The sequence below is a fragment of the Poecile atricapillus genome, chromosome Z (assembly GCF_030490865.1).
Source record: "Poecile atricapillus isolate bPoeAtr1 chromosome Z, bPoeAtr1.hap1, whole genome shotgun sequence".
In the NCBI taxonomy this organism is placed as follows: domain Eukaryota; kingdom Metazoa; phylum Chordata; class Aves; order Passeriformes; family Paridae; genus Poecile; species Poecile atricapillus.
In genome coordinates this window covers 63,734,869-63,806,957 of record NC_081289.1, presented here as the reverse complement: position 1 = coordinate 63,806,957, position 72,089 = coordinate 63,734,869, and the positions used below count along the sequence as shown (strand labels likewise).

The following is a 72,089-nucleotide window of genomic DNA, read 5'->3' as shown; positions in this document are numbered from 1 at the left end:
AACATACCAGTAGATTTGGTATTTGGTGACCTTCTTTAACTAATACATGATCCATATGAGCTATTATCTTAGAAACCAAAAGGATTCTTCCTTGACAATTGGGAAGCCTTAGCTACTTATGTTAAATTATCCTATGACTTCTCAGCTGCAAGGTTTTCCTGTTTTCTGAAGTCAACAGACAAACACCATTCCCATGTGGCTCAGCTGCATGGATTGGGGAGATATGTTAAGATGATGTTCCTTTCAGCCACCAGATGTGACAACCTGTTTTTATATGGAGTCAGTTTCAAGAAGTCTTACTTACTTACTTAGGAAAGCAGAAAGAACTGAAGAGTTTTGTCCTTAACGCTTCCTTCCTTGTACCTTATATACACTCCCTGAAATCCTTGCTTGGAGTGACCCTGAATGGGTTCTCAGCCTTTGATTAATTGCTTTCAGGTTTTATTTCTGAGGAGTTTGCACAGTTACAGAAAAAAATATCCCTGGGGGATTCCCTAGGAAGATCTGTCTGTCATGTTATGGTATACATTTCTTGTACTGTCACAAGATGAAATGAGGGGGTCCCCTGACAAATATAAAAGTTATATGAAAACCCATCTATTTTTAGACGATTTAAATCAGTCAAGAGGGAAAAACATTTCTTTCCAGGACTGTAATTTTCCAGATGACACCATTTTATTGCACGGTGCCATACCATGAGAAAGAGCATTCTTGTGGCTTTTGAACTGGAAATCCTGTAGGAATGCTATTTCTGGCATTTATTTGCTGTGAAGCCAGGCACACATGGAGAGCAGACAGACTGACCAGATACAGTTTGTGGTATTAAGGCATTCAGAAAAGTCCCTGCCGCCCTTTTCCAGTACTCAAAGTGTTGAGTGAAGTTGAAAAATGACCAATGAAGATAAAATCTGAACTCCATGATCTGATCAGACAGCCAGACTTTCACGCTATTAATGTGTTCCTTCCTCTTGCAAAAATGCTATTTTGGGAATTCAGCTTTTCTGTCTTCATATACTGATGCTTCTAAAATAATTCTTGGTAATGAGTAAGGTTTTTTTTGCAAAGTGGGAGTGAGAGTTGAATGCACACGTTGAAGAAAAACCAAATGCCATCACTCCATTTTAACTGGGAAGTTGTTTTTTTTAAATTTACCTGAATACCACATGTGAACATTCAAAAAAGATGTTTATTGAGGAACAGAAATGAGCTTAAGCCCATTCTTTGGTCACCTTCTGAAACTGGAAGGGATAGTGAATTCAGTGTGACTACCCATGCAAAGAACGTTTTTGCATGGGTAAGTGCTTATGCTTAAGACTTTGTAGCATCAGATACTTCCTGTAGTCAGTTAAACAGAATAGGATGGAATTTTTCTTTTTCATAAAATAAAATTTAAAAAAAAAGGCACTAGGCTCTGAAACTTTTTAAAATATAGTTATGTCTCTCCACAACCTCTCTCATAGGAACTGCTCTAAAATGATAGTCTGCCTGAATGGAGAAAAAACCCTAATAAATATGGTGCATTCCTCTTTAAAAAGTATATTTATTTAGTAAGTTTAGAAACCACTCTGAGGTTAGGTTACAGCTAGTGGGATTAGAGGGCGTCTTGTGGGCAGTTCAGACATCAAGCTATAGGTCCATGGAGTGAAGCTGAGCTGTTTCTAGCCTGATGTCTGAATTATGAATTAGGTTCATTCTAATTCCAATGGGGTAAACCTCAGAGCAGTTTATATACTTATGGCTAAGTGCTCCTAAAATACAGGCTATTTATTTAAAACATACATGTAAAATGTAATATCTAGAGAAGATGTCTGTCCTAGAGATGCTGGAGCACAGCAACCCAGCCAAATAAACTCTGAATTCTGACTTTGGAGCCCTCAGAAAGGGATGGCACAGCTGGCTTTATGCCATCTTCTGCTATTCCCAGCTAGCTCAGATCCCTGCTTGGCTCAGGATGAACTGGAGTGTCTACAAGACTAAATTAACTTTCCTCAGCCCAAGGCATTTGCCTCTTCTTCAACCATGCCTGTCATGCCAAAGCTGGGAGAGCTGGGGTCATGATACCCTCCCTTGACCTTTCCACTCAGGAAAGTTCTGTAGGCCAGGGACACCCTGCATGATTGGCTCCTCTCTCTTGATCACTGGAGTTGTGCAAAGAAAACCAAATCTACTTTTTAGTCTGGTTGGATATTTGGGAAGTACAATGGAGCTGCAGGATTGGACAGAAAGACCAGGATTTATTAATAGCATTAATAGCATCAGCAATTGCTTCCATGTGGAGCCACCCTGGTCTCTGATCTCATTCCAGCAGCTGTGAACATCTCACCTTAGCTATCACGGGCCTTTGCCCCTGCTGCTGGCCATTAGTGGCTGTGTCAAGCTGGCTTTTCCACAGGGACTGCTCTCCTTGTGGGGCAGAACACTCAGTGAGGTTCCTGCAGGAGCCAAAGCCATCCCTCCCTCTAATCCTTTTGCTCAGGCTACCCGAGAACCTAAAGGAGTGACAGCATCTGATGTTATTTTCCTGGGATGGGAGTGGAACAGAAATTACCCACTATTTTAGGACATCTGAACTGGCTCCATCACTAGGCAAAAAAAAAATTAGTCAGTTTATACTCTGTTTCTCTCTTCCCTCTTCACCATGCTCTTTAATTTCCATTCCAGGAAATAAGTGGGACAAAATACCTCTCAAGTAATTACTTCTGCCTTGGCATTGAGTAAGATGTAGAGAAGTCTTCTGAAAACAGCCATTCCCTGATTTGGTCAGAAGGTGAAGATCTTCTGCAGATGCAGAAGCACCAAATGTGTAGTGGACACAGAGGGCAGATTTCTTTGGACACTGAAGGATTGCCATAGGGCTGAAGGAGTGCATAATTAATTCACGTGGGGATACTGAGGCCAAAGATCACTTCCTATAAATTTCTAGGAGTTGGCAAAACTAAATGTCACAAGCAAGCTAGTGGGAGTTAAAAACTGAACATGGATGAAACCCGCTATTATTGTTTTCTGCTTTCAAAATAACTAAATATTAACATTTATGGAGGCAGCAGAGTGCTCACTCACAGCTCTTGGATGCCTGAGGCTGACCATGCCACAGTAAATATGCGTGAGCGTAATGTGTATATTGAACTAATCCCTCTCCCCCAGCTGTCCAAATCCATTCAGAGACACTTGGGAGGCAATACTTCATCTGGCATCGCTGAATTTTGGGTTGGGATCCACTTAGTACAGGAACAAGGAGTTGAGTGCTTTCAGTGGACTGTTGGGATAGCAGTGAACTTCCCATGTCAGTAGGTAAGTAAGGAAGTATTTTGGAGAGTGAGACAAAAGCAGTGAAAAACCAGAATAGCAGATCTCTCTGTTTCACTCTGCTTTGACAGGCTGCTCATGTGTCCTCAGGCCTCTCTGGATTAGCACCTCAGGGAGGGACAGCAGGTCCCTGAGGTGCAGTGGTCCTACAGAGCAGACAGGATGGCTGGGGAAGGGCTCAGATTGCCTGAAATGTGTTAGAACTAGCTGCATGCCTGGAACGGTATTAGGTTTTTTTGCTGATAACCAATACATACGGCCAGAGGAAAAATTCTCAAGGAAGGTGTCATAGAAGAATATGCATCAGTCAGAAAAAGGCAGAATTACAGTGAAAAAAAGAAACCCTTACAACAGATGAAGTACCTATCAAGTGACAACAGCAGTTTATTTTCTTTGAGCAAAAGTAATGGATATACTTAGACATAATCCTACCCTCAAGTGTTTTAATTCTGATGGAACTACTTATTAAGGAGAGACATCAAAATGGAAAAGTGCACCCTAATGGAAGCAATGTCATAAAGCTGACAGCATTTCTACAAGGTAGGTTGACACCTAAATTAGCCAAGAAGGCTTGAAGCATGATGGGAAAAAAAAAATAAAATGGATAGGAAAGAAAAAGTTTTGGTATGAATCTGTATTTTTGTTATTTGTTGAGTGTTTTCAAGTCTGTGTTTTAACAGCGAATTAAAGCACAAAGGATAAGATAATTGTTTTGTTCTGTCTTCCCTGTCTGTTGACTGGCTAATCAAGAAATCTCCAGGCCTAGATGGAAGTTCATAATCATTTAGGATTTCTCTTTGCCCCCATGTTTTATTTGAAAATGCACTTTGTTAAACTTGCAATTCATCCTGTACCCTTGAAAACAAAAAGACAAATGAAGTGGGTTCAAACTTTCATGTCTCTTGACTTCTTGATGTTGTTATTGCAGATATTGCTTATCTGCACAGAATACACCGATACACTTATTCATTCCACACAACAACCAGTGTCACATTGTAGGCTGATCTATACACAATGCTGATATGACCAGACTTGCTTATATAACACCATGGTTTCATTTGTAAGGAGGCGATGTTTTTCCTCCTCAAATATTTGTGGGTTATTAAAATCACCCAGCAGGCTAATGAGCCCCACAGTGTGTGTCCATGTGATTCCCAGTAAATTTTCTCAACTTAAGCAAAGCCAAATTTGCATAACTCCAGGAGCACCTGATGAAAAAAAAAAAAAAAAAAAAAAAAGCATGAAAGCATGATTTAACAAGGCACAGTTCTTTTTTAGTTGCCTTCTTGCTCCTAAATGTAAGAAAGTCTTACATTTGTACTAACTTACAGAATACATAGAAAATATAGAATTTATGGAATATATTGAGTTGTAGTATCACAGAAGGACCCGAAAGATCATTTAGTTCCACCCCCCTGCCATGGACAGGGACACCTTCCACAAGACCAGGTTACTCCAAGCCCCTTCCATCCTGGCCTCGAACACTTCCAGGACTGTGACAAATAACTTTACAATACTGCATGCAGAATATGGCATGCTGGGAAGAAAGCTGCTTATGTGCAAACTGAATTTCTGGTTCATGATGAGTCAGGCTATGCTATATTTCAAGTCAATGGATTTAATAAAACAAGAGGCTTCAAGATGGGAGATGATTTTAGAGAACTCAGCTTAAGTTCCTGGAATGCAATTTTCCTTCTCCATTAATACAAGAGTTTCTTTGCCTGGTGCAGGGAGCATGATTTGATTCCCTATCTTCAAGGAAGGAGGAGGAATAAATATAAAAGAACTAGAGAACATTCATCTATAGACATACACACAAAAAAACCACCAAAAAAAGGCATAACTGTTAGCATGTGGGTTGGAAGGAAGTTCTTTCGGATGCTCTCAGGGCATTCAGACTTCCAGTCTCCTCCACTCAAAAACTCAGCTTGACAGGTAGACCAAGCTGGTATGGTTTTGGAATGATGAATCTATGATTGAAACCACCTCTCTAAGAAATAGTAGAAAACATCTCTGGTATCTCTGTCAGCATGTCTGATGTTTTGAGACAGTCCAGAAAACATTTCATAAAACAAGCTTCCATGGCTCATTGCTTTAGGTTGATTACTCATATTTTCCCTTTGTAATAATGTTTTCCTAAATGCATTTCATTCAACACAGTGTTTCTCTGGCAACAAATGGCAGCTCATTGTTGAATAGCAAGCATTGCTTTGATGATTTGAGTACTTCAGTGCCCGTTTGCATAGCAGAATCCTCTGCAGATCTAACATAGCCAATTCCTTGTGTCAAAATTTTCAGGAGGCTGAGCTTTAAAAGTGCACAGCTTTCAACAGCAGAAAGATGAGTGCTTCATCCCAGAAGTATTTGACATTCAAGAAAGCTTCTTGTGTCATAATGAGGCCAATGAAAACTAAAAGGCCTTGTAAAATATCTTCACACACATGTGCAAAGGCACCTTGGGACAGATGAGAGCTGTCTGCTTAGGGCACTTGTGTGGCTTGGCAGAGAATGCCTTAGCAGAGGTTTAAATCCAGTTTTTATAACCCAGCTGACAGCCCCAATCAGAAGGCTATCATCCACCCTGAGGTTACTTGGTCAGCCTCTCCTGTCTCATATCATTGTGGCACATGGGTTTCTGCATTCCCAGGGAGTCTAATCTCTGATACATGGTAAGAGGATTTCCATGTTAATTATTTTTGCACACAGAAAAAAGTCATACCAAGATTTAAAATACAGTAATTTTAATCTGTTTCAGGGTGACTCCCAGATACTGAATATTGCTGCCTTTTTAAATATATGCATTTGGCTAGGCCTAACACTCCACTGGATTTCTTTGTCCTACTTTACTGAGTCTTATGTACAGTTTATTTTGATGAAGGTTAGCTGTGAGTCTATTGGCAGATCTGTAGCTTAGCCTTTTTCTCATTACAGAGCAGTCCTACTTATCTGAATAAATAAGTATTTTTTCAATGAAATGAGGGTTCCTGATGAGTGTCAAATCACCAAAACTAGATGTCACAGAAAAATTCCATTCAAAATTTAGAAGCAATTTTGAGAATCAAGGTTATGCTAAATTAAGATGTCCCTGTTAAGAAGTCTGGTTTTATGGAACTGGTAATTTTGATATTAAATATATTGTCAAAAGACAAATGATGGGTTTGTTTTTTTCTGCAGACACATGAACATCCCAGCCTGAACAAAGAAGGGTTATTGTTTTGCCTCTGAGAGAAAAATACATTGATAAGCCTAACTTGATTTTGATAGACAGAATAAACTTCAGGATTTCTGGTCTTAATTGAAATGAGGATTCTTCCAACACATCACTGCTCTTTCAGTAAACTATGTAATAAAATTTCTGTGGGATCAAAGACATGCCACTTCAGAAAAGCTGGCCACACATTCATTCCTTGTCATTTTTAACCTCCACCCAGGATGCTTGGAGCTCCAGCCCTTACCTCCTTAGTTTAGGAACATCCTTGTCATTAGGAACTCTTGGCTACCTGACCAGCTCTTATTCCACCAGGATGAGAGCTGACTGGGGAGTAATTAACTGGACATTTCCATTTATCTCTTCATGCTGGATCAACATGGTGAAATGAAGAATATGTACTTAAAGCACTTGAAAGGCAGCAAACCTTAAAGTGGCATCTAATCAACTTGTGGAATTTTTTGCTGTGGGACATGGAGACAAACATTTTCAGAGCCAGAGTGCGATTAAGCACTATAGGAATAATGAATAGGAATAATACCTGTAGTTTACTTGTGAGGTTAAAGTATTCTGAGATTTATCAGCTCTTTTGCTTCTGGGCATAAACTGCCATCTTAACTTGTGAAAGAACTCGTCTCTGCTCCTGCCTGTTGCTCAGGGCCCTTTGTGGGATGCTTTCCCAGGGTGTGGGGCACCTGGGTAGGTTGGTGCCTGAGGGGAGGACAGCAAACCAGATGGTCAATAAAACCTGTAGTGGAGCACTGGATCTGATCCCCCTGCTTCTGAGGGATTCCACAGCCCATGTGGGAGGAAGGCAGCACAACCAGTGGGCTGCCTTATATTAAATCATGTTCTCAGAAAATCATCAAGGCTGGGAATGTGAATTATCATCCAGTTACTGCACAGCTGCTTTTCCATGCAAGATAGAAGCCCTCCATTATGTGTATGTGTCTTCTTAAAAGGAATTAAACTCTCTTGCCATTTGTTATGAGATCACACTTGTCTGCACATTCTCTCTCCGTCTTTTTGGTAAAAAGAAGCTAGAAGAAAATGGCTTGGACATTCCTGTCTTTTAGAAACTTTCTGTACTGTCTCTTCACAGACAGATTATACGTATGCACGTTATGGCTAGAAGTAAATGCACAGGCATTAACTAAAGCAGCAGGTGTTTTGGGGATTTTTCAGCTCTTGAATTTTTGCACACCATTAAACAATTAGCTGTTTGCCCTCAAGGACTGGGGTTTATAAAATGGAACACTACAGCAAGGGACTCAAAATGGCACCACTTAGATGAGGGTTTTTGTTCTCAAACTTGTATATTAAGATTAAAACTTTAAGGTCCTGGTTGTATCAAAGTGAAACTTTGGATTTAGACTGCAAAACTGTGTTTAGGCTGCAGGAGAGCAGAGACAGTACTGTTGGTAAGGGTGTTACACTTGAAAACAGAGTAAAGGATGGCTCTTTTCAGGCAGACATACACTGGCTTCATATAGCCTTGCAGGAGCATCTGATGATCTTATCTCACAGAGATTAAAAAAGGGGAGAACATTCTGGCTGCCTTGAATGGTTAATGTAATCACACTGTCGCTGAGCAGCCTGGCTGAACCCAAACAAAAGAGACTGATGCTTTCCCTCCAGCTGGCTTCAAGGAGCTGGTCAACATGTTAGATACAGGGATAAAGGGATGAGGAACCCAATCTAAATTTTTTTTTATTCTTGTACTCCATTCAGAGCTTTATTCCTAAAAAGGCTAAGGGTTTCCATCCATGGAGCCCCTGCCCATCAGTCTGTCCATGAGCTCCATTGAGCTCAGTCTTGAGCTTCCAAGGTGCCCGAGAGGTGTTGCTTGTCCCTTGCTGCCGTGAGTTGCTGACTACATTCCCAGCCTGTGTTCCAGCCCTGTTTGTGATCCTGCCTCTGGTCTGAGCTGCAATGTTGCTAGTCTTGTCTTTGATTCTCCCTCCCATCTTGACCAGCTGCCTTGAGTTCTTAGACAGACCCCAGGCAGTGTGGGTAGCCTTGTCTCCAGCTGTCTCCAAGGGCTGCTGTGTTATGCAGTAAACATGTAATAATCCAAGGTGTGTTTGGCATTGTGCTGTAGCTCTGAGGATATTGCCTAGCAAAGCCAAAGGCAGAGAGGAAGGCAGAGAGAGCAGCAGCCAGGGCAATGTGCTGGTTAATGCTCTGAGGACTAATTTACTCCCTGTGAGCCACCCAATGGCATCCAATTGTGCCTGCTTGTCTAGTTCAGACATGTAACTGAACAATGTTCTGATTCTAGCTCTCTGCCAGAAAGGCAGCTTATAAACCCTTCTCAGACAATGTACAACCTCCTTCTTCCTTCCTGTGAAAGCTCCCAGGGCTTGACATGTGCGGGGGTGGAAAAATGGAGAGACAAGAGGAGGAAGGGTGAGACAAGCAAATATCCATCGCCAGCCATGCCCCATAGAGAAAAAGGTTGTGATAGTAAATGATGCATTTTATGGCAGAGAGGAAATGCCTTCATCTCATGAGCTGTGGCCATTTCCGAGTGCTCTGGCCTTGGGGCTCTGGCTACCTGAGGAGGAGGGGGTAGGTCCCTGGCTGTATTGGCCAGATGAGAAGCCGGCAAGTTGGGAGGTGTTGTCCCTGGTGGATATAAAACTCTTACAGGTGCTTCCTGGCACTGGCTCCAGCCCTGGCTCCATGCCAGGAGGCAGGAGGCTGTGAGCAGATGATGTAGTTGTGTCTGGAAGTTCTCAGGTGGCAATCACCTCTCAGAGACCACCACAGCAAGCATGGATCAACACAGTGGGATGGGTTCAGATCTGGGGAAGGTTGGGAACTGTAACAGGCTGTACTTTTCTGACCTGGAAAAAGGACACAGGCAAGGAATGGCTAGCAGTTTTAGTTTGTGGAATTTCTAGCCATAGTTGTTTTATTTTGTCTGAAATGCACTTTGACCCTTGCCTTGAAAAGAACTTTATTGACACTCATCTACAGCACACCTAGGGGATGGCCAAAAAGTTCCACAGGAAAGGTCTAGGTCATGATATCTCTTACAAAGTCCAAAGAAAAAGAGGCTTATACCAGGTCTGACAAAGCTTGTAAGCAGAGCTTTAACCCTTTCACCAAGAGGAGCCATTTCTCTCAGCCACTAAAGCATTTTTTCCCCTCTGTTTTCTTATTCATTCTATTATAGCCTGCTCTGGTTTAATTTTCCTTGGCCATCAGACAAGTGAGCAAGTATTTTCTCTGCTGATCTTACTACTGAGCTTGTTTATACATATACATGATCTCTAATTACAGAGCAGTGTGATTCCCCACAAAATATCCCCTGGCCCCCACTACACAAATTCATATAGGACTTCTTTTCTGCAAGGTGAAACACACTTTTAGAGTTTATACACAAAGCTGTTTTGTGTATATGATTTTCTCTCCTGTCTCAACCCTTTCCTTGCAAAAAGACAAAGGAATGAAAAAAAAAAAAAAAAGAGACAGGGCAGCTGGGAAATCTTAGACTAAAAAGCAGATTGCATTTCAAAACATTGTGATCTAAAAATAATAATTAAGTTTTCCCCTTTCCTCTCTTTCTTTCCTCCTCGCCCTTTTGTAAAATGTGATTCATTTTCTCTAAAGAAAAATTCCCATCCCAGGAATTTATGAACTATATAACACTTCAGTGAGACTGCTTTTACGTGCAAGACACAGTTCTGATTCTGCAAATTGGATCTGAGCTGAGAGCAAGCCTGAAACCACTATTGTGATTTGTGCAATGTTATGTAACACTGTCCATGCACGCCCAAACATCCATGTGTGGTAACAGGAGAAATGAGGCCACAATTCATAGTCAGTTATGTTGGGAATCAGCTGCTTCCATGGATTTCACATTAATTAACAAATGTCTGGGCTTTGTGGACTTACTGCTACCTCTCAAAGGACCCTTCCTACTGAAGTTTGTGGGTCTGCTCTTCTTATATGAAGATCAGAGGTTTTCAGTTGTGTGAGTTGAACGGGGGGTTGGGTTGTTGGTTTGTTTTTGGTGTGTGGGTTTGGTTTTGTTTTTTTTTTTTTCACTTTCATTGGTGTTTTCAAAAGCAAAGAAGAATTTTGCACCTTTTCGATCGCCACTCCGCTGCAGGTAAAGAATGTAACAGCTTGTGAGAGTGCAGCTAGAGCCAATAATAATTTGACTGACATGTCCTGGCACTGAAATACCTATTAAACCTCACTCTGTCTTTTCAAGGTGGAGGTTTAAATGCTGGGCACTTGTTTGAGCTGAAAATTCCCTCTGTTTATAGACCCAAAGAGCCTACATCCATGAAAGATTCTCAGAAGGATCTAATATTTCTATGGATGATAGAATAAATCCTTCAGTGCTGCAAATTTTCCAAGCCATGGAAATTTCCAAGCCCAGTACATGTTTCCATATGTAACACACACTTTTCCACACAGGATCCCAAAGATTTCTTGGAAAACCGTGGAGGCTGGTTGACTATGATAACGTGGTAAAAGTTTTAGGAAAATATATATTTACTTTTAAGAATTTGTAGGGAAATACACCAATTTTCCCATTAGGGGTTAACTGTGGATTCTAAGAATTACAAAATTCATTACAGGAACAAATAAATTCAGATATTTGATGGAAATAATTTCAGTGATGAATGAGGCATCTCTATTTGGAAAAGTTTAACAAGATATATACTCTTGTTTTCTAGAAAGGCAGCTTTTTGATTTTATGTAAGATATGCACACTTTTAAAGCCAGCTCCAAAGTAAAATCACTGATATTCTTTCCATGGATTTGAGAGAGAGTTCCAGTAGGTGGGAGGTTAGCTCTTCTACCTACACTGCCAGTAACCAAAAGAGGCCTTTTAAAGAGCTGTTTATTACATGGTATGGTAGAACAAAATTTTTCAATACAACCCCCTGTCTCCTGCAGCTTGCAGTGCAAGAACAGGTTAGTGGTGTCTGCTGGAAGCTGCCTGGGTTCTTAAGGTAGGATTTTAAACAGAGCATCTGTTTGTTTCCTTCTTTACACACAATGCAATAAAAGCTTTCATTAGCATCTAGAATATCACACAGGGTGAGAGACCATAACCTTGGTTTGACACAGATTCCTGTGTTGATTTCAGCAGGATTAAGGATGCCCTGTTACAGAAGACACTATACTTGTGTATGTGTGTAGGCACATAGATTATTGAGGTTGATAGCCCAAGTATGCCTTCTGCTTTCTTCCTGCTTTGTGGTTGGAGCTTTTTACCTCTAATTGAGTAACATCATCAATTTAGGGATGATTCATAAGGTTTCTACAAGTGCTTTCCAATCCAATATCAGCATGGATTAATACATAAATTAATCCTGGTATTTGCACCAATGATGTGGTTTTTGGTTGTTTTTTGTTGTTTCTTTTTCCCCCCAGAATCCAGAGATTTGGAAAACTTTGGAGTGAGATCTTGCATTCATGGATCATTCTCTGCCCCAACCCCCTGAAACGGGGATGAAACAGCACAGGGATGTAACAGCAAGGATCTGAACTGTCAAATCCTTGTAGAACAACAGAAAATTGGCACCTTGCAGCTGTGCAACAGCTTTTATTCCCCTCTTTGCTGAGAAGTCAAATGAAAATATTTAGGAGGGTCCAGCTGTAGGAACTGAGCCAAACTGGGCTGTGTCCCTGGATTCCTGTCATAGACAGGAGTGACAGGATTCTCCTGGGTCTGGCATAGGAGGCATAATTACACCAGTGGCACTTGCAGGAGGCTCTCAGAGGAGCTAGGTTCCTGGAACTGGGAAAGACAATGACTGCCACAGGCATCAAATATTTATTTATGTAATCCCTTCTCACTAATCCTCTGTTTGGACCCCACTGAGGACTTTGCATCTTACAACAGGAGGTGTCGCTGGGTGTCTGTGACTCTGAATTATAAATGGTCAGGCAGAAAGACAGCACAGACACATCTCAGAGAACCTGGCTTTTCTACAGTCCCCAAGCTTGAAAAACCCCACATTTATGGAGCAGAGAGGAGCAATTGTTCTCCCATAGCAGCAGCAGCAGCAATTCCACACAAGCTACCTCACTGCTCTGCAATTTGCTGTGTTGTGGAATATCTGCAGGATGAACATTGAAATAACCTTTGTGATAGTCATGAATTTGATTAATCATTCACACAGTTGTAGTTCTAGTTGCATTTTGGCATTTCTATCTGTTTATGCCGAAAGCAAAATCATTCTTTCCTAAAGCAAAAATAACTTTTGAAATTCACTAAACCTAAGCAAGCTTTTCTTGAGGAAAATATTATCTTACTTTTCCCTTCCAGTACACTGCTTAACAAATATTTACAAAATAGTATGTATACTGTAAACTGTAAAGATGTATTTAGATAGAAACCTTTCTTGTTTAGCTTGTAATTTTTAAAATCCTTCTTTTAATTAGAAAAAATGCATTTATATAAGAAAAGGAAGAAAATGTAATATAATGAAAACTAGGCTGTATTAGGAAAAAAGAAATTTTAGTATGTCACAGGTAATACAAAGCTTATGATTTCTTTCAAAGAAGTCAGGCCAGATTCCTCCTAAACCAACCTGAGGCTGTTTAGTCCTGATGGAGGTCTGGGTGGTCTCAGATGTCCCAGTCCAGTCACCCCTTTCTGTTTATGACTGCCCTCCTGACACCCCTTTGGCAGCTCCACAGGGCAGGTGAGAATATATCCTGATGGATTGTCATGGGGTGGCTTTACCTTTAAGATAGCTTTGGGAGCTAAAGAAGGTGAAGCTGCTGGGAGGTGGCTGATGGGAGTCTTTCCTCCTGACCAATTATCAGTCATTTCTAAGAACTGACAGCAGTTTTGACCATTAAAAAGTTAAGTCAACCTGTGAACACCTCCTTAAGATGTAAAGTCAGAGCACTTTTGTCCTCTTTGTTTCCTGGCTGTGAAAGGTAACACAGCTCCGGCTGGCCTCCCGTTCCCTGCCCAGCCCATGCGGCCGGGCGGGGGCTGGGCTGGGCCGGCCGCAGCTCCCGGCTGGGAGATGGGGCCTGCGGGGCTTGCCCCGGGCTCTGGCCAGGCTAGGCCAGTCCCTGGCTCGGCTGCAGTTTTTGCTGTGACTGAATTCACCAGAGACTGCCAAGTAAAGAAAGGAAAAAAAGCTCTTGACCTGCGGCAGGCTGAGACAGCGACCACACACTCCAGAACAGCCATGAAGAATCTTCTATCGAAGACAGCTCCAGCTGCTGCTCCAGCAGAGATCACAGAACCATCTACAAAACCTGGGCAAGATTTTAACCTTTTCATTACCCAGATGAGACTTGCAGATTAATCCTTTTATCCAGAGAGAGAAAAAGAGAGTGATCAACATGTAAAGAGACTTTATAAACTGTCAGAGACAGTAAAGAATTAAGCTTCAGAAAAGGTAGAGAATAAGGAGATGCTTTATAAGCTGAAATATTTTTCTGTTAAAGCTATGGAGATGGACAACAGTGTGTCCTGAAAAAACTCCTTTAATTCATGGCAGAGTATATAGGGAGGAATGGAGTGTTCAAAGTTTGGATTTTGAATAAAAAGTAGAGTAATTGTGATACAGTGAGGTGCTAGAACAGAGTGAAGCGAAGATTTGAAGCCTTGAGGGCAAAGAGAAAACTGTTTTCTAGCAAAGCTCACAGAGACAGATGAAGAGAATTTTGCCTTTGAATAACTCATCCTTAAAAATGACATCCCTAGACTCATGGCCCATACACACCTCAGAGTGATGTGAAATGGGAGGAGTGAGCTCTGATGACAGGATTTCCGAGCAGCTGGCATCAGGGAAATAGAAAACTATAACAGAAATAGTTCTCTTGTGAGAAACTCCATAGATTAACAGAAAGAGACTTCTGTTTCTGTACAAAGACCGATGAAAAGACTGTAGCAGGAATTGGGACTGGTTTAACCACCAAAGTTCTAAAGTTTTTCTGTCTCTATATTGTCACGTGTACAAAGGAATGGTCAAGTAGTGGGGGATAAAAGAGTATTCTGGAAGTTTATTCTGGTGGTTTTTTTTATTCTTGTAGTTTTGTTAATAAACTTTCTTTATTCCTTTTAAGTTTTAAGCCTGTTTTGCTCTTGTTCTAATCCATATCTCACAGCAAGAAATAAGTAATTTTTTTTAGTTACTGCTTTAAAACCACGACATGGATGTTTTCAGGAAAGGTTCTAGATAGCTGTTAATATAATGTTCTCTTACTGCATGACACCTTTTTTCCTTTGGTGGTTGATCCATGATTGTGTTGGGATCACAGCCAGTCTCTGAGGTGTGACTGGCAGGAATGGGGAGCAAAACTTGAGCTTCATCACACATGAAAACTGTTTATCAAGGAAGCCCAGAGTGGCTCATTCAGCTCTAGAATGAAATTTACTCTGTAAAGATTGAAAGTGAGGGGAGATGGACCCCACCTGAGCTCTGCTCCCACTGTGAACATGAATCACAAAATCCAGTGTCTACGTCTCTACCCAGTATAGAGCAGATGTGGGCAAAAATAGAGTTGATGGCATTTATTGTGACAGCTGATGCTGGTGATTTGACTTCTTCCATTAAATAGATGACTAATCTGCAATTTGTTTTTAGATTGTCTAGATTATTTGTACCAGAAGTCCTTTGGGGATTTTGATTCTGCATTTCATGCAGACAAGGAAAAGTGTGTGCACGTGGAAAATATGAATATAAGAATCTGCTGATTTCCCAGACTCTGTGAAACACAGTCAGATGTCCCAAGAAATCTGGTGATACAGAAACTCCTGTTTGGTTTCAGGGATATGCTTCCTCAAGCAGCAGTAGGAATATGCAGGTGTCCTATTTCTGTGCCAGGAAAAGCAGCTACACTCTGCCTTCCTGGGAAGAGAAAGATCAGGTATGCTTTCACATATGATTAGGTGATAGAGGAAGACTTCTTCAAGACATCCCAATTCCAGCGTCAGAAGTCTCTAGTGAAACTCCAGAAAATGACAGCCAGCATGCAAACCTGCATCTTTGTTCAAACACCTGTTGGTTATTCACACAGAAACTATATCCTGGGTGCTGAGTTCTCCCCACAATTCTTTCTGTGGTTTCAAAAATTCTACCTTTCCTACAGCAGTGTGTGCTAGAGATTGGAGCACATCTCTCCACTGTCTCTCCAGAGACTTACCTCTCTTCAGGGAAAAAAAAAAGGAAGAAAAACACTGAACCTTCTTTCTTCCACACTAAAAGACCTTTGTCCCAAACCACACATGTAGATTTTAAACAGAAAATAATATGAAAGCACAGTGCTTCCTTTATAGCAGACCTTATGTGCCTTATGCAGCTTTCTGAGTTCCTGTGTCCATGGATTTATGATGTGCTCTACACTTTCCACATTCTCAGTGTTGTTTTCCCACATTTGAAGGAGAAATGATCAAGAGATTTGTGCTGGAGTGAAATTTATTCTGTCTTAAGCTGTGTAGAGGTTCCAAATTCACCACAGCATGGAAAATAGAAATGCTGTAAGCATCTTGGGCCCTTCCCAGGCATGCAGACACCGTGCCTTCTGAAGCAATGAACATTACATTCTTGTAATTACTGCTCTTGTCAGAACTGCTTTTGCCTCTAATAGATCAGGTAAATATGAACCAGGAATATGCTATAATGCCCAAAGGATCATTTCTGCATGGGAAAATAGCCCCCCCAACCAAAGGAAAAGTTGCACAGCTCTGCACAGGATGAAGCTTGTGTGGCCTTTCTGGTTATTTAGAGTGAATTACAGAGGCAAACCTCCAAGGAGATCCTTTGTTTAAGGGTAGGAAGCTGTAATTTAATGTTTTAAAAAATGTCTTAAGCCCATTTCAGGGCTGTGGTAAACAGCATCACACTGTCCAGTTTCCTCTGTGTGTGCTGGAAACTGAGTGACCATCAAGGCTCAGGTGATGAAACCACTGTTCTGCTGTGAGGACAAGCTGTCAATGCCCCACTTCCACAGCATTTCCTGAAGGGAGCACTGCCAGACTGGCCTCCAGGCTGGCCTCCATGCTGCCCAGCAAGGGACCAGCTGGGTGACCTCGAGTATTCCTTGGAAACATTGGTCATTACAGCCATGGTGCAGTTCCCCATCGAGGAATACACTAATCCTGCTGTAATTCCTCAGTGGTTTTCCAGCTGCCCTTTCCATGGAACAAAAAAAAGATCAATCACCAAACCAAGTGAGAGTAATGACTGAATTTCTTCTTCCTCCAAGATTAACAAAACAGACACACCAAAATAAAATAAAACCACGCTTACAATTATTCTTTCCTTAGATCACCTATTAACCGGCTAACCAGCTCCCAAGACACTTACATAGCTGGGATCAGTCCTTACTGAGGATTCCTGGGCATTACTTACACAGAAAGGAATTGAGACTTGATGAGGAACTTCTCCCTATATATCCTTCTGGTCCTTGAGCAAGTAGTTCAAATTAGACAAGCCTTTTGCAATTCATAACTTGATTAGGATGCCAGTGTTATTAAAAGATTACTGACCTCCCCTGGCTAATTTTAGAAATATCGATGTCATTTTGGCATGGTAAGTAGAACTATTTTCTGATCAGAGAATGCACATAACTGCTTAATGACTATGCTAATGCTTAACAGGCTGCAGATCTATTTTTAATAATGAAGGAAATCTTCCTGCCTGGAATCATTGAACATGTCCCAATGTTCAAACATTTGTTTGACCAGTGTACAAAAATGCCTATGATTTAAAGAACCATATAGACAGATAGCCATACTTTATTCTCTTCTCTGTGTTTGCATATTATCCATAATTCATTATTAGCTCTCTAATCTGGTCAGAACACAACAGGAATCAATCAAATCTCAGGTGAGAACCAGTCTGGGGAATAAACATGCCTTAGTTTGTCTTGGAGGAGTATTGTGATTTGCAGCCTAATATTTTCCCCATTCCATTCCATTGCTTTTCCTTTTTGTTATTCTGTGGGGATTTGTAGACTCCAGTTGCTGGCAGCTGCAGTGAAAAGTGTTCCGTTTAATTCAGTTTAGTTGGATTCTAGGCAAACTCTAGATTGTGCCTCTGTGGCTACACACTCCATGGCCAAAGATGAAGTTCCCTTCTGTTTACCCATCAGGAGCATGCAGGATAGAATAATTGCCTTACTGGAGTCTCATTATATCAAACATTCATTCTTTTAAAATTGTTTTAATTTTAGAAGATATTAAAGCTAATAATTTTTGAGACACTGAAGAAGCTTTTGTTCAAAACATTGGTTTATATTGTCAGATGGTGCAACTGATGAACATTTCTCACTGTGTCTCACTGTGCACTGGAGTGCACAAAAACAAAAAACAAAAAGCTGAAAACCGCAGTGTTAACCCAACAACTCCCTTATCTGTCACTCAAGCACTGGGCTTCCAAATTTTACCTTAATGGAACAACTCAGGGTGTCAAAGGCAAAAAAAACATCACTCCTGTGAACCTTTGCTACTTTGATCCTTGCTAAGCAATGAGCTGTGCTTAACTGGTGGTCTTGGTTTGGAAAACAGGTCGCCCGCTAGGGAGGGCAGGAGCCTCCCTTGGAATGAAAATGAAAATGTAAACCCCCTCCCTCCGAATTATTATAATTTTGAAATCAAGGGGCTCTCAGGCAGAGATCTGGGGATAGGAATAACAGTTCTTTACTAGTATGTATAACAAGGCACACAAACAACAATAACTACAGCGTCAACAACAAAACAGAACCAGGGACCCCATGACAGCTTTCTCAGCTGAGATGGGAAAGGATGGAGGAGAGGCTTTGCTTCACAAACCCCCTCGGGGAGTCAGTCCCGGTGCTCCTGCAAGGCTCTGAGGAACACCTAGTTGGAATGAGCTGAGATCCTGGGCCGGTGGCTGAGGTGTACCAGCAGCTCCGCGGCGGTGCCTGGCACTGCCACACGTGAAGGCAGGACAGGGAGTGCGAGGCCACCAACGAAGAGGGAAGAAGAAGCAGCAGCTCTGTCTGGGTGATGGCGAATTCCCTTCTCTCCACAGCAACAGCTCTCAGCAAAGTGTCCTTCTCTGAAGCTGAAGAAGCCCAAAAAACTGTCCCCACCCTCCCCTTTTCCTGCCCCCTTCCCCCCTGGGCCCGACCGAATTCTTTGTGTTTTCTCAAGCACCCACCAAGTATCGGCAGTCGAGTTTTCCCTGCAACGAATGGGTAAAAATTCCACAGGTGAGCCAGAACTAAAATGACACCTAACCCCCAACACTGATCAGTCAACACAGGCACAGCTCTTTTGCTCTCAGACCGAGCAGTGGTGGATTCCTCTCCCCCCATCTCCTGCTTCCAAGGCCAGCAGAAGTTGCAGAGGCAGCACATTCAGCTCCCTCCAGAAGGATGTCAGTGCTTGAAAATCTCACCTCGCCCTGTGGCCATGTCTCAGCATGGGCAGGCTCCCAAAGGAGTTTTCTCGAGATCTTCTTGAGGGAAAGATGATGCCAGAGATCTGACAAGGAGAGAGAGTCATACCTTGGAAACCAGCATGGCTTTACCACACCCACAGAAAAAAAATAGTAACATGGATGGTAAAATTAGGGTTGGAAATAAGGCGTGCAGTGCTGTTACCACAGGCACAGCACAAAAGAGCCAGAGAAACTGGCATGGGAGCAAACTGTGCTGGGATTTGCGCAGAGACAAAACAGGCCTTGGAACTAGTGAGGAAGGTGAGATGCAGTGGAAAAGCCCTGCTGCATTCTCAGTTGTTCTGATACCTCACAGTAGATGGCACTGCAGAATTCCCATGGACCACTGTATTCTTGGGCTGACTCAGGATTAATGGAAAACTCCTTTTCCTCTCCAAGGGATGTGATCGAGACTATTAGAACTAAAAATTAACATAAAAAGAATCGGTAGCAAATAAGATAGAAAATGGGAACTTCTAATAAAACTCCATACAACCCCAGAAAAACCTAAGGGAAAACAGCCTTTAAAGCAGAAAAATTTTGAGCAGCTTTTTAATTTATCACATCGGCACTAAAGATTCTATGTGAGTCTTAACTATTTGTATAGGGAACAGAAAACTAATGTTGATATCAAAAGATAAATAATATATTCAGGAAGCAGCACAAAAAAACCCATCCCAACCTTTCTTTGCATTGACTGATGATTTTTGACTGGCAGAGGCAGGCAAAGCTGGGAAATAAAACATTCCATGATGGGTTTCCAACTGGACCACTGGACCACTGCTGCAGCCTTGGGCTCATGGAGTTCTGGAGCCCAAGGAAACATCCTTTGCAAGGTACAAGGACTTCCCAAAGTATGAAAAGTGCAGTTTGGACAGGGAAGACAAAGCTGGCAGCATTACCTGTGGCTGTAAGGCCCCATCTGTAGAGGACTTTGAATATTGAATCAAATAGCCTAATTGACATCTTCCCTATGGTCTGGCTCAATGCACATAACTATTTCTGAGTTGTATTGTGTCCACAGTGCCTGTAGATAAATGGAATAAGGTGCTTGTGTTAGGTTGGCTTTTTCATGACACCTAATACTTTTACAGTGCCTTATACTACTGTCTTACTGTAATAATGCCCCTGACAAATATTCCTTTCTATGCATGAAGGCTATCTGTTACTATGCATGCAAATCAAGGACATGGAATTGCCCTGACATTTTCAAGAACTGGGTTACAATGCAGAATTTTAATTTGCTCAGTTTAACCAGTCTGGTTTAAAAGCTTATGCAAGAGATTTCCCTGCAATCTTGGTAAGAGTCTTTCCTACAGTTTGTTGGTTTGGGTCTTTTTGATTGCCACTTCTTGTTACTTGTGTTTATGAAAAGAAGATGTCAGCTTGAAAGGAAAAATAAAAAGAGCAATTTTATTTTGTTTCTCACTGGTTTGATACTAGGACTGATCTGTTTGCTAGTGGAGAACATAATGCACGAGCACAGGGTTACACTTCTGACAGAAATGGAGAGCTTGACAAGGAAGATACAAGGCCCCCTTAACCAGTCTGATGACAGAATAATGAGCTAATATTTTCAGAGTAGGAATTTTCAAAAGTCTCCAGCTTCTGATATTCTATTTAGAGCACAGAAGGTAAAGCAGGAACAGGAAGAATTTTGTCTGGATTGATTTAGCCTTGGGTGCCCTGGCTGAAGAAAATTCAGTGGCCCTTTGCAAAACTTATCTTCTGTTTGAACAAGTGCACTTGGAAAAGGATGAATAGCCTGATCATTGCTTTTTCAGGAAACCATCATCTGTCTGTCTGAAATGCTTCTCCATGCTGTCATAGCTATTAACAGCCTTTCTTACTGTAAACACTATTTTCCTATCTCTATTTCTCATTCATATATTTTGTATATATAGAAGTTCTGGTGTACAATTAGCTCAAGTGTATCCTGAGACACTTGACCACTTTTTCATCCTGGTTATGTGACCAGGCAATTGATGGAGCAGTAGAAATATTTCTTTCTCCCCATCTTTTTTTTTTTTTTTTTTTTATTTAATAAGGAATGTTCACCACAGGACCAAAGGCAATTCCTTTGGCACATTGGCTTGTGCTTTCTGAATATTTATTTAGTATCATTGTTTAGTACTGAATTCTCTGATCAATCTTCAGTGACCGTAACTCCAAGAAAAAATTACACAGCTTCAGAAAGTGTGTTGGCAAATTCATGGCAGAGAAATCTACTAAGGCTATTAAATACAAAACCAGAAAGTCCCTAAACTGCAAATTGTTGGAAGTTGGAAGAGTGTTCCAAGGATGTATCCCTGTATCTTTTGCTTATAATTTTCCCTGGGCATCTGCTTTTGGCCAGATTTAGGGACAGGGTCCTGAGCCAGACAGATCTTTGGTCTGACTCACTGCTTTTAAAATTTTACAGAAGTGTCATGAGAGAGCTGTGACAGATGCAGGGACACAGGTGAAGAAGTGTTGTGGGGAGTTTTTTTGTTATAAATAACACTTTTTTCCCCCTTTTATTTCCTTCTTTCTTTTTCTCCCTGCCTCCTTCCCTCAAGTAATTAATTTGCTGTGTTTTGCTGTGGGAAGCCATTTAGCTTCAGTCATGGTTTTGCCAGAGCTGGCCTTTGCAAATCCAACCTAACAGCAAATGTTGTGGGGAAAGAGAAATCTCTCTATCCCTGGAGGAATTAAAGCTCTCAGTGAGAATTCACTGCTCTGATCCTTTGTGTAACCACAGTGTTGTTGCTGAGCTCCTGCTCTCTATTAGCCTCCCGTGCAGTCTAGGGTTTAACTTGGCAGAACTCAAGGTTTTCAGAGAAATTGGTTCAGCTCTTTAACCATCACGTTTACCAGCCCACATGCAAAATCCCTAAATATCAAAAGTCATGGATACTTTGAAAGCACATGAAAATCCATGACTCACATGACAGCTGTGACAAAAATGCAGTCCTTCTTATTGTGTTTTTGTTTATGGTCTTTCAGCCACCTTCAAGTCTAGAAGTTCAAGTCAATTTTCAAATAAATGAGTAAAGTTTAATAGCAATACCTTGAAATTTTTGGTAAAACACAGGTACAGTTTCATCTGTGTTCATCTATAGCTCTTTTGAAGTATGGGATAGTAATACTAAATATATATTGTTTGCTTCAAAAGTATTTTTTTATATTTACTTCGTTAACTTAGTTTTTAAGATTTCTTTTTATATGTCTGGTATGCAAGAATTTGAACTTATATATTTTGTCCCTCTTTCTTTTAAATAAATTCACATGATTATCAGCCACTGCTTAAAGTGTAGTCTTCAATCAGATGTGTGTCTTCAGGCATGTGTTATGGTGGATCAAAAGAAAATTGGGAGGACTGTCAACACAGATGATGTTAGTTCATGAACAAATTCAACCATCACAGGCTTTGAGACTTCACACAGGGATCACCTCACTCTGTACTAATGCCACCACTTAATGATGATATCAGCAGCCATTTAAATTCTTAAGTTGCTGCCAGTAAGAATTATCTGGGCATGACAAGGCCCATTGCAGCTCTTATCTGGGAAGGGAGTGAGGGCATGGAGGGAAGGTCTCCCAGTGCATGTTGTTCTGGGAGGTGTGAGCTGTGGCCTTCCCTTCCCTTCCCTTCCCTTCCCTTCCCTTCCCTTCCCTTCCCTTCCCTTCCCTTCCCTTCCCTTCCCTTCCCTTCCCTTCCCTTCCCTTCCCTTCCCTTCCCTTCCCTTCCCTTCCCTTCCCTTCCCTTCCCTTCCCTTCCCTTCCCTTCCCTTCCCTTCCCTTCCCTTCCCTTCCCTTCCCTTCCCTTCCCTTCCCTTCCCTTCCCTTCCCTTCCCTTCCCTTCCCTTCCCTTCCCTTCCCTTCCCTTCCCTTCCCTTCCCTTCCCTTCCCTTTTCCCATGGTTTTCAACTTTGCCATTTACTTGGCATATTCTTATTAAAGAGCTTGAAATGCCACTTTGGTTGCTTCACCTCCAATAGTAATGTTTCTTAACTTTTAAGAGTTTATTTACTTTTCTAGAAAATTGATGTAATTTTATTTCTTTTATTACTTCTTTTCCCCTCATTTTGTGTCTTGGTGAAATGTTCTTATCTGCAAGAAAAAACATTTTTATCTTTTTGCTACCATATATTTTAGAATCACATCTTTGAGAAATTCCTCCTGAAGACCTGTTGGCTGCTTTCTGGCTTTGACTTCTTTTGAAGAAATTGTAACCTGTTGGGCCCTAATTATAATGACTCCAAGATTCTCCACCTGCCTTGGATTTTACTATTTCCTCTTGCTATATTTCTTCCACTAGTCCACCTCTTCTTTGTCTACAACTCTTCTGCTCTTCTTCTGATGACCGGAATTAAAACTTTCACTAGCAGAAATTATGGCATGCAGCTGTGCACACCATTTGCTGATTCCAGATTCTTTCCCTCTGTTTATGCTTTCCACACAGATTGTTGCTGCCACTGGAAAAACAAATTAAATGAAACTGGCACCCAGCTCACTGGTGAGACTGGCCATAAACAAGCTGGGGAATGCTGGAGCGGGAAGACGGCCCTAAGAAACTGAAATCAAATAAAAAGCCCAGCTGCAAACAACCATTTAGAACAAATGCCTAGAAAGTATCCTGAAGGTGAGGTGTCCCAAAGGGGGATGACTGTGAGTTGGTTTTTATTTAATTTAATAAGCTTTGGTGCCTTTCCCCAGATTGGGGAGGTAGAAGGTTGACTTTGAGGCCTTGAGAAGGATTTCTAGTAAAGGACTGATTTCCATTCTCCTATTCTCTGCAAACTGTTTTGCTTGCTAATTAGTTAATGAGTATGTAGAATAAGGGGAAACATTCCCTGCTTTGCGTTAACATCCACATGTGGGTCTGCTGAGATATTTGAAGTCTGGAACCTGATTGGCAAAATGTTGGGTACCTTCCAAAGCATGTCGCCAGCTGCATGTGAATATGCATCCCTGAAATGCTAGCACTTGGCAGCCATCAGGATCTGCAAATATTAAAGTATTCATTCTTGGACCTACCTATATGTTTATAACTTGCTTTCCCGAACTCTGTGTGAGAGTCCAAAACCAAAGAAACCCCAAGTACCCTTTATGTACTCCCTGGCTCTCACTCCCACACACACTCGTACGTGCATGTATGCATAGTTATTAGTCAAAAATACATGCAGACAGACCCAAAAAACAAGGCAGAAAGGAAAGCTGCCCTTGAAGGGACATCACTCACAAGATGCAGCATTTGCAGCTTAGTTTTTGTTCTTTTATTTGACAGGAGATATTTCACATTTTTTCTTCTTTTGTGAGGTGTTCTGAACTGTATAAGAAGTCACCAGAAACTTGTGGAGGGCAACAGGGTAGATTAAAAGCACATCAAAAACTGAGAGAGAATCTATGGGATGGGAAGGAAGTTGAAGGATAAAGAGCAGGGGGGTACTTCTAAAGGAAAGAAAAAAGCAAACTTTTATAGGTTTTTGGGCTCTTATTCCAAATGAACTTGCAAACCACTTGTCCTGTGGGTCCTGCCAAGTGATTTCAGCCATTTTAAGTGATGACTGCTGTGCATTCTTCTGTCGAAGAGGCAGCAGGCATGGCTGGAGGAACATGGGATTTAACAGCTGGCCAGGCGAAGGGTGGAAAAAGCAGAAAATGGCCCCCTACATTTGAAAGGTGTGATGTTTCTTGCTTGTCCCCCTTGCCCCCACAGCACTTCCTTTCTTCCCTCCTACACACACATTAATAAAGAGCGAGGATTTCAAGCTATGCAGTTCTTGGAAATAGGCTGGAGAGCTTACAGTGCTGTAACCAATGTGTGATTCTCCTTTTAGGAACGAGTCCCATGTGCTGTGTACAGTGCTGGGACCTCTCTGCCAGCTGGGGAAGAGGCAAAGTCTCAGCTGAAAGTTCCCTCAGTGCTGGGAAAAATAGTATTTTTGAAGGCAAATTGGTATTATATATGTAAGAGATAACATGACTTTGTCCTTTGCAAAAGTTCCTGTTCAGCAGGGCATGGAGCTAGGAGACCCTGAGCAGGGCAGGACACTTCACAGTCAGACTGAAGAGGGTAAACACTTACAGGAGATAAAAATTTGATGTTCTTTGGAGGGAAACCTGGTCAGAAGTCAAGCTTTTGATGTGGACACAAGCCTCCTCATCTTCTGCCTTGCTTCTGCAGCCAGTGGCTCCAAATTCCAGTAAAGTCAGACTGAAGATACAGTCTCTTCTCTCACCCTTTCAGCCCCACAGCCACTACCACCACCTCAAAGTGGCTGGTGCATTGGAGGTCCTGCTTTCATCTGACTCATTCTCCTTTTCTGTCACAGTGACCTCCAGTGGTTTTCTTCATTTATGTCCTTCATGCTGTGCCCCTCTAAAAAGCTGGACATTTTTTTCCATTTTTCTTTGTTTTTTTTTATTAAACATCCACAGAACAAAATGTGTTGAAGGGAAGAAATCAGAACCCGTTAAGTCTTTTAATCAGATTGTTATTGCTGTGTGTGTGGGTACTGGATTCCTCCCCACTGAACATGAAGGAAAGGCTTGCATCTGTGAGACTAGTGAAATAATTAACTGGTGAAACAGAACCATTATTTTTGACTATTAAATGAATTAGCAAAACTGTTCTCAGATCTGCCAAAATGTTCACATAGAAAAATCAGACTCCTTAAGGGGAGGGAGGGGATGAGAGGCTTGGAAAAACTGATTTGCTGAAGTTTGAAGCAGGTCAAGGAAGACGGGGGAGGGGAAGTGACTTAACTTCATCTCTGAGGTGGTCCCACTTTCAAGAAATTTGTGAGCCCTCTTTCTGGAAGTGATTCTCTTTATACATTCATACTTGGCTGGCAGCAGTCACCTTGCTTGGCCTTCCTTTATTTAAAGAAACAGATGCATATATCAATGTTTATGTTGCTCTTTGTACCTTGTGCCAGAAGCTCTGAAGTTATAAGCCTGCTCACCTTATATATACAGCTTATAAATCTGTACTCTACAGGGCGCTGAAGGGACAGCCCTGGAGGATGGGGATGAAAGGGGAGGACATCAGAGGCTAAGACTGAGACACCTCTGTAGGCAAAGACAGATCACAGTAGACTGGAAGAGAAATTGTGTTGAAAGTTAGTCAAATGCTGTCAAACTCAGAGACAGGGACTCAGAGGAGTCTTGGAGGGATCCTTGTGGGTATTTTTTATGGAAGCAATACTACCAGTGAATCCAAGAGAATGTTTGCATGACTAAGGGCCCTTGAATATTGTCCTAGAGTCTCCCTTGCCCTGCCTGTCCATGCCCCACAAGAGTATCAAGAACCCAGAATTCTGTGGTTCTGTGACTCTGTGATTCTCTGATGATTTTGTAATTTTGGGATTCTGTGGTTCAGGGATTCTGTGATTCTATGAATCTGTGGTGTGTGAAGCTATGACTCTGTGGTCCTGTGACTCTGTGATTCTTTGGTTCTGTGGTTCTGTGATTCCATGAATCTGTGACTCTGTGGTTCTGTGAGTCCCCCTGCCTAGGAGGCAGCCCGGTGAGCACATCCAGCAGTGCCCAGGGCCATCTACTGGGCCCAGGGATAGCTCCTGCTAACATCAACAAAAGCTCTGCAGGGTGTTTATAGTGCACCCAGAGCTGCATTCCTCTCTCCGTACCTAACTGACACCATGTTCCACTGCAGATTGCTCCATGTAATCCAACCTAGCCTCTGACAAATTAGACCACAGCTTTTTCAGACAACTTGCTATTGAGCACATTGAGAGCTACCCTTTCCTCTTCAATTGCTAAAATCACCTAGGATGAGCCAGGCATTCTCCTGAGTTCTCTTGTTCCCAGTATTTTCATGTTAGATCCTAGGGCATGGTTTTGATTATGCATGCATATGCTCTTACTACAATGCTGTTTAAATAATAACAAGCACAGCAAAATGTTCATGTGAGTGTATTCTAAATTAACTGGTGATTTTTGACCATAAGACTGCTATGGCTGTCTCTGTTGGTCGCTGGCTACTGACTTTTTTATAACTATTAATGGTCCCAGTGGGTTGATCTTTGTTTGATAAAAATGGATTAAATTGATTAAATCTTAAATGGATTAAATATAAGTGAAGAATCAACTGTTGTTAGAGCTGCTTTTAACTCCAAGTATTTACCCCATGTCATCTTACCAATATCTGAACAACTCAAATGCAGTCATAGTGATTGTGATATATTTATTTAAAATTTTGATTCTTGTGCCAATAATGAGCCTGTAAAACTGAGAAAAACTAAAAGCTCTGGATCTGCTTAGCCTTATGAAGTCCTGATGTAAGAGTAAGTACAATACAAAAATAAAATTCAAAATCACTGGATGTCAGCTGCATTTCATTATTGTAGATATCATTTTCATATCTTATTTCATGATCTGATGTTTCAGATATAAACAAATATCTCTGTCCTGTAAGGAACTTCCTGTAGCCATTGCACAACATCCAGGCTGCTTGAGAAGAGGCCTTTTGAAGCTTCTCTATATCTTTCATATTCAAGAATCCCAAACTTTTGTCAAGTTTTTATACCAATGACAATTCCTCCCAGCAATCACTGGAACTGTGTATCCATCATGTGGCTGTCAGTAGCTCTGTCCTGGTTGTCCCAGGAGATGAGCCCACACATCCTCCAAGCCTCTGCCAGTGGCTCTGCCCCTGCTCTTGTCCTCTTCGTCTCCACCTCTCTGTAGAATCTGTGCATTGTCATGGTTTTGCTGTGAGTGACTGGCAGGTTCTGTATCCAGAGCCTCCCTGTGATCACGGCTTTCAAAACTGAGAATTTGTGTGTATGAGAAACCCTTCCATGGTCAGGAGATCCTGTGATCCTTGCTTATTTATGGGTAAGGAATGATGTGGGATTCTGTAGTCGTTTAGATTTGCTAAATTAGTTTTCCTGGCCAACGCACCAAATAAATGTTGTGGTTTTAAAGCAGTAACTAAAAAAATTACTAGAAAACTTACTTATTTCTTGCTGTGAGATATGGATTAGAACAAGAGCAAAACAGGCTTGAAACTTAAAAGGAATAAAGAAAGTTTATTAACAAAACTACAAGAATAAGAATAAACTTCCAGAAAACTCCTTTATCCCCCACTACCCAACCATTTCCTTGTTCACATGGCAACATAGAGACAAAAAACTTTGGAACTTTGGTGTTTTAAACAGTCGCAATTCCTGCTAGAGTCTTTTCATCAGCCTTTGTAGAGAAACAGAAGTCTTCTTCTGTTAATCTATGGAGTTTCTCACAAGAAAGCTATTTCTGTTATAGCTTTCTATCTCTCTGATGCCAGCTGCCTAGAAATCCTGTCATCAGTTCACTCCTCCCATTTCACATCACTCTGAGGTGTGTATGGGTCAATGAGTCTAGGGATGTCATTTTTAAGGATGAGTTACTCAAAGGCAAAATTCTCTTTATCTGTCTCTGTGAGCCTCTCTGGAAACAGAAGTTTTCTCTTTACCTCTACAATGGCCCCAAATCTTCAACTATTACTTCTCCCCACTCTGTTCCAGCACCTCACTGTATCACAATTACTCCACCTTTTGCTCAAAATCCACACTTTGAACACTCCATTTCTCCCAATATACTCTGTCATGAATTAAAGGAGTTTTTCAGAACACTATTGTCCATCTCCATAGCTTTAACAGAAAAATATTTCAGCTTAATTAAAGCATCTCCTTATTCTCTACTTCTTCTGAAGCTTAATTCTTTTCTTTACTGTCTCTAATAGTTTATAAAGTCTCTTTACATGATAATTACTCTCTTTTTCTTTCTCTGGAAAAAAGGATTAATCTGCAAGTCTCATCTAGGTAATGAAAGGGTTAAAATCTTGCCCAGGCTTTGTAGATGGTTCTGTGATCTCTGCTGGAGCAGCAGCTGGAGTTGTCTGCAATGGAAGATTCTTCATGGCTGCTGTGGAGAGTGTGGTCACTGTCTCAGCCTGCTGCAGGTCAAGAGCTTTTTTCTTTCTTTACTTGGCAGTCTCTGGTGAATTCACTCACAGCAAAAATTGCAGCCGAGCCAGGGACAGGCCTGGCCTGGCCAGAGCCCGGGGCAAGCCCCGCAGGCCCCATCTCCCAGACCAGAGCCGCGGCCGGCCCAGCCCAGCCCCTGCCTGGGCCGCATGGCGTGGGCAGGGGACGAGAGGCCAGCCTGAGCTCTGTTACCTTTCACAGCCAGGAAACAAAGAGACAAAGAAATTCCCAGGCTTAGGTCTTAAGGAGGTTCACAGGTTGATCTCACTTTTCAGTGGTTAAAACTGCTGTCAATTCTTAGAAATGGCCAGTTGTTGGCTAGGAGAAAAACTCCCATCAGCCTCCAGCGGTTTTAACTTCCTTAGGTGTTTATCTTTGTTTTCTTAAATGCCAATCTATCACAGATTCATATTAGACTCAAACTGCTCAAGGATGGGCAGCAAGCCTGCCAACCCAAGGTGCATTTCTCCAGATATTTGGAGAGTTACAAGGAGGTTTGTCCATCTCTGCAGCATGTCATTGTTGCACAATAAAAAAAGTCATCATTATGCCCAAAGGCATGATAAACCCATTTTATCTTATGAAAAATGCATTAAGCCCGTGTGCTTTCCTGGTAAATCTCTCCTGGTTGTTATTGGAACAGGAACTGGAGCAGTGCAAAAGGTAGAAAGGAAAATAATCTATTTACAGACACTTCTTGCCTGCTTGGAATTGGAAACTGTAGACATTTAAAAGTGGGTACAGAAAAGCCCTAAATCTTCCTGTTTTTTGCCTCAGAATTGCAAAAGGAGACTGGCCTAAAAGCTTGACTGAGGAATTGGCTACTAAAGCTCCAGTTCTCATATGTATGGGCCACCATACCCTCTGTTCCCTGGCCTGGATGAGAGGAGCCATGGGGCAGTTCTCATTTCACACTGGGGTGGATCTGGTTGCTCACCTGAACCTCTGACAGAATGTTACACAGACACTTCTCGCTGGGAAAATCTTGTTTGGATCATAGTTCAGCTGCACACAGCGCTTGTGTGTTGCCATGGCCTTTCAGCTAGTAAAGGGTGAAAGAAGGCAAGAACAAGTTTATGGAAACAGGTAAAGTGTCTAAAAGTGTGAAAACTTGAGCTGGATCAGAGTAGATCTTCACTCCTCCAGTGCAGTGAAAAAATGGGGAAAATGGATGCACAACAGAAAACTCAGGTGACAAGATGGGATTCTTTTGCCTTTTCTTGTGCCCTGGTTTTCTGCTTGAGTGACCCAGATCTTGTAAAATGTGTTTCTAACAACAGTAATCCACACAAATCCCTCCTGCCTTTAGCACGCTTGTAAATGCATGGCCACAGCAAGAAAGGTAGTTCCAATACATAAGGAAGGATTTTTCTTAGTGAATGTGTAGAGATTTCCTGGAAGTTCCACTGGAGAAAAAAATAATCCCTTCATATTTTCAGAAGTTTTTCTTAAGGGAACTTGATCCACAATATACAGAGTGGCCTCAAACATGCTCTCTGAAGTCCAAGCCTGTATTTTAGCACAGCAGTGAGCCCATGAATGTGCAGAGGATGCTCACCTGCCCTGTCAGAGAGCAGGATCCAGCTGTTGGAAAAGGATGGTCCATGGCATATGCATTGCAAGCCACTCTTTTGGATCACTCACATATCTGGAAAGAAAGGCATGGAGAAGGTTAGATCATAGACATTTTCCACAGCAAATTAGTTAACATTAACTGCAGGAAAAAATTATTTGTGAGGAGAACCATCCAGGAAACCAATTAAAAAAGTGGATTTGAGGGGGTATGTGTTCAGAGAACTGTGTGGGAAGCTGTGTGCATAGCTTCCACTGAAGTCAATGTCCAGAGGGGCATCCTGGGAGATCGATGGGCCGTGAGAAAATGTCTTTAATCATTGTCACCTTTATCTGGGTGAATATAAAACCTATCACTTATTACCTGGTGACCATGTTCATAGCCTGGTTAAAAAACTGGGATAAGCAACCACAGGAAAAAAGTCCAACAAAACAAGACAAAACCAAAACCAACCAAACCAAACCTGCCACCACCAAAATCAGCCAACCAACCAATCCAGTGAGGGGGAGGAAGGCAGGCTGCATGTCAATGCTTTACATTTCTGCCCCAAACTTTCCACACAGCTCACAAATCTTCAGAAAAGTGGGCAAATCTGACTCCATTTTGAATAATAATCAGGATAAAACAATGAAATAACTTTGCTAAGGAGACTCGGTGCTCTCCTCATTAAAACTGGGGATGAATGCATGAGCCTCTTTCCCTGCTTTGTTCTTGAATCTGTTAGCAGAAACCAGAGGTGGTTTCAGTAGGGGACAAAATGTACTTTTTAATTACTTTATTGCTCATGTGACCCAATTCCTCATGCTGATGGTTCCTATTTTATTTTGGGAGGTTACATGCTGTGGTGCTTAAAAGGTAGCTTGTGCTTCCTCTAGTAGTATCTCTTTTGTAAATGAATAAAGCCCCTCAGAATCCACAGAAACTATCATAGCACTTTTTCTCTGCAGTAAATTATGACCAAATAACAAAATGTTTCAGGCTCAAAGGCTGTAACTAAATACAGACAACATTCCCCTACTTTCTGAATGCTGCGAGAAAGCCAAGTTCTCTCTGGTGGCTTAGCAGATCGAGGGTACTTACTCAGAAGTCAACACGCATGATCACTGCACTGTGGCTACATTGTGTTGGGATAGTGCTGTCCACAGGTTGGGGTTGGGAAATGCTTCAAACCAAGCCAAGCAGTTCCTGTGCCTGAAATGCCTTCCTTGAAAGGATAGAGCCGTTCCAGAGGACAGGCATAAATTGCACTAACTGGTTTTTGTGTGTCTTGAAGGACAGATAAGTGTCTGTATTTACAAAGGACCATAAAACAAACTCTGTGAGAGGAACTCTACTGTTGGATGAGCTCCCCGTTCCAAGTGTATGGAGCCTGGAAAGGTCTGTGATGGAGGTCCAGCACAGGGGAGCTGCTGGGAAGAGCTGTCATCATCTGTTGTCTCTTAACCAGTTTTAAGTTCTGTAGTAAACACAGTGACTGCTGTAAAATCAGAGCAGCAGTGGGGTGCCAAACCTGTGTTCCCCTTGGAGGTCTTGGGCAGGGACCCAAGTATTTGACCAGTATAGTTTCTGACTATACTGGTCAAATCTGGGAGGCAGGACTGCTGCTCAGGGCACTCCTGAGGGACACTCTGGTCCTGGTGTGACACTGGCCTCGTTTCTTTGTGAAATTCTGACTCATATTAGACCTCTCAAGCTGAAACCTTGTAAATTGTCTTTCAGAAGATTTCAGCCAAAGTAGTCATACCGTGTTTAAATGTAAACCAAGTAAAACTGATTGTATTGCCTGTAGTAAAAATCTTTTGGAATTTCTTCTGAGAAGTCCTATCACCTGCCTGGCTCCCAGAGGAAAAAATGAGAATTTGGAAGGCCATGATCTGCATTGTGAATGCTCTTTTATCACCTGAAGGAATATCTGGGCATGTCGTAACCCTCCAAAAAGTCACACTAATTTAATGGAATGTCCTTTATCAGCAAAAGCCTTCATAAAAGCTGAACCATAAGGTTCAGCTCCTGTGCATGAGTGGACCTTCTGTGCACATCCCACCACCCTCCAGGAGTGCAGACCCTGCCATCTGAGCAGGCTCATGCTCAGTGATGATGAAGGCAAAGGATGATTTCTCCCAGAGCTCCTTCCTAGCCAGCAGCTTGGGAAAAGGCACTAGGAGAAGGAGGTAAAGCAAAGTGAGGAGGAAGCTACCCCACTCTGTTCTGGCTGCTCTTCCTGCTGGGAGGTGGACAGAGAGCAGGAGGAAGCTGGTGGAAATGCTGAGGGGAGAGCACAACTCACCAGAGGAAAAGCTAGGGTGAAGGACACAAGATCAATGGCTGTGAGGCAGAATGTGGAGAACTTGCTGAGACAAGAGGCTGGTGAGGGAAGGACTTGTGGTGGGTGAGGTGAGGTCTGGGATTAGCTGGGAATAAGGAGAGCAAGAGAAACAGAGCTGAAAGGACATGAAAGCAAGAGCGCAGCCTTCTTAGAGGTCATACCGTAAAACATGAGATATTGAAGTTCGAGCATCATTTCTCCTCCAGCATTTGGTGTCATAGACATCAGAAAATACCAGGATAAGTCCTGATTCTTAAGTCCTGACCCCTGCAGGGGTCTTTGGGACTAGTTAAACCTTTAGGGTTGAACTGTCTGAGAAACCAAAATCTCTGGGAAATTTTACCCCCACCTCAAGAAATTCAAAGCTGCTCTAGTTCGTCTCAGAAATGGGGATCTTCAGGATTTATTTTCCTGCAAAGCTGAGAGCTCAAAAAAATCTTGCATTCAGCCTTGTGGAGTCTGCAGCACCAACTTTCAAAACAGAGTCTGTGAAGCACAGGATCCACAGACAGATTTGGTAAGGCCTGCACAGAGTTATTTCAGAAAAACGGGACTTTTGCTTAAACCGTCTACAATTGCAGATTTCACCTACAGGAAACTAGGAAAAAAATGACAAGTCCTTAATGGACAGTGGAAGGATACAGGGGAGACCAGAGACAAAATCAGTTTTCCTCTTATGAGGAGGCCAGTTCTGTGGAGCCAAGGTTAAGCACTTGGGTTTTTGGTTTGGTTTATGCTCTTTGGGCCCCTGTCCACAAAGATAAATAGAGATCTTTTCTGATGAAGATAAATTGCTTCTGCCCACCAGAGCTTTCAGTTTCAGTTCTAGCTGGGATATGCTGGTAATCCTGAGATAAAAATTGTCTTCTGAATATATTGCAGTTAACTTCAGTTGTATAAATCCAAGCATTAGCTGTATACTATAAATAGGCAGGATGTGCAAGGAGGCCAAGTAGAAAATGTGCAGAAACTCCTTTTTCCCTTAGTGCTATGCTTCATCACGTATAATATTTTTCATCTGAAAAGGAAACATCATGCACGTGCTTTGTGGCTGCTGTAATTAGCTGGACATAATGAAGCATTGAATTTCACACTTCAGAGAAGCAGATTGGGAAGGATGAGTAATTTTTTTTCAAGTTTTCCTGCTTTTAGTATTTTCTTGGAGGTAGTTTTTTGCAAGATTGGGAAGGGAGCAGGAATACATCTGGTTTATATTACATGATGGCTGTACTTTGGCAATGGAAAAAGATGGCACTTGAAAAAATGAAAGAATCAAAAATAAAAGTTTGGCAACTACAGAACAGAGCAACAATTACAAGAACTGTCTTAAAATTCCCAGGATTTGTAGTTTATTTTTCCATGCTTGCATTTTTCTGATGTTGCTGGTGTTAAAGGAGTGGGACAGAGGAAATTCAGTTGGACTTGGCAAAGTTCAGATATCTCTGTGAAACAATCCCCTTTATTCAGGTTGCCCCCACAGCAGCTGCTGTGATTTTGCATGTGACAGGGATAAGAAGCAAGAAAAAGTGATAGACTTTAATTTTTTTTTTTCTCATTTATTCTTCAGTCAGTGAGCATGAAGTCTTGAAGGGGGTCTCTCTCTTAGCTGGTCTTATCTGTGGAGACGAGGCAGAAGCAGGATTAAGGCAGATGGTTTTGGAAACAGAGATGTGTGAGGCATCTTTGTGGTGGGAGAGGGCAGGAGACGGGAAAATTTATTCCAGCAATGCAAGAGCACCTCATAATGTGTCCCCCGGTGCAGTTTGAAGTTTTTCTTCCCTTTGTATATTCACCAGGAAACAGGTTTTTTCCCCCTCACAGAAAAGCATGAAGAACTGAGGCTCCACTCGTGTTGTGGCCATTTGGATCCCGGGGCAGAGGTGTTGGGAGCCCAGGACACTGCCCACCTGCCTGGGTTTGAGCTGTGGATGTGACCTGTGGGCACCTTCCAAGGGTGGAGGATGTGATGCCTCCCCTGGGGCTGCTGTTCACACCCTCCAGTTTGGAGAGTGCAGGGGTTCAGCCTCTGCAGGGCTGGAGCCTGGGAAGGTTGGGAATCTGCTTCCCCTGCAGTGGGGTCTGAGCTCTGGGACTTTTTTTATCCCCAGGCTGTACAGCAGCTGAGCTAACTTTAAATAGAACGCTGGAACAAAAATACATTCTAAATGATTTTTAAGTAAAAGCTAATGTAAAAATGCGGGAGTTTAGACCAATGTAAATGCATTACATTTAAAACAATTTTCAAATGTAGTAGATAAAAAAATATTCTTGCCCTTAAAATTCCTAAAGAACACATTTTTCCTTCTGAGTCCTGATTTAATTAGATTATATTTTTATTAGACATTCTTTACAAATTATAAAATACCGCTATTATACATGCGCAAAGGAAAATCAGTATGAACAATCATATGTAGGCATTCATTGAAATCAACCACAAAACAAACATTTTATGTCAGTTGACAATGTACTCAATATGTATATCTAAAGTGCATTATCTTACAAAAAATATAGGAAGTCAGCAGCACCAAGATACGTTCACAAAATAAATACACCAGTCAACAAAATAAATTATAGTAAATGTGACAATAATAATTGTCTCAGCCTTAGCAGAAAAAAAAAAAAGAAAAAAAAGGAAAAAAAAGGGAAAATTCACAATAACCAAATGTGCAGTTTCAGAGAGCAAAGAGGGGAAAAAGGTTTTATTCTGAGCATTTACAATATTTACAGGTAATAAATATTTTAATACTTCCCATATATTCGCTATTACAGAATACTGCAATATGTCTTCCAAATATCTCTTGCTGAAGATGTCAGCACCTCCTGCAAAGAAAAGAAAGGACAGGAAGAACAGAAACATTAATTAAATTTCACTTCAAATGTGTGGACATAGACTCAATAGCAAGAGTGACACGGACTGCAACAGGTGTGCCTTGCTAGTAACCATTTGCAGTAACAGGGCCTGTTTCACCACGTCACAACTTCAGACATTTATTCAAGGTCTCAGTCATGTTTTTCTCAATGCAACCCCTCTAGAAGTATGATGACCTGCAATTTGTCACACACTGAGGCCATTGTACCCTCACAGGAATGGAAAGGGTTTTGTTTTATTTAGAGCCTTATGCAAGATTCCTGAGTGCTACAAGAAGAAGAATTGTATCACTTTATGATAAAAATGTGAAGTGTTGGAAAAGAAAAAAAAATACAGTTGGAGAAAGAGAAAATTGTTTTGAAGATATGGAAAAGGAAATCCTTGTTAACGCTGTGGCAATGCTGTGTTAACTGCTGGGGTGTGATGCCATGTTCTGATTAAAACAGTACCATTGTGCTTATTTGATCTCTGTTTCCCACTGATGGACCACTCCTTGAGCAAGGGACTGTGGTGCATGTGACTAAAGGCTGCTCAGGGCTTGGAGTGAACAGACTCTTGACAGCATCTCTTGTGTACTTGACTGAGTGAAAAGGCTGTAATCGTGAAACTTTCCCTCTGGGAGCCAGAGAGTTTAATCCTGAAAGAAAGCAACCATCCCATCCTGTTATCCTCCAGCTCCAGCTGCATTCAGCCCAGCTGAAGCAATCAGCTGCACCCAGTCTGAGTGTTTTCTAAGGGATAGTGCAGTCAGGTGTGAGTTCTCTCCCCATGAGAACTAAGCAGAGCCTGTTCCCACCCTCTCTGTGTATTACTTGCACTTCAACATGAAGTTGCTCAGAGGTGCTGCAGGAAATGCTGAAGGGTTGCAATTTTTTTCCCTTCTGTCCCTGTGAACAGCACACATTTTTTACTGGTTCCCTGGGAAACACCTGAGGGTGCAATGCAGAGATATAGGATGGAGTATAATGAAATTCTCTCTGCTGTAGGACTGATCAACAGAGCTGAGGGTAACAACCCATGTGGAAAAAGTGTGTGGGTATGAAGCACAACAAAACTTCCATCCTGAAGAGTTTAAAAGAGCTTTCTTAATATGCACATTGAAAGGGAGTCTACATCTATCATTTAGGAGTTTGCTCGTTCAAAAGGTTTTATAGGAAATTAAGTTAGAGCACCTTAATTGAATTGAAATGGGGATATAGTTGGAATGTCCATGAGAAATAACTTTTAAAGAGCCTGGAATGGAAGTGCTAGCATGAAGTTCCTTAATAATTAGTTAACAACAATATTAGGGTCCATTTCAGGATATATTCCAACAGGTATAATGATGGCACATGATTCATACAGCATGGCTGTGTATGTGTGCATGTCTGCACTACTCAGGCCTACTTCTAAGAGGGTGACATTTTCAATTAAGCCTGGATTTTAGGTTTGGTTTTAAAGTTTAAGCGAAGCTACATCTTGACAGTGGGCTCTGTACTAAGCTGCACTTTGTGATTTGGACCTAGATTTTGCAAGATTGGCTTCTTCCATGAGATTCTTTATGTAGTAAGTCAAAAGATCTAGAAATTATATTATTGTTGTCCATTTTTTTCTGATGTAAACCCAAAATTTTGTTTTCAAGACTGATCAGAGAGAATTGGCATGAAGATTTTAATCCAGGGTGTTCAGCAGAAAAGGAGCACAGAAATACAGTGAAAATCATGCTTAAAGTTTACATCTTTTGCCAGCCTACTGAGGTAACCAAAAACTCACGTACTAGAAGTTTGTTAGAGCTAAACCAACATGTTCCCTGTACTTGTGAAGGAGGAATTTCCTTTTCCTTTTTTAACAGATTCTCCTTGTTTAATGATCTCAAATTAATTAGCTAAAATATAGGTCCTTTTTAGGAATCTCTGAGAAGTGCTGTATTTGGATGTTGGACTCCACAGTAAAGCTGAGAGCCTTCAGCCATCCAGACACACTTCAGACAAAAAGGCTGAACTGGGAAAATCAACATGGTTGTACCTGTAGCTCTTTCATAAAGCCCATTAGGTGGCCACCAATGACAGCACAGCAAGAAAAAGAAGTAACTGTTAAAATTCCCTAAGATGTTTTTTCCATTCTAGATCTCTTTGTGCTCAAGGCAGGTGTTATTTTCTGGCCAAAACAGTCCCTTGACATCTGTTGAAGCCTCAGGCACCTCCTGAGCAGAATCCTGAAGTTTACATTTCCTAAGGTGCTGACAAACCATTCTCTTTAACTTCCCACCTACCCGCTACAACCATGCCAACTGGTTTATGGTCTGGCATACCCTGGCCTATGGCCTGAGTGCCCAGGCCCAGGTTGGTACCTCCTGTAGATGCCAGCATGAGCTGAGGTGATGGAGCACATTGCAAACTGTAGCCTGTAAAGCTTAACCCCAGGCTGGAATTTAGTAAATCCCACAGCTGGTGTCTCTTTCCAAGAGATTTACTGCAAGCAAGTGGCACTTCTCTTATGTCTGTGTTCTGCCAAGGTGAAGGGGAGGAGGAGGAGAGAAAACGGTAGGGTTTTGCTGGTGAAATGCAAACATTCAAGAGTTGAAGAGTGGGATCCTTGGCTTTGCCTGCAACTGTGCAGATTTCCACTCAAGCTGAGATGACTGCAAGGGTATGAGTCACTTGGGACACCTAGGCTGATGTCTCCAGGCCACTGCCCTAAAAACCCTTCACTGTCATGCATGATGGAAGCATACCCCTCTCCAAAAGCAATGCTAAACATTTTTAGGCAGCAACGTAATAGTTTCACAAGCTGACAGAAGGATGGAGCTGAATTAAAAAGTGCTAATGGCAGGGAGAATTTTATGGTGAAAGGCTGGTTTGAGTTGTTTGCAGATATTACTGAGAGTGAAGTTTTCCATGTTCTCCCCTAAGGTTAAACAGTAGAATGAAAAACTGTAAAGCAAGAGTAGGAAAGTTGCCAAAAAGGGGAGGTGTTGAGAGGAAGGAAAGAAAGCTTCACCATTTTATAGATGCAAAGCCTTAAATAAAAGTCAAAGCTTTCAATCTGCTGAGGCCCAAGTGTGGGACCAAGATAGTGAGATACACTAGGCTAAAGCAGGAAAGGAAATTTTAGTCGCTGTGATGTGCTTCCTTTTCACAGAAATACCTTCACTTACTACTCAGCTTCAGGAAGCAGATTTTGGCGAGAAGTTGTTTACGTGAATTTTGTCTCATAGGACAGAAATGGTCTGTCCTCAATGCAAAGTGGAAGGGGCACTTACCTGCAGAGAGCACCTTGAGACTGTGCTTGAAAAACCACTGCCCAGACCTGCTTTTACTCCCAGTTTGTGTGAGGCCTTGGACTCTCACACCAAGGGATAACAATTCAGTAAATACATGGCACACTCCCCAAAAGGATATAGCAGAATTACCTTAAAGTGTGATTATGTGTAGCAACAGAGATGTCCAAAACTGGGCTCTCGGTCATGACGTCTCCATACATGCCAGAATTTAGCCAAGCTGAGCGGGTTCGCCTCTTTTTCTTCTCTTGTTCCTTACGTTTTCCAGGCTTTGCTTTCTTTTTCTTCCCTGACACCTTCAGGGGCTGCTCCTTGTAGGTCTGTGATTTGTTTGTCTCCTGAGTTAGGTATCTGCCCTCATCTTCACTGCCAAACCGGACAGGGTAGTTCTTCGTGTTGGTAGCAGGTTTAGGGTTAGGTGACACCTCCGATGTTGCACGGATCTCTGCAGTGTTGACACCTTCGATTAAATTTTGAAGGAATATTCTTCTTCGTAAGTCTTGGATTGACTTGCCCTTGTCATGCAGTAGCTGGTGCTCTGATACAGCTCTTTTGCTAAAGGAAGAGAAGAGAGGAGAGGGAAAAGTGTTTAGGATTTGGTTATTGCCCAGTGCTTGGCAGAGTTCCTCTCTTCTCTGGCTGAGGTGGCCACAGTGACCATGTCCCAGGCTTGGAGACATCCAGTGAAGTCAGACTGCTGGAGCAAGTCCTGCTTCTTCCACAGAGTAGCTGCTCTCAGCAGAGAAGGGCAAGTCCTAAACAGGTAATAATTCTCAGCTGACTGATCACACACCACTGGACCTGGAGCTGGATTAGTCACTGCTCTGTTCTAGGAAAGCATCATGACTCTTAATATATCACACTTGAGGCAGTAAAAGTAGGAAGGCAGTTGTCAGGGATAGGAAAACGAAAGGGTCAGCTAATGCAGCAAGAGAGGAAAAACACAGCACTTGTATTGTAGCCAGAAGCAGCGTTTATGCAGCATCATTCTAGTGATTTTCTTCTGCTCAGTGGACTTCAAAAACATAAGCATATAAAAGTGCACTTTACTCCTACATTTAAATAAGTGAAATTGCAGGAGCATAAGGAATATTGCAGGAGCAAAAAGGATATAAGATATTTTTATATTTGAACTTGGGTGCCTAAAATACAGGTACTTCAGTCCATAATGAGCTATCCAAGGAGGCAGCCTGAGCATCAGCAGAGACGAGCCTCAGCCACTCTTGTGGATTTACTGCTTGGTCACTTGTGTCTAATTATGGTTTTATATGTCCTCCTAGTATTGCTTTAAGTGTGAACTTTTGAGGCCAAATTTCTTGTCTGCTATGCTGTCTGAATTTCATGCTAACCCTCTTCACTGGATCTTCTTTGAGAGCATCCTGGTTTTTTAGAGTGGTTTTTCCAGAGTTCATCCTGACCTTTTGCTACACTGAGCTCTGTCTTGTTTTCAAGGAACTGGGAGATGAGTAGCTATCTGTCTTTTAGGGATGTTTTTCTGACAAGGAATTAAACATCTCAGGAAAGAAGATACAAACAGTACCTGAATAATAAATAACCAGAGAAAATGTGGGAAAATACATGCCCTTTTCTTGAAGTGGAATAGATGCACAGCTGCACAGTGAACCACAGACAGAGCACAAGCTGGGATTTTAGCTACATTCCCGTGAATGCAGTAATACAGTTTATCCTTCCAATTACTCTACTCCATCATGCAGAGTTTGGCTATGGAATATCTCCTCTTGCATGAGGGTATGGCATGTGACTGGACTCTCACTGGCCAAAGAAATTACATTCACTGCCTTGCCTGTCCTATAATCATTTTGGTCAATTAGCTGAGTAAGAAGTGGTTTCTGCATTTGGGTGAACAGGAAGAAGACACATCATTGTGAGTGAATATTCCTTCCTTCCTTCCATCCCTCTTTTTCCTGCTATGCTACCACATTTGAAAACGCAAAATATTTGGAAGCATTCTGCAGGTTCTCTTTCTTAGTCCCCTCTGCCAACTCTTTAGGTGTATGACTTGATCAATAGTAGAGCTACTGGAAGTTGGCAATTTCAAGTAGCTCTGGTTTAAGAGCATCCTCTTCAATTTCTGTATTTGCAGGGCTGCACTTTTTGAGTATTGGGTTCAAGTGATCGATTTAAGTGATGCTACATCTCTATTGCTCAGGGAAAAATTCAAACAGCAGCTTTCTCCCATTCCACAATGAGACTGGAAGATGACTGTCAAAATCTTGCTCAAAATCATCTCTGCATATATTGAGGTTTGTGAATACACATGTAATCAAATATCTGTGATTTAAGTGTCCCCAAATCTGTTTTTTGAATGACTTCAGCCATTGGGGCAAATATTTTATGACCCTCTACTAAATGTCCCTGAGCAAAAATGCAATGTGATAATGCTAAGCTGCCATATCGTGTCTTTCTCTTCAGTGCAGCTGTGACCATTAATGCAAGCTCATGATCTCCCCCAGAAGAATTTTTTTGAACAAGAGCCATCTCCAACACCCTTCTCATTAGGGTCGTTCTGATTGGCAAATAGGCCAATAAAACCAGCACCCTGGGCTCCTCTGTGCAACTGCCTCTGTGCTGCCTGTCAGGCTGTCCAGTGTGACTTATGATACATTCTGAGCTTCAGTAGTCTATTTTCTCAAGAAATTTGCATGGGAAATGCAGTTCTGCTTTCACTCTTCTTATTCATAGAAAGTGTATGAAATCTCCGTGCTTTAGGGAGTCTAAACCAGTGATGAGCAAAGCTTTCCTACTGCCTCTTGTGAACTATCAAGGATAATTCCTTCTATCACAGACAACCCAAAGCTGCCTTAATCCTCTAATGTGTATTTGGTCGAGTTCCCCACTGTGACAAAATCTTGACTCTCCAAAGCCTGTTATTAAAGTCCTCTTGATTGAAACCTATTCCATTTCACAGGACTGAAACCTAAACATTTGGTTCCAGTACACACAAGGCAGTCAGAGAGCATTACAAGATCTACATCTTGAGTGAGTATGCATTTCCAAAATAATGCAGGGATTGATGTGTGAGGGGTTGGTGTGCCAGAGGGTGGGTTTCTCTTTAAATGTCTGTATGATATTTAGCATCAAGTCTGGCCCCAAATAACATTCTTCTATTCCAGATGATTGTATAACATTATGTAGTGTTACATTTCACATGACTTTTATTACTGAGACAGACTTAAGGATTACATTTTGCCCACCAGCTTCCTTTGTATGCTCTAGATCAAAAAATTTCCTTGAAACAAAGATGTGCTAGATACTTATCTCTTTGACCTTCTGCCTCCTTCTGCTTCAGTTATTCAAACAACTACTATGTTTGTAAATCATGGAGAAAGGCTTGCCCAAGAAGACTGATGTAAGAAGTGCTTGATAATGGAGATATCAGCAATATCTCACCCACACACTCAGAGTAGGAAGGCAATGGAGACTGGAATGATTGCATTCACATATTGGCTATGATATGGGAAAAAATATTAGGCTGTTAGGGTTAAGACGACCCACTAGAGGTCCCTTCCATCCTTCTATAAAACACACCTCTCATCCAAGGAAAAGGATCTTGTACCAAAGCAAGAGCAGTAAATACTAAGCTTACATGTGGCAGGAGCTTTTGAGAGAGGGTTGTTAATGGTTTGTACTTGACCAGAGCATCCAAACCAATTACTGGATCAAAGTACACTGTGTACGTATGAGACTGAGTGTCTCATCACAGGGAGAGCAGCAGAAATCCATGACTTGGTAATATCCTGACTTCATGTACTTGTAGATAAGAGCTTTCAGGCACATTCCTCTTTTTTTTTTTTTTTTTTTTTTTTTCCCTAGTGATATCTAGCATTTCTAAAAGGCAACATTCTTCAGTCTATCTCAGATAGACTTTCCACTTTCTATCTCAGAGAGCTGCTCTTATTTAGCTGTTATTATCCTTGACTGTTCAAGTTGGGTTTGATCCCAAATTCAACAAAATAACTGAGGAGGATTCAGTCAGCTCTCTCGATTTTGCAAGACTGAGTGCCCTTGCCACTGACTCCACATGGAGGGAAATCTGCTCAACCTGTCTCAGGCTTAGGAAAAATATTTTGAGCAGATCTAGGGACATGATGCTGCAATGTCTGGACATGATGATAAAAATATATAATTTCATTTTGAGGCATTACTGGGTTTCTCAGAAGTTCTTTAGCAGCTAAAGCACTCCTATAACAAATAACATGTCTGGAAATCTTTTCTTGGGACAATTTGCTATTGTTTACCATGGTAGATTTGCTTCAGCAAAGTCTGTAGAACCAGGCCTATGTAATTTTGATTATTTTTGCATGTATATAATAATGTGCTTCAGTATTTTCATCCATTAATGGTCTAAGGTTTTGACTGAGAAAAAAAAAATCTCCAAGCCTAAGTGAGTTATTAACCATTAACTCTAGGAATGGTTTGTGGTAATATTAAAACAGAACACATGTTTGAGCGCGGTGTCTGTGTTTGTGCTGTGCCCACAAACAAAACTACATGAATACCACTGACAGCTGACTGATTTCTTGTGTGTGTGTGTTTTACATGCCAGAGCAAAGAGGGAGCTGAGAAATGCATTTTCACTGGTTTCCTTAGGACAGAATGGGGATGTTGGGAAGACCTCTAATCCTGACCTTTAAAAACAAGTGTCAGAACTACACTAATTTCAAAAAGAAGAAGAGTATTTCTCCGCAAATCTAATGTATTTTTTTGATAACCAAATTTGGCTTAGATGCAGTTCAGAGTTTCCTAGCCAAGAAAACAACAGCATTTAGCTGCACTTCAATAATTTTCTTTTTTCTTATTTATTTTTGAAACTGAAGTTCAATTCCTCTATATAATATGGTCCCAAAAGAAAGAAATAGCACAAGAACAGCTTTCAAGAGTACAAAAGAGTTAAACATTAACGGACTGAGAATAATACACTCTAACATTATCAGCAAAAACATGTTCTACACAATTTGCTGTAGGAGATTTGTAATAGCTCTCTGCCTGGTGCCAAGCTTTAGGTATGTCCTAAGTCACTTCACCCGGGGTATATTTTTTTCTTTTGAGTGTTTGGGATTATTATTATTATTATTATTATTATTATTATTATTATTATTATTGTTACTGTTATTGTTATTATTGTTATTATTGTTATTATTGTTATTATTGTTGTTATTATTATTATGTGTATTGCTTAAATGGCAGAGGAAGTGCTACTTGGATATCTTGTCCTTATGTAATAAAACATTTACAAGGAAACGCATCTGAAATTGTTTCATGTCATGTTTCCCTGTAAATTGTGGATTTTCCAGAACTCTTTCTCCAACTTGGCTTCCTTTGGAACTGAATAACAATACAGCCCTCCCCAGTATGACCGAGGTGTTTCCTCCTTAGAAAATCTGATGCAAGCCCAGAGAAAGCCAGCAAGTTAGATGTATGACATAGCTGCTCCTGCATCAGTGCAGAGGCTTCTCCTGAACTTTGTGTATGGGTATTAGTATAAACCAGGCTGACTGTTCTGGAAGAAGCAAAAAGGTCATTTTCTGAACAGACTGTCTTAAGTTACACTATCATTTATCGAAAAACATGCCTCTGCCCCTTAGTAAGATACTGGACTCTTTTAGGATTTTTTATCCCCTGAAGTGGCAGAAATCCAAAGAAATTGTTCAGTACTTCAGTGTCATGATGGCCCTCACTTCTGCGGGTTTCCCCTGCCCTTATCAATATTGGCTCCACGCCAGAGCCGAGTAAGTGCCTGTTAGTGTAACACCGCACTTGGATAAACCGGGATGCTCCCTGCGAGGGTCCTGGGCAACTGTGCGACAATCACCCCGCTTCGTCGGAAGAGAAGCCCCTCACCACAAAGCCTCCCCCAAATCTTTGTAAGGTCAGACAGCTGCAAAGCGCCATTTCCCTGCCCCAAATATCTCTTCCTGGCTCTCAGGCAGCGTCGGTGAGCACCTGGGGCAGGTAACCTGGAGCGGCCCTGTGCGGAGCCGGCAGCGCCGCGGAGCCTCCCGGGCTGCCAAACCTCCGCCCCCCCCCCCCCCCCCCGCACGGAGGGAGAATAAAGGGAAAGAAAAAAAAAAGAAAAAGAGGAACTCACAGTCTGCGGCTGAACCCCTCTACTGATCTCCCGTAGGAGGGCACGGAGTAACTCAGCAGAAACACTGCTAAACTCCACCGCTGGAAGAGTTTAGCGAACATTGTATCCTCCGGGACTTAAAACCTGAAAGGAAAGGGAGGTCAGTCCCGAGGGAGAGATGCGCCAGCGCCCTCCTCAAGGAGTCCCCGCTTCGGCTCTACCAGCTCCGAGGCTCTGAAGGAAAAACAAACTTTCTGAGTTCTCGGCTCACTCCTTCCAAACTTTGCTCTGTCTCCCTCCCTCCCTCTCTCCCTCCCTCCCTCCCTCTCTCGCTCCCTCCCTCCCTCGCTCCCTCCCTCCCTCGCTGCCCGCAGGCAAGATCTCTCGCGACATTAGTTCAAAAACCATCTAGCTCTCATTTGAACAGGGTTAGAGCGGGGTCCAGGGAGTTCCCCGAGCCCTGGTTAGTTCTAGTCCGCTACGCCACTCTCTCAGAGCTCTATGTTACAGCAGAAGCCCACTCTGATGAGGAAAGATTCCCAAAAGTCAGGCCAGCTGCTCACTTCTCTGTAAACACACGCACGGACACAATAACACACACACAGGCTGAGGCGGAGGGGGAATGCATCTCCATCCACATCTGTCTTTCAGTATACCTCTGCAAAGAAAAAGGGTCGGGTTCACGTCTCCAGCTGCTGGAAAATTTTGGTCCTCAACAGTGATAAAGAGAGAGACAAGCGGTGACAAGGAAAGACAAGCAAAGGTCGCTGCCTATCTGGAGAGCCCGAGAGGTCTGGGAGGAGCGGTAGCCCCGGGAGGCTCAGGGGCTGGGAAGCATGCTTGGCTCGGCAGGTTGGACTGGGCTGCAGCCTGCGATGTTCACACGCTCCGGAGCAGCCTCTGGGAGACCTGCGGGAGGACGGACGGTTTTGCAAAGAGATGGCGCCCTAGGAACATGTGCGGAGAGAGCGAGAGCCCGGACGGGATACCCACAACCAAAAGGGAGACTGGGAATCAACGCTTCCCGGGCCCAAATCAAAAAGGAGGGAAGAAAAGGAAACACCCGGATGCACATGCACTCAGCGGACCTCAAGAACTTCGGCCAAGCTCTCCGCATCTTCTGCAGCCGCGCTTCTCTCTCGCTCACCTTCCAGCTCTCCCTTTTCGTGTTTATCCCCGGGTCATCGTCTCCCCTGCCGCGGGGATTCCTCCCATCGGCGGGAGCACTTTTTAACTCAAGCCCCAAAGCGCTGCCCGGGTCTGCTGCCGCCTTTCTTTGCACGAACCTACCGTTGTTGGTCGCCGTTCCCCTATTAGCCGGAGGGTCGGTTCCTAATGATGCTAATTGTACGCTAGTGAAGGGAGAGGGGGGAGCTAAGGGGGAGGGCTAGGGGAAGGACTCGCGGTCTATGAACACAGGCTCTCCTGGCCAAAAACATAAACTAGTGGAAAGTTTTCTCCTCCTCTCCCTTTTTCGCTTTCCACTTCGCTCTCCTTCAGCCTGGCCAGGGCGCTGCAAACCGCTGCGTCAGGTTGCGCTCCCGTGCGAGAGGGGCAGCGCCGCGGGGTTGCGGGGACAGCGGTGGCCGGAGCCGCGGGAGGCTGCTGGTCACCCCCGGTCACCCCCGAGCCCCGCCGGGAACCGCCGGCCGGCAGCCCCGCACCCCGCGATGGAGGCACCAAACTTTTCCATCCCGGGACAACATTTGCGTGAAACCCGAAGGTAACGCAGCCCGCCCGTCTCTCCAGCCTGTTCACGCCCGGAGCTACCTCCGGCTGCTACAAGGGGACTCCGGGACAGAGCCGAGTGGGACAGTGCGCCCCTTGCCCCCACCGCCGATGCCTTTCCTGCAGGGAATGCCCTGCACGCCGATAGCCTCAAGTTCGACGGCGCGGGCCGGACCGCTGCATCGCACACCTGGGGGCCGTCTCGGTCCCGGCACCGTCCCGGGAGGCCTCGCCCCTCCGCGGAACTCCGCCGAGCCCCTCCCAGAGACCGCGGCGGGGGGACCGGGGTCGCTGGTTATGCCGCTGACAGCCTGATTTACAGGGAATGCTTTCCCAACACCCTCACAAGCCGCAACACAACACTGAGGCGTGCCGGCTGATGGCTCCTTCTCATCCTGACCTCGAATTAAAGCAGACTCTGTAGAAGTTTTAGGTGGAAAGCAAAGCGTTTGTCTACCTGCAGCTCATTTTAAGTTAAATGACGCTTGCTGCCACAATTAAAAAACCCATATTCCACACCACACAGGCAAATAAAACCTACAGCATAAGAGCTGAAACAGAAATCATCCTGAAAACCTTAAATCGTTTATGCTGTAAATAAATTCCCTGAACAGCTACTAGTCTATAAACTAAAATGTATAGCTAATAGCCGTCTTTGATTTACATGGCTCTTTCAACTAATTAAAAATAATTGTAAAATTAAATTTCAAAAAAATTGGAAAATATCCCTCCCACACTCATAGGTGCATTGCTCATGTTAAAAGTAAAACGTTCCTCAAATATTTATAGAATTTCCTCTCCCCCAGAAATTAAAAATTTTAAAAAATACACCAAAAATAAACACACACCATCCTTTACAAACTCAAGAAAAATAAATATCTTCTATAAACTCAGAGTCCTGAAGTTTCTTCACAATTTATCACTTCACCTTTTCTTTGAGTTACAGCTGACGGTGCCTCTCAGAGATCACCCTGGCAAACAGTGGTTGCTCTTCTCAGCAATCGCTTCCCAAACTATGTTCTATTCTTAAGAAGAAGAAGAAAAAAAAAAAAAAAAAAAAAAAAAGAAAAAAAGGAAGTTAATTAAAGAAAAAAGGCAATACTTTTCAAAGATCCAGCCTACAGAGCTTTGATTCTGCCTGTAACAGATCAGGGTTAAATAAAGGGTGTTAAAAGCAGGTGCTTTTCTCCCTTGCTGCTCCTTTTATTATGAAGAACATAAGCGTCCCCTAATATATATAGTGAGGGAGACCCTTCTCCATTGCTTTTATTGAAAAGATCAAACTTGTGACATCACTAACCACCTTCCTATGGCTGAGTTTGCCTCTTCTCTGCCTCAGTGGGCTTGGGGAAATAAAAAAAAAAAAAAAAAAAGGAGAGGGAAGAGAAAAAAGTCAGCACAACCCAACTATGTCTGTGCTAATACGGCAGGAACTGAGCAGTGCCAAAGGCTTTTAGGAGACTCATTATCACCCCATTGCCTCCCTGCCCTCCTCCCCCCCGAAAGCTGTCATCTGCAACCAGAGGTGCAGTGCTTTGTCACCTGCCATGTGCACGAATGAGAAAACTCACGTACCCGTGAGCAAACTCCTGGTCCCAAGCCTCACCGCAAGCCTGAGCCCTCCCCCCTGGCACGATGGGGAGAAAAGATCCCTCACTTGGGATTTAAACCTTCCCTTCCCCTCAGGATGCAACGGAAGATCCTCTGCCGGGAGGGACCCGCCACCACCTGCAGCATCGCCCCACTCCGGCCCGGCCAGCTCCCGGTGTCCCCTAGCCTCAGAGGGGTGAGAAGGGATGAGGCTGGACTAGAGGATGGGCCGGTGGAGCTTTAGGTGCGATTCCAAGCCACACACCTGCGCCGAACATCACTCTGCTCACGGAGCGCCCACGGGAACGGCTGGCCCGGTGTCTGGGAGAGGGGAAAACTTCACACCTTTGTGGAGCTGTCACCTGCCGGGGCCTCGGTGGCGGCAGGGCTCCCAGCCAAGGCGAGCAGCTTGCGGCCGCCTGTTTCTCTAGGCGGGGTACTCAGAGGGAGTCGTTCGTTTTGTGTGACCTGGGAAAGGCTTCAGCTGCAGAGAGATGAGGCAAAACCCCGTGTTTGCCCTTCTGGCCAAGCCCTCTCTGCCACGACAAGGCAAACTTTATTTTAGATTTTCTGACTCCATTTTCTCCCGTCTTCCCGCCTCAAAGACAATGAGATTTTGGAGGGATGCCGTGCTTGGCTTCTGCCTCCTTTTTCCATACGTATAAACAGGCATAAATCAGCTTTCCTACTAGGAAGTTGACCTGGGCGCTTGGCTAGGAAGAAAAATCCCTGTTCCAGGTTTGGCACGTAATTCCCGAGCGGGGGATAGGGCCAGGGGCTGCGGGCGGGTGTGTGACCGGGCTCCCCCCAGAAGCCGCTCAGGAGCTAAACAAAAGCCAGCAAGTGGGACGGGTTCACCTCTTTGGGGAGGAGGTGCCCTTGCAGCCTTGGGGAGGCGGAGGGAAATAATGACTAAACTGCCGCCCGGCGCTCGGAGAAAGGCTAAACCCACAGCTTCGCAAACTTCCCATCCTTCACCTCTGTAAAGTTCCGCCTCTCCCTCCTCCCTCTTGTTTTATTCACAATAAAGCATTTTCGTCATTTCCTCTCCCGGATTTCTATAACCTCAGTTGCACTCGTCCAGGGCTTCGGTTCAGACGGGGAGTTTAACCTCCCCAGTCTTCCCAGTGTGGAAAAAATAGTTCAACAAAATAGTTAAAAAAAACAAAAAAAACCACAGGCGTGCTGACTGCTGGAGAGCCTGGCGGGGAAGGGAAGGGAGCGGCACCACAGTGATTGCTGGACTCGTCCTGCGAGAACCAGAAATCCCCTGACTTGCTCAGCCTCTCTGATCCAGCGAGGTTAAAAGCCGGCGAGCGCAGCTCTCTACAGGTGAAGTGAGAAGCCCCAGAATATTTTTCCAAGGCTCCCAGGGTGGGCTTGAGGACAAGGCTGTGGTGCAATTGGTAGCAGACACGACCACTCGCAGATTGAGGCAGACTTTCTAGCACACACTCATTCTTGCCCACGACCTAGACCAGCTGTGCTCTGCTGTGCCCATTTCTCATGAAGGGTGCTTTCCTCTCCTCTGACTCCCCGGTGTCCGTCGGGGATGAAAAACTCCTTCTTCCACGTCTGACATGGTGTCATTTTCGTATTGAGCGAAAGGATTGCTCAGGGAGAAAAAGATACCCGCTTTTCCCCTCCCCATCAGCAAGCCCTAGACGTTCCGTGGAGCTCCATGAGAGCACAGTAATCTGCTTTATTAAACAGTGATAGAGTAGCAGAGCAGAGCCACCTCTCGCACTCGAGGGGCGGCCGGAGCTCCTCCAGCTCAGCCATTGACACAACGCGCCACTTATTTAGACAATATGCGTTTAATTTAATGCACTCGAGATAGGGTGGGCGGGGCGGGGAGGGAGTGAAGCAAAAATACAAAAAGCTGCGTGGAACTGAGAAGAGCTTTGCCAAATCATCTGTCTGGTTCCTAGAATCCAGCAGACAGAGAAAGGAGCAATTTTCAGATTTGAGGGCGAGGAAGCAGTGATGAATCCCCGGTACTGCCGCTGCCCCGCAGCGCCCGGCGGCGCCGGTGCCGCGGCCGGCGGAGTGTGGCCGGGCTCCATCCGCAGGGCGCTGTCCATGGTGGTGCGGCCGTGGCCTTAAGCTCCTGCGTTGCCTCTTCGGCTAGGTCTGGTCTTTACTTCAGCTTGAAATATATTTAACATAGATTGAACTCTTTTTTTTTTTTTTTTTTTTTTTTTCCCTTTTGCTGAATATCTATCAAATACAAACAGGAAAAAAAGTGTCTGGTCTGTTTAACTCACACAAAACTAATACCAAGCTGAGCTGGCTGGAGAACAAGAATTCAATTTAAAGAAGTGAGCGGGGGGGGGGGGGGGGGGGGGGGGGCGTGGGGAGGGATGATTTGCAATTTGTTTTTGTGCCATGTTAGAACAAAATCCATCCCTTTAGACACTTTTCTGAGACGAGACAGACTCAACTTCTGTCTTGGAATAGCTTAGTCGTTGATGTACTCATCCGGGATGTGGGACACCGGAGGTCAAGTCATTCCCTTCTCTTATTCAGAGTCCTAATCCCTGGACTCTCAGTTTCTCTCAGTTTCTCTCAGTTCCCTCTCATCCCAGACCTAAAGCCCTTTCTGGTTACATTTGTGATGAATTGATATTTTCCAATGGGTGAAAACAGAATGTTTAGTAAAGGAAAAATTCCTATCTAACAGTTATTGTGAGTAGTTATTCTGGGATTTTTCAGTAAAACAAGAAGTCCAGCCAGCCATCCTACAACAATGGAAGGAATCAAAAGCTGAGAAAAGAAGGGGTGAGCTAGGAAAAAGGACTAAGTCTCCTTCTCTGGTGGTACACAAGGCTGGTGTGGTTAAGACATACTTTCTTTATCTTTATTTTTGCATATTATTTGGGAAAAAAAGGAGGACTCTCTCCTTCCCCATAGCCACACAAGGCTAGTAGAGTTGGGGTGTGCTTACCTTGGATAAGGTTTTGCTCAATCATTTCTATTCCTTTAGCTTAGGGGACACAAGAGAAAATTGTAGTTTGTATCATCCAGGCTCATTTGACTTCCCAGATAAGAAGGTAGGCTGCCTTTCTACACTGATAGAAATAACTGGTTTGTGTGAAGCTTGAAGTTATGTCTGTGATTCTGGGCAGCAATGTACTGTAACAAGCTCTGCCTTGAGCACAGCCTTTATTAGCTAACATTCCTGATGTACATATCTTTGTTTTATACATTTTGGTTTTGTTAATCTAATTATTTTTTTGTAATTTCCAGTCTGCCTTCCAGGAATTTTTCTGCTTCTTGCTGTTTGTTTTAAAAAGTACAGATGACTGCAACAGTTGCATGCATCCTCTGCTTTGACTCAGATGTGCTTTCTTCCTTCCTTTGCACCTATGCAAGTAAAATGATCCTGTATTCTCTTTTTCCACACCACATTAATTATCTGCTTTCATATCTCTAACTCTCACTGAACAAACTGCATCTTTAACCTCTTCCCATAAGTCATGGGATCTGGTCCAGTTCTCACTGAAGCCAGACTACTTTCCTTTGTTCACTTCATTTGGATGGTGGTCAGCATCTTATGTAGCCATCCCTTCTTTAAATATGGAATGTCCTTTAATCTCAGTGTGGTTTCTTTTCCAGACATGATGTCCCATAGGTTGTGAACCCTAGGCTGCAATAAGCAAAGTGGAATGATCACCTCACTTGCTTTAATCGGGCCTTGCATAGTGAAATGCAGCCTGGAGAGTTGCCCATGACACAGTGCATAATAAGCTTGGACAGCAGGAGATGTAAGCAAGCATATTTTTTAGGAGTTTCAATTACCCCTTGCTGGTTAGGGTTCTAAATTTACTAGATTATAAAATTTGAAATTCAATTAACCTGAAGAAATAAATAAGGATGAACTATAAAAGTTATTTGTTATTATTTGTTTATCCCAAGATAATGAAAATGCTTCTTTTAACAACTTGCCTTATACTGAGATTAAGTTAATTGCTCCTTCACCTCCAGAATTCATCTCTCTTAAAACCAGAAATATTACTCTGTGTGTTTGGTCTGACCTAGAAATGGTGCTCTCTAGAAGCTATTTTTTGTTTGTTAGGAATTTATTTTTTTCAGATGCTTGAAGAAATTTCTTTGGCTGTTGGAGATGGAAGTGAAAATGTGCCCAAAAGAGTTCTGGTTCTGGGCAGGACTGGACATTTATAGGCAGACTTCCTGGGTTCTGCTGCTCTTATTGATTTTCCAAGCCCTTGAGACTGAGATCCAAGGTTGTAACACACACCTTGACATAAGCAGGCTGTAGTCATTGCTTCAACCTGCAGATCAGAATAAAAGCAGTGGCTTGGATTCTACTGTATTGGAAATACTTGGGTTTCTCAACTGCTTTGTAGTCTACCAGGTTAAAAACACCATCTTTAAGTGGTTTCCCATCTTTGTCCTGTGGAAGTGTTGCCTTTGCTGTCCGATTAACTCAAATTGCCCTCTTGAATAAGCCTTGCTTCTGCAGCAAGGCAGGTAGGCGTAAAGGATCCTGGTGTCTCTGCTTCACTTTGTTTTTGGCAAAGGGCTGTAGCTGGGCATGGAAATGTGGTATGTGGAGGGAGGCAAGTCCTCTGAAAGGCTTCCGCCTTGGAGATCTGTTCCATAGGATAAAACAAAACTACTTAGTCATGGTGACCAAGCTGTGGAGCCCTTCCTGCTTCAGGACCACGTTATCTCCTTGTAAACTATTGGTCATTTTACCTCAGTCTTTTACCTTGGTACTTTTCCCAATTCTTCCCTTCCCTATAAAACCCCAGCTTTTGCTCAGTTCAGGGGAAGACCGTCGCTGGCCCCCTTTGCTGAAGCCTGCCCAGAAAGGACTCTGTGGAATGCTACACGGCCTCCCATCTCTTGTCTGTGTGTCTGGTGGGATAACTCATGAGTTGAGCTGAGCTGAGCTAGTCACTACAGGAATTGAAATCACATCTAAAAGATCTAATCACTTGAAACCTCAGGCTCATAGGGGTTACCCCAGCTGGAAACTGCCTGAGACCTCTGGATGGCTGTTCCTTCCAGGACCCCTATCCGGGAAGTCTGTGGCAGCCGGGGGTCAGACAGACCCCTGAATCAGCTGCAGGAGTGGTGAGCTCCTTGCTTCAGCTCTGAGTGATGTATCAGTTTTGAAATTATATGTACACATGGACAGAAAAGGCTTCTGGGCTTTCCACAAAGAGTTAATTGATTCAGGGTGTGTGGCTATTGCAGTCCTTTTCAGAGAATCTTTCAGACCCAAGGCACTGCACAAATTCCTCACATGAGCTCAGGCCGAGCAGAACTCCCCCTCACTTTCTTGTGCTCCATCTTTGAAAGCACTGTACTGAAACTCCCAAAAGAACCTTGTGCCAAGACCAGCAGACCAGAAAAAAATGACATTAAAGTTGAGAGATCCCATTTGTATAAAGAGCTTGCAGGACTCAGCGAGTGGAATGTCAGATCTCATTACATCTGTATGTTTTTTCATTAACCATCTACAGAGTCACAGGGATGAATAGGGGAAAATTGTGCAATAGGTGGTGAAGCTTCTCAAATGATTGCTTATCACTGATTATTCCTGGGATGCTTTTGTCCTGTTTTCACCAAATATCACTATTTCTGCAGTATCAGGCCAAAAGGCAATTGGTGATAAGAAAGGCCTGTCCTGTCACGAAGCCAGGCTTTGTCAGACTCATCACTTCTGTCATTGCAGTCAGGCTCTGTCAGGCTCTCTGTGGGCACACTCATAAACTCCTTTCATGAGGCCAACCAGCATAAAGGGCTGGGTATGTGTGTGGGAGGAAGGGAAGCAAACTTTATTTCAGTGACTCCAACTATCAGAAATATCAGCAAGCTCCACTGTGGAGGCCACCTGCACACTGTGCAATCTGTCTTCCCAAGAGCTTCAGAGCAGGTGGTTTTTAATCAAGGTCTCCAGGTGCTTGTTTGTGAAATACTTTGTTTTGAGGGACACATGCACAGTCTGAGGAGGAGGGGGATATCTGTGCAGACCTCTGGAATCCTGTACTCATTAGTAACTAGTGATGATGTGCTTGTCAACACCTACAGGAAAGCCAATTTGTACTAAATTGTTTAAACCTTACTCAAACAATGATGATCTTATTTGAGGTGCAGGTGCTCAGCTTCAGGTTCAGGCTTGTATAAGCTGTTTACTTGTTATTCCTCAAAATACATTTAACTGAAAAAAAAAGAAAAAAAAGTGAGTGTAAGAATGCACAAAATAACACCTTTGTTAAACTTCAGCGCCTTTCGCTATAAACACACAAAAGCTGAACTAAGACAATCTTTTTAAGTTTTGCCAAGTCTCTGAGATCCCCTGTGTAATCTATAGAGTTTTGCACAATAGAAAACATCTCCAGGCTGCCTGTGAGCCAAAGGACTCTGCTGTACTTGGTGCTGTATGGAGTCCTGTGCCACAAAAATACCTTCTGCTCAACAACCCACTTTAAGAACAAGTTGCAATGGGGGAGCAAAACAAGCAAAAAAGGGACAACAGTAATCCCAAATCCATTTCAGTTAGCTTTGTATCAGCTCAGCCTGCTGCCTGTAAATCAAGGCAGGTAAAGTTTCATGCAAAGTTTAAAGGTGTGCACAGAAATGGTTTAATGGTATAAGGGATACCATTAAAAGGGATTGATGTGGATGACCAGACAGGGAAAGTTGGAAGTGCTATTAGTGTGAACACATGAATATAGAAAGAACTGAACAGCCAGGTAAGGCCAAGTTCAGTTGTGAAAGAACCTAAAAGGAGGGATAAAAGGTATTTTTTTTTTTTTAATTTGGATTTGTTTGTTTGTTTACTGAGGGGTTATTTGTTTGTTTGCCATTTTCGAAAAGAAAGCGGAGAAAACCGAAGGCCGTGAGTTATGTAAATTGCAGGACTGAAATAACTAGGAAAAATAATGATTTGGGCAATTCCTTTAACAGACCAGTTGGTAAATAATTTGCAGTGCCTGAGGGTTAAGATTCAGGGGTGAAGCACTCTGGTGAAACCTTTTGTATTCAAGATATCTTCTGAAGATGTTAAAAGAAGAAAATGTTGGAGTGTAGAACAAGTGTTGAACGAAAAAAAATGCCTCAAAATGCCCTTCCCCACCATCAAAATGAAAGTCCAGAGCCATCACCCAAGAGATTGCATGTTTGTTAAGACTCTTATCAGCAGGGAGAAAGAATAAATAGTGTGTGGATTTGGAGCTCAGCTCAGAATTTAACCATGTTAAGCTCAAGTTCAAGACCATACAAGTGAGAGATGGAATGAAGGATGGAACTGTATGGAGGCAGTTTCATGTAGCATCATTCTAAAGGCAGTTTGAGAGTGAATAAAGGTCCTGTGCCTTGTACTGTGGGTCTCAGTCCATAGTGAAGTTTTATCTCTTATAGTAACACAAACACAACAATCACAAAGGAAGGGTTAATGACAGCACAGTGTAAAGAAAATCCCAAGGAAAGGAAAGTGGGAAAGAAGGAAAGATCATCTGGATATGGTTCTAAACGGAGAGGCATAAGAATGTAATAAAACTCAGTGCCCAGTGCAAAGTGAAATTTAAACAGGGTGTTGCTGAACAGAAGAAATGAGCCGTTTATGAGGATATGGATGGAGGAGGAGATTTGAGACTTAGCCAAGAGAAAGAGGTTGGAAACTTATCTGAGAGCTGCATTAGCCAAAAGAAGAGGCTAGAAGTCAAACTAGAGACAGCTGTGAATCATATTAGTGAGAAGAATTCTAGGACTTGTTCTTTTTTTCCTTTGGTGTTGCAAAAGTCACACAACCTCCTTTACAGGGGGAAAGAAATGGGAATGTTGGCAAGTATGGGTTACTTAAAGACAGGAATAACTACAGCATGTTTAAAACAATGTTGTGACTTTGCCTTATTTCATCCCATTGGTAAAGGACAAATATTTTGCCAATTGCAAAGTTCACAGGTAAGTCATTCTGCTGGAACTAAAACTCTTATATGAGCCTCAGTCAACTTCAGTTGGGTTACAACACAGCATATTTGAGTCTTCCTGTTCCTGAACTTTCACCTTAGTATGAAAAGTAGATATTTTCTCTGCTGTTTTTTTTTTTGTTTGTTTTTTTAATCTCTCAAGTCTGTTATTGCCTTTTCTGGATGTCTCTCTTTTGTAATAAGTTTACCTCCTACAGTTGGTTTATACTCTGATTCCCAAATTTTTCCATGCTGGATTTTTTATTTTTGTATACAGTTCAATCACTACCCTCTGTTATCAGAGCTACTTTAAAACATCTCAAGTTTTACATTACCTGCTGAAGTAATTCACACAGAAGGTACCAAGTCTTTCAAGTTTCTCCAAAGAACTAAGCTACGTCAGCCAGTTCACTGACCTGAAACCATTCTCTCAAATCCCAGTTAAAGATGATTGCTTAATTCACCCTCAATACTGGAAGGTTCCCCAATAATACTGGTGTGGGGACATAGATGAAGTTTTTCTGAATTTCTCTCATTGTTTCCAGGGCCTTGCTGGATGCACATTATAAGTAATGTAATCACACCTTTAAGTCCCAAAATTTCCATATACAAAGTTCCATAAAATCACTGCTGTGTGAAGGAATACTAGGGCTTTTTTCCCCAGCCTCTTTCATAGAAGTTTCACTATAGGTTTCATGATATTCTGATGAGTCATGTGAATAAAGTGCTTGGTCATAATGTAAATTAGATGTATTTATATTATCTTGTTAATTTTGCTATCTTTTCCATGGTAATGTATTTTTTATTCTACTTATACCACCAGAGAACGGATAACCTCCATCTTCAATGATGTGAGAAAGACAATGAATGACTGCTTACTGAAATGAGCAGGAACAGTGGAGCTGGCCTTATCAGAATAAAAAATGAAATTATGTATTTTATTGGAAGATTAACAAAACCAATCTGAATGTCAATCTTTGCTTTACTTCAAAAGCTCTCTGTCTCCCCAAGTGTACTACAGCACAGATAGCATTATCGTAGTGCTGTGATTGGAAAGAGTTTTCCCCAAGACACTTTTTCACTTTAGCAGTTGAAATCTGGTTTTATTTATCATCTATAATAGCTCATTTCTGTAATGGAGGCTCTTTTAAAGCATGAAGCTGTATCTATTTAAGTCCTGAAAGATAAATAATTTAATTATTATTTACAACATTGTCAACAAGTTGATTATTTAATCAAAACAGCTATTTAGTAATGATAGGAAATATAGCAAGGGTCACAGTAAGGTACAGCAAATTCTTAGCTATAAAAAAGAAGTCTATTGAGATGGTTTCTTCACTAATCAGAAGCATGCCAAATTTTCAGGCTCAGGAAGTTCATTTAGTTGCAACAAGGCAACAGTATATGGATATATTGTTCAATTTCATTTTTTTTCCTCAAGCAATAACAGAATCCTCAGTCATGGTATGACAGAACAAGAGGGAGGATGAGAGAAAATGACTGCACAAATACCTGTAACCAGAAATCTAATTATTATTAGAATTTATGAATTTAGAAGTTAAGAACATTTTTCCCTAGGATTTCTATGTGACTACCCTTTTGCAAAGTAATGTAAAGTGTTTGGAGATGTATCGTTTGAGCTGCTGACATAAGACATGAATCATTCAAGCATGCTCACATTAAGAGCATGAAAGGAGGCTCTTGTATTTTCTGGCATTAGCAAGCCAAGTTCATGTCCGAACTCTAATAACCAAAGTTGCTTTTGCTGATTGAGACTGTTGATCCTCCTGCTGCAAAATAAAAATTTGAAAGCCAAATATTATACTGGGCTGAGATGCTTCCTAACATGTCAAGAGTGTAACATGTTTTAAATGTTTTAAATATGAGAAGTTACTATGGAATACAGGCTGGCAGAAAACTTCCCAACATTTCAAATAACAATGCAAATGAGAAGATCATAAACAAGGTCCACTTCCAGAAATTCAAGGAAACTAATTTAAAAATTACCACTTATCACTCCCGGTTTTCATATAGAATCCTTGCTTAGGTAGTCTGCACTCCAGAAATAATGTTGGTCTTTGAAAATCTAGGGCAATCCTAAGAAAACTGCAGTAGGATTTGTTAGGAATGAACCATGAGTTTGGGACATTGGCATGTCCTTTCAGTTATGCCCTGACTGGCTTTTCATTTCATGAGAGTCGAGCTAATATCCCATGTAAGATTACAGGAATTTGGTTTCTTCACCTTGATACTTAATGAACAACAAAGATACAGGTGCTATAAAATCCATACTTTGAAAGAGAGGGGAAAAGAGGAATAAAAACTGTGCTGGAAGCTAGATTTGTGCATGGGACCCACCAGAAGGCAAAAGCACATTAAGACTACAAACATCCCAGGAGAGGGAGACCCACATGCTCAAGGTAAGAGCAGGTTGCTGAGTTGTTATGTTTCAGAACCAAGCACAGCAGAAGCTAAAATATGAAAAGGGCTGGAACCTGCCTAAGGATTGAAAGGCATTGCAGGACTAAATGGAAAACATCTGATGCTCTCCTGGCCTCAGACAGTGTTAGCTTCTTTAATGAACATTGAAATCACACATCCCTGCATCAGACTTCACCATATATTCCTTAATTTTATAAAAAATCCAACTCTTCGATTATGTTATGGTTATGAAATCAATGCTAGAAACCACACTGAGCATATGCCTGCAAGAACTCTTTTAAAATCAGCATTCACACTCTAAAACAGGAGCACAGACCAAAAGCAAGCCAAATGTGAGACTGGGTAGAGATTAAGGGGAAAACTGACTCTGTCTCATATGTATTTTTCTGTTTTCATGTTAACATGTGTGTTCCCTTCATGTCTGCACCAATTTGTGGGAATTACATTTCCATGAAAATAAAAGGCAAATGTGTATAGTAGTTCTCTGTGTATGTGCATTATGTCATAGGACCTACACCTACACCAACCTTGACATTTAATGTCTTCAGAGAGCCTGAAAGTCACCCTATTAAATCAGAATCAAGGTGCAGCACCAAGGTGCAGCTAATCCTTTGGATTTCCTGTTGAGCAGACACAGACATTAATATAAAGTGAGTCATCTCCCAGTTAAATTCTCCTGTCTCTCAATAATTGCTGATTTAGAGACAGACTGGTAAATGCATTGCACCACCAATATAACTTATTCCTCCTGACTTTTACTCAAACCTTTTCTGGACTTGGTTAAAATGCTGGCCTCCACAACATCCTGTGGTTGACTTCCACAGTTTAATTATTATGTGGTGCGAAAAAGTACTTCCTTTTGTTTGTTTTTCATATAGTGGGAACTGAATTCTCCCTCCTTTTTTTATGTCATGAGAAAAAGGCAACAGTAATTTTCTGCTCATCTTCTCTTTGCCATTCAGAATTTTGTAGATGCTATTATATTTCTCTTCTGTCATCTCTTTTTCCAGCAGGGAAGTTGTAGTCCCTTTCCTTTCTCTTCCTGTGGAAGCCTTTCTTTAATTTGTTTTTCTCAGGAGAGTTATGCCCACTTCTACTGTGTCATAATTAACAAAGGACTAATTATCAGAAAACTATTCAGTAGTGTGCAAATACATCTTGAAAGAATATGCAGAACTCAGCTTGCTTTTCCTCACATTTTTATAGGATTTCACTTCTGTGGCAATGTACAGCTACTCGCTGCTGTTTTGCAAGCTTTGTGTGCAGATTTAGTGCTTCTGGTCCCACAGGGTTTCTGCTTATTCTATCCTATGGGAGTACTTTAAAGAAAATCTCAAATTGCTTTTCCTCTCTAAGCAATCCAGAGAGAAGACAAATATGGATTTTTTACTTATTTGCCTGTTAGATGCAAAGAAGAGAAGGCAAAGAAAATAGAAAAGTATAAAATATGTCTGAAAATTCCTCATGTAATTTTCAAAGCTCTAGAAGGACCATGGTCAGCCATTACCTTTATAAGGAATGTAGGTTCCAGAATTTGTATTTACTAACTTTTCTGTGGCAGTCTTGTTTTTAGAAGTCTGTCTTTCAGTTTTCTCTTGGGTGTGCAGTTGCATGTATATGTGCACGTGCACATATGTGCGTGTGTGTGTGTGTGTGTGCGCGCGCTCGTGTGTGTGTGTGTGTGTGTGTGTGTGAGCTCATTCACTTTGTGATGGGGTTAATAAAATATGACGTCATTCTTCCTTGAGAAAGGGTTTTGTGGTCTGGCTAGAGGAGAAAAAAAAATCATGTTCAGCATTTTAATCTGTCTCTTTCTGCGGGAAAGCTCCACTTTCTTGAGAAGCCCACTTACCTCAGGGAAATCTGGGCATGGAATGGAATTATCTGCTAAAGGGTGCTCAGTCCTAATCCTCGGCATTTATGAAATGGTTACATAGGAAACAAAAATGTGATTTGTTATATATACGTGGGTCCAGATGGGCTGTGCTTTAAATGTAATAGAAAAAATATGTTTATTATGTATCTTGCATGTGTATAGTATATATGGAGATATATGTACATATGCTTATACTTGTTACATACTTTATATACATATTTATATATAGATCTATCTATTTGCAAACAATAATAAGTCTGGGATGTAACAGGAAACTCTTCTGTCTAGGAAGGCCCTCTTGGAGGTAAATAATCAAGGTATGGTGTTTATGCTCATGCCATTTTCGTGAATCTGAAAGAATATTGCTCAATTCATGTTATGTTTTTATTCGCAGCTTCTGTCTCCTGGAGGTGAATATCAGGTACACCACCTCCATGAGATCACCTCCTTTTGAAACCTGTAGCTACAACTGCAGCTATAATGCTATTATTTGATGCCATTATTAACATCAGCAGGAGAGTCAGGAACCTTTCCATGTGTCCATGTGCAAAAGGTACAGCTTGGGATGTGGGTTTTAGCTGTATGAGTGCAAGACCTTCCTTGGAATGGATGGGAGGTGTATGAGTTCAGAGTGCAGATACACATAAATGAGATTTGCTCAGACTGAAACCCAGCTAGGGAGGAAATTCTCTAGTAGTAAAAAGTGGGCACAGGGTGTTTCTTCCTGAAGGGCAATGGTTTGTGAGAGTTTTAAGCAACTGAATATCGAAGATTAAAAATACATAGAGAAGGAGAGGGCCCAGGACTGATCTGGTTAGTGAGAAAGGGTTGGCAAAGGGTTGTGAAACCTCATGTCTGGGACTGCATCTTGTGGTAAGGAAACATTTACCACAGCAACCAATGTGTACTGGAGGGAGCTGAACGTCCTTTCTCTCAGTCAAATCCACTTGGAATGAACTTTTACGATCCAAAATTCTAAACTGTACTTGTGTAAACTGCCCGTCTGCACCTAGAAAGCATCCATTGTGAGCTTTTCCTAGTTTCTGTCAGAGTACCACACACCTAGCAGTGCATAGCACTGGTAAGTGAGAAGACTAACAGGTGTGACTGTAATGCAGGATTAAATAATAAAACCTTAAAACCAAACTGGTATTTAATGGTGAAGCAGACTGACAGAAAAATAAATCTATTTTTACCGTGTTTTTCTCAGCACCATCAGGCCCTGACTACGTGCCTCTTTCCATTTGCTCTGACTTCAGAGCTGGGCTGCAGTTGCAGCAAGCTCCTTTTCAGTTGACACATCCAGTAAGAAACACCTCATGCAACCACACGCTGAGTCAGTGCTAGTCTTAATGGGAAAATTGCAGTTGATGCCCTTTAGGTATTCAAACAATAGCTGAAGTATTAATCATTCTCCTTTTAAGCAGAGAAGAACAAGCCCTTTCCTTTAAGTTAAATATATTTATTTGAACATTATTTCCATGTCATTACTGATTCAGTTCTCCCACTATGCTCTGACTGCTAAAAGGAAAGCAGGAAACTATTAATTAAAAATCATAAAAATTACTGTCTTTTTAGGATGTGAAACTGTGATGAATGGGTGTTTTAACAAAGTGTGTGCAGGTTTTTAAGAATTTGTTGTACACAATTCTACATTATAAATTCTATTCTTGAAGAATCCTGTAGGAGCACCTACAACTTACTATGGTTTTTCTTTTTTATGGGCATCTTTCTTCTAAGGCCTTCCCAAATACCATATACAGACTTTAAATATAACTTGGAGATCTTAACATGAGTTTGCTCTAAAGCCTAAAGAATTACTTCCATTAGCTTTGGTGGCTCTACATACCCCCCAGATACTATAACTTTATTCATTGTTAAAATGGAATGGTATCAAAAGGCATTTCAACAGTGCATGTCAGTACTCAATAATATTTCATGAAAATGCACACAGGAAGAGAACACAACACTCTTCAGAAGCTGCAGTAAAATTAAATGCAGTACCTTGAGAGAAGATTGAGTGGGACATGAACATTATTTTTGCCTAGTCTACTTACAGGAACTGTGGAATTTTAGGTATCAAAAGAGCTTTCCTCTACCTCCTCAAATATTTACATAGCTTTTTTTTGGCATATACTTACCAAAAGAGTAGTTAAGGAAGCTTACATTAACAGGGCTTCTTGGGAAAAAGTTTGGAACATTGTCTTGAAATAATTGATCCATAGGCATTGCTGGAAAGTCAGTAAACAGTAATCTCAGAGGTAATCCTAATAGTCTCAGCCAGAATGGGAATTGTTAATTTCCAGACCCTTCTTTGCAGAATTCTTCCCTTTTGTCAGATGGATCATGGAAGTTCAGAAATCCCCACAAGATGGCCTTTGAATATCTGCTTCTCCAACATGCTGAGTTTGAGGTTTTTACACAAATGGTTCTTGAGATGAGACAGAAACCATGGGAATTGTGTTTTCCTTTCCCCTGCCAAAGCAGTCTGCTGTTAATCCTGCCTTGTTGGAGTGTTTTGAGCTCAGCTTCTGCTGAACAACGCAAAACCTTTCTGTAACTACACCTAAGCGGCCTCAGCCTGGCTTGATGTAGCAGGCAATTACTGTTATATCAGCTCTGCCGGCACAAACACAGCTCAGGCCTGCAACTCCTGAGGTCTGAAGACAAGCACTGTGTGCCATAGTGCTGGGAGCACTCCTAGCACAACTGCAGCACTTCTTGGGATGCTGGGAAGACAAAGGATGCAGAAATGCTCTTGAGCAGGAGGTGGGTGTCTGTTCCCAGGGCTGTGCTGTGATGCAGTTCTGCCTAATCCAGAGCAGACCAGATTGCAACTCTGCTTCCCATTTCCTTAAGCACAGGCTTTTCTTCATGATGTCTTGTGGGTTTTCTGTCGCTTCCACCTTCCAGCAGCAACAAGACCTCAGTTCACTGATGTCTCAGAATCTCAGTTCTCTGCTTTCTGGTAACCTTGCATGGCTCACTTGCTTCCCATTGCTCTCTGTTGCTGCTCTGAGGGTCTACTTCAAGCACAAAAATAAAGCAAGGGACTTATGACCATGTGCCTGACCTTAGGTGGTGTGCTGGTTTTCCCTTCCTCCTCCCCCCCTCCTCCCCTCCCCGCCCCTGCTTTTTTTCTCTGACATTTGGTGTATTAGGTCCAGATTAATTTGGTGTATTTAGTTCAAGTTGTCACATCTTCAGGAGGATCAGGAACTGCCTCATTTTTCAGATAGACACAGGGTTCCTGTGCAAAAAATAGTGTTTTGCCACCATTGAGGTCTATAATACATCAACTTACAGTAGGCAATAGTGAATTTGTAGGTTATCCACCTTTGGAAGCCTTACAATGGAAACTAAAACATCAGCCTTCTCTCATTAGCTATATGCATGCAATTTCACATTAGTTACAGGCATTTCATTAATAGATGCTACAAAAAAAAGCTCTGCTGTAAACAGTCATTAATCATTCCCCATTGATAACAATTGACCTCCAGGCCTAACAATGCAAGCAATTTTCAACTGTCATGAGACAGAAAGAGGTTATTCAGTTCAGTACAAAGCATCATTCCCCATGTGAACTGGACATTAGAGGGAGATGTACAGTGAGTTCTAGTTCTTAATTGTACTTTTAAGTGATGTCTTTATTACACATTTGCTTGTAACTCTCCTTCTTCCTTTCATTCAATTCTCCTTTCTTTGTTAACAGCTCCCCCACTCCAGATACCTCATTCCAATGACTTGTTCTTCCTTCCTTGTTTCCTGCCACCACTCCATGACCCCACACTGGCTGTTGTAATCTGTGCATATTACACTAAGTCCTCTTGGTGGACTGGCAGAAGGGTTTTGCCTTTACCAGCCCAAGGCATTACCATTCAGGGAGATATTCAGGGTGCGGTATGAAGGCAGACACATCAGATCTCTGGGGGTGTTCACCACTTGCCAAAATAACTCTGGGTTCTGGAAAATACAGAGAAAAAATCATGATTTTCAACACCTCTGTTACTTGTCCAAATTTGAGTTTATTAACAGCATCAGTGAAAGGCATGACACTGGCCCTCAGGCAATCCCCACTTCTGCCAGATTTCAAAGACAAACAATGGAGGTGTTAACATTATTCAAAAATTGATTGAAAGAATCTTAGGATGGAAAGCATTAGGCAACTTCCATACAGGGGCTGGTGCCAGCTCCCACTACAATAACAGTCTCATCTGTCTCACCATGCCCAGGCACTACAGGATCAAATTTGGTGCAAAGTGTCAACTACAGCCTGATTTTGATTCCTCTTTCAGCTTTTCTCACTCTCTTTGCTTAACCAAGTGGTTCTAATCTCACAGAGGGTAGTGGGGAGCTGGGTCTGGGGTACAGCTTCAGGTCAGCACCTCAGAGGGATGGGCATTAGTGGGGCATGGGGAATAGGATCCCCTCACAGAGAAAACAGCCTCAAAGGCTGTTTGGGCTGCCTGGGGCTTCTCTTCGTGGATGTTTTCTCCTCTATGGTGCATTCAGGTCTCATTGAAGTGTCATTAATTAGTCTCACTTTTGCTTCAAAGGGGCTGGATTCCCTTCCAATTTATTTCAAAACCTGTCTGGTGTCTAGCAGTACTTTCTGTCAGGCTGGGATGCCTACCTGAGACAAATGGGATTAAGAGAAGATATTAAAAAAAGCAATCCCACTCTGCTTGAGCATCTCTAAAAGGTGCAAGAAACGCCCCACAGCACATACAGTGAATGACTGGGCTCCCTTCACAGCTTTGTCTGGGGATAAGTTTCACTGGAGGGCTGAATTTGGCCAACTGTCTTTCAGTTTCTATTTATTAATCTCATCTAATTTAATGACAGGAAATGACTAATGAAATTCAGCAGTGACAGGCTGCTTATTTAGGCAAAGTGATTCGCATCTGAATTGAAAGAGACCCAAACCATTACTTTACCATGAGATTTGCTCTGCTGATGGCTAATTCAAGCAGAAAAAAATTGTAAAAACCCTAACTTTAATGACAAATCTAAATAATTTCTAGACTATGTTCTGGCAATGGTCCTTCTAGATGAATTGCTGTCCTCTTCAAGGCTTTACTTTTAACTTCAGCAAGTTGCTTGTAAGTACTCAGAAGGCTCCCCTTCAACCCAGCCCTGATCCTTAGCATCACTGCTCCTCTGTGGCCTCAAGGTCCTTTGAACACCTCACCCCTCCAGCACTAACTCAGTGCTCAGCAGGAGCAGAGAGCACAGTCCTGCAGCATGGGGACCATGTTGAATATGGCACAGCAAGCCCTTCTGATCTCACCAGGACTTTCTTAACAAGGAGCCCTTCACTACTCAAAAAAAAAAAAAAAAAAGAGTCCAAACATTAAAAGCAAACAAACAACTTCCTTGAAATTTTAATAACTCGCTTAGTAGTAGTGACAGATGTCAAATTGACAGTGATGGAGAAGACAGGTTTCAGTGGGAGGCAATACTACAAGTGTTGGCTCTTTAGAGTCTCCCACAGTGGGTTCTGATGGCCATGTCCACTGCCACCAGTGGAAATGGGATGGTGTTTATAAGGTGGCCACAGTTTGCAGCAAGATGGGCAGAGGTGAGTTAGCAATATTTACTACTTCTCATAAATTCCAAGAAAAACATGCACACCTGATGGGATGGTGTCTAAAATGGTGATTTTCAGTTTGTTTCCATACTTCTTCATCTGTTGTATGTCATTTCTGAGTTCTAGTGAAGGGGAAGGAGGAACAGAAGAAGCCAGATGAAGTGAGAAATTTTTTAAATTTAAATGTGAAGGTATTGCCTGGAGGTATTTTCAGCTACAATCTGAGGTTTTGGAATAGAAGTTTAATTGATGTGATGTCATAAAATAAATAGAATAAATTTATGAATTGATGGTCTCTCAGTCTGGCTCTCAGTGGGTGGCAGGTATCTACATTAAAAAGACCATCAGGACTGGTACCTCTCTTGGCAGTGTCAGCCAATAACCTAAGCATTAATTTGGCATGGGGATTACACTGTCCTTCCAGGTGGTCTCTCCAGGTGATGGCTTCAGCACCACATTGCATTCATGAGGGGAGGTCTGGGGGTGGTACAGGAGGCAGAAAGGACTATGTGCCCAGTGCCCCAGCAGGAACTGTGCATGCATCGCTGAAAGCTGTCTTCTCCAGCACTGTCAATCTGACATCTGTCACCACTACTAACTGAGTTATTAAAATTTCAAGGAAGTTGTTTGTTTGCTTTTAATGTTTGGACTCTTTTTTTTTTTTTTTTTTTTGAGTGGTGAAGGGCTCCTTGTTAAGAAAGTCCTGGTGAGATCAGAAGGGCTTGCTGTGCCATATTCAACATGGTCCCCATGCTGCAGGACTGTGCTCTCTGCTCCTGCTGAGCACTGAGTTAGTGCTGGAGGGGTGAGGTGTTCAAAGGACCTTGAGGCCACAGAGGAGCAGTGATGCTAAGGATCAGGGCTGGGTTGAAGGGGAGCCTTCTGAGAACTTACAAGCAGCTTGCTGAAGTTAAAAGTAAAGTCTTGAAGGGGACAGCAATTCATCTAGAAGGACCATTGCCAGAACATAGTCTAGAAATGTAGGTCCTGCAAAATGTCTTCTGACACAAGGATACAGGTAACAGGGCTTATCCCTACTTTTGTAAGATGAAACTGGCCCTGTGTGGGTGGGGGCAGATATTGTGAAAGCTGAAGGGCTGTAACCAAACCCAAATAACCATTTGCCTTTATCGTATTACATTATAACTCCAAATTAGGGTCTGCAATTCCAGCTGCTGTGAATGTAATAGCAGACTACTGGAACGCTGTGTCCTGATGGAGTTTCTGTCAAGATCTTCAAGCCAGATGTACAGGGTGAAGCTGATTTTTAAAAAAATCATTATTATTTTTTAAATTTTATTTGGCAGAGGGTGAAATCTACACCTTCAAGCAGAGGGAAATTCTCCAGCACTACGCCTCAGTCTCCTGGAGTTTAGGTGAAATACTTAGATAGCAGATGGTGAGGAAGGGGAGGGAAACAATTTCCAAATAACTCGTGGTGTCTTAATGAGGATATATTTGAAAAATAACTATCTACACATGCCATCTTTCCTATGCTGAAAGAAAAAAAAGGCTTTCAAGCAACACATAGCACAAGAATTTCACGTAGCTCTATTGCATTAAGGTACTTTGCCCAGGCAAGCATGATTGTAGGGAAAACTCTGTCTGCCCATGTTCATTCATGGATTCCTGTGACTATATACATTATTATTGCTAAATATAAACTGTGTCCTAACAGCAGTTTTGATTTAAAGAGGTGATGGAGACAGAGGAGTTGTATGGTCTGTGGCATTACTCACTGTTTAAAAAAAAAAGCTTCATAAGAAGCCTCAGAATTAATACTTGACTGAAGTAGCAATTGTCATAATTATGCCAGGTCTGCACTATTATTTTACACCTCCTCAATACAATGTGGAATTATAGGATTCCAGTGAATGCTGCCATGACCATTTCATCACACAAGTATATTCCAGTTGCTGTTTTCCTTATTTTTTGTGTGATCATTGCTCCCCACAGTTTGAAAAAAAGAAAATGAGTAGGAGTTGGAGAAAGCAAACCCTGGATTCAGTTACAGTTCTCACTTCCCTGCATCCTTTCCCCAGTCTCATGTCTTTATATGGTTAATTTTTGAAGAATCCTCTTGAAATGCCAATTATAGTAGCTTTTAACATTTACACAATTTAAATAAAATCTATCAAACTTTATTAACAGGAAAAGAAAAGCAGCATGTGATAGTCTTGTCAAACCATGCTAATGAATACGTGCTTAATCTTGGTTTCTGTTAAGGTATTTTTTTATTTCAGAAGAGGTTTTTTGGTTTTGGGATTTTTGAGGAGGAAGAAGTAGAAATGGGGAGCCTCTGGCCATGATCCACCTACATGAAAGTCTGGGACAATTGTTTTATTAATTCCTTTTTGCCACACCTCGTCTGAATTATATTTTTTCTTCCCAAGTCTTAATCTTTGCATCAACCAATTGCTCTTGAAACTCTACTTTGTGGCCACACTTAAGAATTAATCAATGAGTATTTTCTTTAATGCTTGGTATTTGCTAAAGCTATAAATGTATGTGTATTTGCTTATATGAATATATGAAGGAAAACAATTTATAAACAATATATTTAAATAGCAGTGAATGGAGTGAATTTCAGTGAATTGCCAGCACTGAGAAAGGAATTTGTATTTGTGCTGGAAGTTAGAATGGGGCTCATGCGACAATCCAAGGCTCAAAGAAATAATCTTAAGGTAGAATTCCTGAGATTTTGCAGTGTAAATATGCAATAAAAATCCAGACAGATTTGCTCCCTTGCAGTAAGTTGCACTGGGCTAATCAGAAAGATTCTAAATTCTCTTGAAGGTTATACAGCAGAAGCTCTTCTATCAAAATGATATCTTGTATTTGCAGCAGGAAGAAACCTTTGGTGACTGATAAGGACTTTATGTTCCCAGGCAGTGCAGTGCCTTAGTATGTTTACTCATTTTGAAAGGATAAGAGTGCTACACTATACAAAAGAGCAGTCAGGATCTCCAAATAGATAAATATAAATATTAAAATAAGTGAGACCTAAAACTTTACAGATCTACATTGTCTTGACTGGAATTCTGACTGCATATTCACTTCCCCAGCCTTTCTATCTCCCCCCTCTTTCCTCCTCTTCCTTTCTGTTCCACTTCAAATTTTCTTCCTTTTCTCTTTCTTGCTACCCCCCCATTTTCTCTTCCTCTTTTCCATTTCTGCCCTTTTCCTTTTTCTCACCCTTCGTCCCTTTCCTTGCTATTCGCCTTTCCCCTTATTATTTTCCTTTTATTTAAAACTTCTTAATGTCCCTTTTCACATATTTTTTGAAGTTGACCATGACTTCAAAGTAGTTCAGGTCTCTCAAGTCTTCAGGAAACTGTGCCCAGTCTCTGCTTCCACTAATAATACTCTACTGCATTTACTGCAGAGCATGGAATGTCAGAATTTAAAGGACAAGGACAGTGAACACATTCTTAAGGTGATGGAACCCACTCTGATTTATATGGCAAACTTGGCAAAAGGAAGTATTCAACTCCCTGCCCCTGGGGAAGGGTGGAGCGGTTGTGTTACATTTAGTTCAAAGCATGTCCAAATACAAAACTAAGCATGTTGGAAAAGGGACACTTCTCAGTTTTCATTGTTGTTGTGCTGAAAAAGTGCCTGTGTACGTGTGACCAATTCATGAGAGAGTCCAAAACACCACATTATGGAGCAGATCCTCCTGAGTGCCACCACACAAAACACACAGGACAACCAGGGGACAACCCAGCCAGCCCAGAGCTATAAAAGACTGGTCTCATCCCATTCTATGACAAAATGCCCCACTAAGTGGGTGAGGGAAACGCTGTAGATGTTGCTTACCTGAACTTTTGTAAAGCCTTTGACGTTCACAAAACTCCCACACTCAGCTCCCACAAAATTCTCCTGGCTGCTCATGGCTGGGATGGCTGGACAGATAACTGGCAAAAAAGTGGCTGGATGGTCAGACACAGAGGGTAGGAAATGGGGTTGGATCCAGCTGGTGCCCAGTCACCATTGGTGTTCCCCAGGACCCATTCTGTTTAACATCTATTTTCATGATCTGGATCCTGGTTGGACTCTGATGATCTTAAGGGTCTTTTCCAACCCAAATGATTCTATTCCATCAGAAAGTAAAGGCCTTGGAAATGAAGAGCATTTGTATATTATAGCCCCAGGACCTGTTGGATAGACAGAAGCAGAGCTGCTGGAGGTGAGAATCCTTTAATGTCCTTATGCACAACATGCCCATTGTAGGTGATACAGTGCAGAAATTAAGAATGACACTGAGCTGTCCTCCAGATAAGGTTTGCATTCATTTTGAAAGAGGCTTACTTTTAATGGCAATTAAGAGACATTAGAGAAATACCTGTGTGGGAAAGTGCTGGAGGTTACCTACAACTGTCTTTCATTGTTTGCACTTCAAAAGGCCCTAGAAATTTCAATATGGTGGTGACTGGTAACTGTAGTGAACTCTTTATGGATATTTTTCCATTCTTGATGAACTTTATTAGTTGTTACTGAAACAGTTTTGTTATTTTAATTTTCAAACATTTCAAAGTAATGTTTTTTTTCCTTCACCTCCCATGTTTTTATTCTTAAGATTCCACAGACACATTTGACTTCACTGATTTAACTTAAAAACATGACAGGAAAATAACCCTTTTTCTTATATCCTGCTATGACAGTGGGAACAAAGATAATTATTCATTCCCTCATGTGTGTATAAGATCTGTGTGTAGGCAAGTCCACGTGCACTTTCTCTCTCCCCTATTAAACCTTTTCTGGAAGGGTGTAAGCAGTCATGGTTCCCTTTGTGACCCTACAGTGGTACAGAGAACCTGGTGAGATATTTATTTTCTGCGGCTGAAAGAACCAATAGTATCAACCAAATTAGAGACGGCAGTAATAAAGATAATGAAATCTGGTCCTTGCTGATCACACTAGAAATGTTTTGGAGAAAGAAGGGAAGGGCAACAGCTGAGCAAAAACTAAATCTGCTTGTCACAGTCATGTTTATGTGTCCTCTGGTGGTCTGTTCTAGTAATCAGTGTTTCAGCCCTTATATAGAGGGCTCATGAAGTAAAGGTATCATTTCTGTTCATACTGAATTTGAATATTTAATGGAGCTTAGATGCACTGTGTTGGTGCATTGCATAGGCACACATTTCACCTAAGCATTGTTGGATCATTTTTGCTAAACTGGAGTACAACTTGAAGGACATATAGTAGATTTCTAGAGCCAGTGGGTATTAGTTTGGCTCTGTGACACAAAAAGCATCATTGCTGTGTTACAGATGTATGTAACATAGACATGTAAGGGCCAATAACATCCAAAGCATCAGTTCTGCTCTACGTGACTGAGAAGAGCTCTGCTCTTATCAAGCATTCCAACAGCAGTGAGCTGTGGTCATGACAGTGACACGAGCAGGGGCCTTTCGAACTCCAGAAGTCAGTGTCAAAACAAGTGCTACCTTACAAAGACAGATTTGGGTCAGTGCTGCTTCAATGTGAAGGCTCCAGTCACACTTCCACTGCAGTTTCACTGCCTGAGCTGCACCGTCTACTACAATAGACACTTTCCCAGGGATTAAATGTGTTTACATTTATGGTTGCTTTGAAAGCACTCTGAAGCCTTTTTATTTAATTAAATTAGCATCTATTTTCTTTAGTGAAACATAATGTGCATTCTCCCTTTATATTCATTTTTCACCTTAGGCAATTTGGATAACATTATTGGGTTGTTAGTGGAGATTAGCTTCACATAAGATTGTGCTGGCTTTGCGAAACATATTCTTTCAGATCTTTTCAACTGCTGAGGTTGTTTAGTAGTGAATGAATAAAATGTACCATCCTGTAGGCTAGAATTCACCTAATTGCCATCTATCATATTTCAAGGGAGCTTAACCAAAGAAGTTATTTCCTTACACATTAAAT

At 42.1% G+C, this 72,089-nt stretch overlaps 1 protein-coding gene across 1 annotated transcript; it reads right to left on the bottom strand.

Moving 5' to 3' along the window:
* Positions 1-35,477: 35,477 nt before the first annotated feature.
* LOC131573910 (parathyroid hormone-related protein-like) lies at positions 35,478-45,155 on the bottom strand. The gene is made up of 3 exons (XM_058828279.1): positions 45,029-45,155; positions 39,052-39,474; positions 35,478-35,611 (listed from the first exon to the last, which is right to left on the bottom strand). The coding sequence occupies exons 1-3, from the start codon at positions 45,127-45,129 to the stop codon at positions 35,602-35,604; spliced, it is 534 nt and encodes a 177-aa protein (XP_058684262.1). The 5' UTR covers positions 45,130-45,155; the 3' UTR covers positions 35,478-35,601.
* Between the last annotated feature and the right edge of the window lie 26,934 nt (positions 45,156-72,089).

Bases quoted from the DNA above. Each gene is read 5' to 3' on its own strand.
- LOC131573910 (XM_058828279.1), bottom strand. From the start codon at position 45,129: ATGTTCGCTAAACTCTTCCAGCGGTGGAGTTTAGCAGTGTTTCTGCTG. The intron at 39,475-45,028 runs GTGAGTTCCTCT...CTCTTCCTTTAG, and splicing joins GAGGGGTTCAGCCGCAGACT to CAAAAGAGCTGTATCAGAGC.